This window comes from Podarcis bocagei (assembly GCF_964188305.1).
Source record: "Podarcis bocagei genome assembly, chromosome: 3".
NCBI classification, from domain to species: Eukaryota; Metazoa; Chordata; class Lepidosauria; order Squamata; family Lacertidae; genus Podarcis; species Podarcis bocagei.
Genome location: NC_138127.1, coordinates 60,183,283 through 60,244,230, shown reverse-complemented (window position 1 = coordinate 60,244,230; position 60,948 = coordinate 60,183,283). Strand labels below are relative to the sequence as shown.

Genomic DNA, 60,948 nt, shown 5'->3' with positions numbered 1-60,948 from the left:
TCAGAGTTAGAGACAAGTAGCACTCTTAGGTCTTAACAAGAAGGTCCTTGTTCCAAGCGTGTGTAATGTCCCGTCAATCACATCCACCTGCCAGCATGGAGGTCTCTGCACGTCTCTCTGCTGGAACAGTAGCTTTGCCGGACTAGTGTGTGTTGCTAAGAGCTTTCTGGGGGGAGAAGACTGATATTGATTGGGACTCATAGAATTGCAGAGTTGGAAGGGACCCCAAGGGCCATCTAGTCCAGCCCCTTCTCTCTCTCTCTCTCTCTCTCTCCCTGCAATGGATATATAATATCTACCTCTGCACTTGCTTCTGAATCTCTCCTCCTCATGTTCAGTTGTAAATAAAAAGGTGGCTGGCTGCATCATCCTGTCCAAAGGCTCCTTCGTACCGCACTTGTATGGGTGACTGGGGAAGGACCGTAGCTCAGTGATGGAACATTCGCATGGAGGTCACAGGTTCAATCCCTGGCATCTCCAGGTAATGCTGGGAATGTCTCTTGTGTCTGAAACATTGGAGAGCTGCTGCCAGTCAGTGTGGACAATTTTGTAAACGGCGTGTGGAAATGCCTGTCCATCCTGGGAACTTTATTATTATTATTATTATTTTAAAAAAACATTTTTATTATTAACAAACACTACATAAAATGAGCATCAAAAGCAGAGAACAGAGAGGTAGAAGTCACTGGGCTGTATCCAGCAAAATGGTCCTGGACCTTAAACTTGGTTCAGGAGTAGATGGGCAGCCAGTACAAGTGGAAGGTCCTTGTGTGAACAGGATGAACTCACTGAATCCTACAGTAATGTCTAGCATCAATCTGATGTTCTTCCCCCATCCTGCACTCCCCCATCCTGCACCCACCAGCATCACCTTTGTACAGTTGATGACTGCAGGGCTCAGGTAGACAGCTGTTCTTCAAGAACAAGTACTGACCTAACTTAGTCTTTCCTATATGCAAAGAAAGGACTTAGAAAGATGACCACTCTGTCTTGCCAGAATGGTACATGCATTGGTTTTCTCCCGCTTGGACAACTGCAATGCGCTACCTTCGAAGGTGACTTGGAAACTACAACTAATCCAGAATGTGGCAGCTAGACTGGAGACTGGGAGCAGACACCGGGACCATATAACACCGGTCCTCAAGGATCTTCACTGGTTCCCAGTACATTTCCGAGCACAATTCAAAGTGTTGGTGCTGACCTTTTAAACCAGGCATAGGCAAACTCGGTCCTCCAGATGTTTTGGGACTATAGCTCCCATCATCCCTGACCATAGGCGCCGACTCCATGGGGCTTGAGGGGGCCCGAGCCCCCTCAAAAATTCGTTTGGGGGGGCTCTGCCCCCCCAATAATCTCTGGTGCCCCTCCAGCAGAGCGCCATCGCCGCCCCTCCCCCAGCCCAAAATGCACAGGGTCGGGCTGCATGCCTCCTGCCCTCCCTCCCGAGCAAAAGCTCCACCCAATTTCCTTCGGAGCTGATTAATAGGCGCAGCACGCTCTCCCCTATTCGCTCACGAGGAGGCGGCGCCACTTTATTTGCATATTCATGAGCTTATTTATTATTCATGAGCTTTCCCGGGCCCCCCAATATTTTTTATAAGTCCGCGTCCCTGTCCCTGACCACTGGTCCTGTTAGCTAGGGATGATGGGAGCTGTAGTCCCAAAACATCTGGAGGGCCGAGTTTGCCTATGCCTGTTTTAAGCCCTAAATGGCTTTGGCCCAGTATACCTCAAGGAGCATCTCCACCTCCATCGTTCAACCCAGACACTGTGGTCCTCCTCCCTCACTGTGAGAAGTGAGGTTACAGGGAATCAGGCAGAGGGCCTTCTTGGTAGTGGCACCTGCCCTGTGAAACACCCTCCCTTCAGATGTTAAGGAGATAAAGAATTACACAACTTTTAGAAGACATCTGAAGACAGCCCTGTATTGGGAGGTTATTGTCTGATATTTTTATTATGTTTTAAAAATATGCTATAAGCTGCCCAGAGTGACTGGGGAAACCCAGCCAGATGTGCGGGCTACAAATATAATAATAATAATAATAATAATAATAATAATAATAATAATAATAATAATAATAATATCCTGAGACTGACTCTCTCTCCTCCTGGGGTGGGAGTGGAGGTAAGGAAGCTGTGCTTGGTCATGTGCCCTTGGAGGATTTCTTCCCACTTCCTGTGTGCAGCTGTGTGGCAGAAGAATGTAAAGCTCTTCCTCGCTGGAGATCTTCCAGCAAAGGCTGGGCAGCCATCTGTAAGGATTTGGGAATGCTCAATCCATCTGTGCCAACCTGGTGCCCTCCAGAGTTTTTAGACTACAACTCCCACTTGCCCCATCTTGAGGGCACTACGTTGGCACAAGCTGCTGTAGCTTCTGTGTGGAGAGCCAGTAAATTGCAGTGGTTAGTGTGCTGGAATGAGACCTGGAAGACTAGGGTTCAAATCCCCACCCAGCCATGAAACTTGCTGCTTCTCAGCCTGACCTATCTCACAGGTTTAACTGAGGAGAACCACGTATGCCACCTGGAGCAACGTGAAGGGGGAAAAGGTGGGATTAAAAATGCAATAAATGCATAAAATTTTCTACACCAAGAAGTAGGGATGGGGAGTTGGCCTGCAATGCACTTCTTCAGCTTTGGGTGAAGAGTAGCTGGGGAAACCCAGCTAAATGGGCGGAGTATAAATAATAAAATTATTATTATTACTTTGTAACGCTCTGTTCCTCAGCATTCATCCTTTGCTTCTTCTCCAAGCGGCCATCCAGAATCTGGACCCGTTTTGTCCCACCAGGAAATCCAACGGGATCATCAAATCGCTGGGTGAAAACAAAGGCAAAAAACCCCAAACACCCAAATTCCTCCCAAGTGTTTAGGAATGGGGAGGAGGTGTGACCATGCCTCATTCCTTTCTCCCTCTCGCTCCTCCCCTTCCCCAGACGAAGAGCTGCCAAATTGGGGGGGGGGGGGATTCTTGTGGTTCAGGATGTGGCTGGATGTGGGATCGCCTTCCAGGTAGGCGAGCGAGCAAATTGTCCGCTCGGAATGGGGAATTATGTCATTGCCGCGGAGGGACGCCTTCCAAGAGCGTTTCCTCCGCTGGCTGATTGACAGGCCTCGCATGCGAGAGGAGCCTATATAAAGCAGGCGAGCCGAGCGCCGCTTTGAAAGGCAGCCCGGCTAAGAGGCGAAGCGGGTTTTTTTGCGCGCCCCTCCCCGGCCGAGGACTTGCCCTTGCAGGGAGCTGAGTTGGCTTCGCGCTCTCGCCACGGGACTTTGGGAACTCGCCGCCTGCTTGGAGTTGCATTGGGAAGCGGCAGCTCTCAAGAGCATCGCGGGGGACTTGCATGCCAGGTAACGACCCACGGACCAGTGGGGACAGGTTGGAGCCGGATTGTGGGTGGATGGGTGGGGGTCAACACAGGGACGCCCCCGAAAGACCCCGGCAGCACCACCTCCAAGGAGTGAAAGGAGACTTGCTCCCTAGGGTCGTCTTAATAATGAAGAAAAGGGGCTGGAGCCAAATCAAGGGGGCGCGATCGCAGGATCTAAATCCCGTTGATTTCAAAGGAGATTAAGTGCAAGCATCCTATGTATGCAGTTTTCCAACCTAGAAGGGTGCCTAGGACCGGAGCCTAAGGCTGCAATCCTAACTCCGTTTACCTGGGACTAAGGGCCATTGAATTCAGCGGGTGGTATGCAACTAAATTTTATTCAGCGTAGGCTCGTTGAAATGAATGGACCTAACTCAAACATGTGAATTTCAGTGCGTCTGTTCTGAGTAAATCGTATGGGAATGCCATTCAATAGAATGGGACGATTAAGATTGCACTGGACCCAATTCCTGTCTTTTCAACCCCTTTCCTTGGGCAGTTTCTCCGATTTCCCCCCATTCATTCCCTAATTCTTCCTTGTAAAGAAAGCTTTTTTTTTGACTGGGCTCAAAAAGGGACTAGATATTTAGGATGAAGAAAGGGCACCATCCACCACTGGGAAGTTTTCCTGTGCAAGCCCCGTTGTCAGGAATGGCAGCTGGGAACACACACACAAAAGTAAATGCTCACAGCAGCTTGACAGGACAGGGTTCAATGCATAGTCTGATCAATATCTAGTGCATTGTATGGTGCAACCCTAGATAGCTTCCAGAAAAAATGTTCAAGGCTAAGATGCAGCGACTCCTTTGGGGCAGTTCTCATGTACAAACCCCTGTGAGAGTGATGGGAACTCTTTCTTTTCACTGGAGTTCAAGCAGGACAGCAGAGCTTCCTAAGGGGAAACTGGTCTTTGTCACTCTATATAGCATCAGTGTAGACTTTCTGTGTCTAGGGATGGCACTGATTTTCTTATGATAAGGGCATGGGTTGATAAGGTGACTTCAAAGTACGGCGCGATCCTTGTAGCCCGTAGCCCGTACAATCCAACCATAATTAAGCAGAGGAATTAATTATGTGCACAACCCCACTTCTGGAAATATTCACCTTGAACAAAAATACCCAGTTTTGGTGTCTTCTTTGGGAAAGTGCAGCAAATAATGATGCAAGCTGTGGATGGGGGAGATCTACCCAGAAACAAATTCCACCTAGTTCAATGGGACACCTAGTGAATCTACTCTGGATTGCAGCTGCAAACCTATAATTTTGGCTAGGGCAGGTCGTGAGATTTAAATTTGCATCTCTTCAAGAAGTTTGGGTTATAGAAATCATCAAGAAAAGTATCTGGCAGAGGGCTAGGTCTACTCTCCTGAGTCCATTCAGACACAGGACAGATGTGTAGCCCATTCCTGTGCTTGTTTACTCAGAAGTAAATCCCACTGACTTTTCTAAGATCTGGGCTGCAGTTCTAATAGTGTCTACTCAGAAGTAAATGCTGCCAAATACAATGAGGTTTACTCCCAGGTAACTGGAGTTTGGAGTGCAGATTGGATTGGAGATGCACCATCATTTCATCCTGATGTAACACAATTGATTTAGAGAAGCAGGCTGTCTCTGTCTTTCCAGCAGTAAGAGAGTATGTATGTGTGAATGAGTGTGACTGAGACAGGGAGAGACTGGAATTTGCTATTGTAGCTTAATGTATAAGTTAAATTACATGTGAAATGCTGCTGGAAATACCATTATCTTTCAAGAATGTAGCTCTACGGCTTGCCAAAAGTGGATTTAAGAGATGCAATAACTGGTAGACTATCTGAGAGCCCAGACGTCTCATGGAAAACTTTTGAAGACAATTCTGGTTGTATCATATATATTTCCTTGAATTTATTAGGAAGGATATTAAACACTTGAGCCTCCCCCCTTCCCCTCCCCGTGCATTTAAAGCGTGTGCTTTCACTAATGTTATCATAATCAAGTCAGGATCAAGCATCTGGGTTCTCACACACATAGAGGCATTGTCAGAAGTAATAAATGTCCTGTTTGCAGGGTATACCAGGATTCATAAAAAATGCCCCAATGACGGGTTGATTTTTAATCTTTGTCTACCACACAACAGTGAAAGCTTTCTGAGTGGTTTGCAAGTAAAAAAATACAACAGCGAAACATAAATATAGAATGGCAATTAATTGATGAAGGACGATTTAGAAATAGGTGACATAAACAATAAAATAGCATCTGACAGAACCAACATTTGCTTTCAAAATAGTTGTTTCTGTTGTAAGCTTGTGGGAGACATGGGGAAATTTAAAAACAGACAAAAGTATCAACAATGTGCACATCTTGCTTTGTTCATAGGCATTATGCAGGACAGGAGCTGGCTGTTGTGGCTGACGATCTTGCTAGCTTTGTGGATTTCCTCAGAGGCTCAAGGTAGGTCTTTAAATATCTGTAGCATTGAGGCCAAGTATTTCCAGAGTGGACTAAAGCTCTGGCAACCATAGCCTGATACTTAAAAGGAGCTTGGCTTCTGCTCTCTCACTTGGCTTGGTCTTGAGAATAATTGCTCAATTATTTCTTTCCATGGCATACCTGAAATATGAAACTAGCCTGCATAGATAATATACCTTACTATAAATGCATCAAGGAAATTGGAGGGATATGTATGTAGATCAAATTGAGGGTTGGCAGCAATTGGTCAAATTAATTTGTGGTGTAAAGACCTCCCCCTTTTAGAGCACCAACTACTCAGTTGGCTAAAATGTATTTATATTTTGGTTCTCCTTGTTGGAAATTAGGATTCAGCTAGCAAGCTGAAAAACTACAAAAAAAAATGCTTTGTTATTATTGTTTGTTGCATTGATAGCCTACTATTCCCTAAGAAAATTCAGAGCAGCTTATATATGGCATCCAGGTTCTCACTTTGGATATTTGCAGACAGTTTGATTTGAAATTTTGTTGGACTGGATCCAGAGAAGAATTCTACACAGCCAGTGGGGTTTCCTGGCTCCCTTCCACCTACAGTAGGGTTTCCTGCACCCCTCTTGCCCACTCTATTGTATCACCTCTGCCCCCCATAATCAATCCTGAGAGTTGAGGCACATGATGGGATCTGGGAGTCTGCAACAACACATCGAAATTAGGAGAATTTGTTGGGGCAGTCATGCACAAGTAGAAATGTATATTTCAACTTGAGCAAGGCATCTCTGGATCTAAGCCATTCAGTTTCATGAAGGATATTTTCCACACATTTTCCAAGAAGCAGTACCAAGTAGATGGAGTCACTGAATTTGGTGTTTTGTGCCAAATGAACAGCCATTATTCACATCCCATTAGAAGAAGTAATAGCGAAAGACACATAAGAGCCACCATTTTCAGATTGCCAGCATCCCAATTGGATGGGGGCTTCAATGGTAGGAGTCGTAAGATTGCCTATATGTGGTCCATGGTTCAATCTCCTAGGAGAGAATCTTCTACAAGACCCTTAAGAGGACTGTCAGGCTAGGTGGACTGCCAAGTTTGACTGATCACTCAATTGCATGGACTCCTACTACTGTTTCTCTATAATGTTTGATGGTTCCCTGAGCATGTACCCACCCTAAGCATCAGATCATTTTCTTCATCATTTAAGTCAGTGTGGCTCATTGGAAGTGTGTTGGATTTTGATCAGGGAGACTCGAGTGTCCATTTCCATTTAGCTGGCTGGCCTTGAACAAATTAACTTAAGTTTACTCCATCTGTGAAAACTGGAGTATCTGTGGCGTGCCTCATAAAGTGAGGGTGAATGAGATAACCCCATGCCTTACATTTCTTTGTTAATCATGTTCCTTCATGTTGTTGCCTTTGCAGATGACGGCCAAGAGGATGAGTCCACTTTTGACTTGCTGCAAATAAGCAACATAAACAGGAAGACAATTGGAGCAAAAGTATTTCGGGGCAATCATTCCAGTCTCCCAGCATACCGCTTCATCCGGTTTGATCACATACCTCCGGTTAACTCGGAGAAATTAAAGCAGATTATTAAACTGATCCAGCGAAATGAGGGCTTCCTTCTTGTAGCCACCTTCAGGCAGGATAGGCTGGCCAGGGGCACCCTCTTGGCACTGGAAGGTCCTGGCACCACTCAGCGCCAGTTTGAGATTGTTTCCAATGGCCGAGAAAATTCACTCGAACTTTCCTATTGGGTAGATGGCTTTCGGAAGAAGTATCTTTTGGAAGACGTGGACCTAGCCGATTCACTATGGAAGAACATCACAGTACAAGTAGCCGGGGAAAACTACAGTCTCTATGTTGGTTGCGACCTCATTGACAGTGTGAGCCTGGAGGAGCCTTTCTATGAAAACCTGAAAGCAGAGAAAAGTAGAATGTATGTGACAAAAGGATCTGCCAGAGAAACTCACTTTCGGGTAGGTAACCTACAACACCCGTGAGGTCAATGACGTGCAGTTCAATCCCTATGCATATCTACCCAGGGGTTGTAATGAAGTTAGTGAGGCTTCCTCCGAGGTTGGTGTGAATAAGACTGCAGCCTTATAATGAGATCCTGACAGAAGGCAGCCCACATAGTAGCCCTACTGAGACTTTTGTCTTGGACTGTGCAATGGGAAGGGTGGCAAATTTGTGCAGCGGAGGGATAAATCTGTGGGCACGGGAAGAAGGTGGTGAAATGGTGGCTGCTCTGCCTCAGACAGCAGAATGTCTTGTGCTGGTCCTGGATCCTGTTTAGTTTGCCTTATGTATGCTTAACAATGTAAACTCTTAGGCCAGAATTAGAGGGGATTCAATTGGCACTTTTGGAGAACCAGCTTCTCCCTTGACTTTGGTGCAATGACAGTTCTGTTCTCTTTCTGACAACTCTTCACACATACTTAGTCTAATTGTAAATGGATTCAGGAATATTTGCCCCAAGTGAGGAAGGGGTATCTCTGTTTGATTCATCTTCGCTCTGTGCCAAGGTCACAGAAGTGAAAATGGAGATGTTTTCCATAAAGGTGGGTGAGCACTATGCAACAAGTCTCTTCAGCTGTTTGTCCAGAAGCCACTCCAAGATGGGAGAAGGAGCTGTCTAAAACCCTGACACTTTTTGGCCCACTTGCTATATCCAAACCTCTGAATGTCTACCAAGAGTTGTAGATTGGCAGCATGGAGGCCATATAGGCTTCAGTCCTCTACACACTTACCAGGGAGTAAGCTCCATTAAAGTCAGTGAGGCTTGCTCCTGAGGAGAAATGTATAGAATTGCACTGGCAGCTTCTGTTAAGATATGCTGCTCTAACATCTACACCACACTGGCTGTCATGTCTGGGGTAGGATGGGGGAATGACTGAATAATATCAGCCACACATTTTGTTTGCTACACTTATGAGGAGAGGAGGGAGACATGGGGTTGCTGTTTTTGGTAGGAAACCATTGTTCTGCACTGCATCTTGTTCTGGCCTCAATGGCAAATGTCATGGTCAGGTAAAAATAAACCTGACCATGGGCACTCTATCTGTTGGCTATTAGAATGCTACCTTTGCTTTTCCTTCAACTGGATGATTCCTCAGAGCATGAGCCAAGAGCTCCACTTTCTGATGGCTAAAGAATTAACTTAACCACATGCAGTAGAGGCTAGTGTTCATTGGGATGGCAAGGTGGAACCAATGACAGATGGAGCCAGCAAATTCTGGTTGTGTTCCTCTCCTTTGCTTTTTCCCTGAAGAAATTTTCCAAGGCCAACACTGAGGGGCAGTGGGAGGAGGCTGACAGGCAGTGCCATCCCATGGCCTGGATGTAAGGAAGGAAGCAAACAAACAGGTGAGGGCTGGCTGAAGTTGACGGGGCAGTGGCTACTTTGTCCTAACATGCCAACCTCCACTGCTCACCTGAATTAACCAGAGTTCAGCTGGATGGTTTGGAGTGCTTTTACTGAAAGCTCTGTGGTGGCTCATTGGCTGCTGAACGCTGGGATTTGGTTTGCATGTGACATTAAGCCAATCCATATGGGTTCCCACAGCAAAAGTCATGACCGTTGCACTCCTCCAGTTCTACTGCTGCTGTGTTACTCAGGACTAAGTCAAAGTTTGGCATAGCATTGCATTCAAATCTGGGCTCATGGTTTGTCTCACTTCAGGCAAATCATGAGTTGTAAACAAGGTTTGTTCTTCATTTATTGCCTTTGGTTTGGCTGGAGCAAAGGTGTCATCTTCTTAAGAGGATTGAGGAGGCCCATGTCTGGTGTTTTTCAATTTTTTATGTGTTGTAAGCTGCCCAGAGTGGCTGTGGAAACTGACAATTAGAACTTCTGGCAGTGCATTAGCAAGAGAGCTGGTGGAATATTTTCTCCCATGCTGAGAAATTACTGCCCTGAACCAACATATTAGCTACAAACAATAGTATTTATTCTTGCAATTCGGATATGTGGTCACTGTGCCCCTATGGAGAGATGGAGGACCTATTTGGATTGTCTGTGCTTGAAGACTGGAGGAATCTGATGGAATCCGGAATGCTCTGGGGGATTGTGCCCTCGAGTACTGTCCAGCAGAGCTTTTCTGGGTGGTGGAGCTTTTGGAGCCCTTGTAAACCTACCTTGAAAAGTTGCAAAGCACTTTGAAGGCAAAGTCACACATATTTGTTCTGACCTTGACACCACTGTTAATGCAATCTGGTGGAGGCATCTAGAGCACTGTCTTGGCTGGTTTGGGATCAGGTTCAGTTATTGAGACATGGGAATATGGATAAGGAATTTGAGTGTTTGGCCAATACATCCCCTTTCCAAAAGACCCCCCTTGGACCCTAAAGACACAACTGTCACCTAGTAGCAACTATCCTGATTTTGGACAAGTTGCTGGAGAGGGTGGAGGCTTAGCAACTGCAGGTGTGCTTGGAGGAAGCTGCTTATCTTGACCCAATTCCATTATGGAATGTCAGGACAAGGGGAGTACAACCATATTGATGCTCCTCAAATCTCAAAATGGCTTGTGACCATAGTATCCTCCTGAACTGACTCTGTGAGTTGGGAGTAGGAGGTAGGGTTTTTTAGTGGTTTCTCTGGTTTCAGATATTACTATTAGCATTAGGGATCTATACGAAACTTTTCAAAGCAGTCATTAGAAGATTTGAAGGAAAGTGTCATCACTATGCAGATGACAGGTTTCTCCTTGGCATTGGTCTCAGAAGAAGCTGTGAAGATGCTTGACCAGTGTCTGAAGACAGCACTAGGTTGGATGAGGGCCAACAAACTGAAGCTGAATTCTGACAAGACAGAAAGCTCCCAGGTTCAGCAATTAGGAAGGTGGCCTGTTCTGTAGGGGGTTGCATTCACTCTGAAGGACCAGGTGCAAAGTCTGAGGGAAGTATTGGATTCAACTCTGAAACTTGAGTTCCAGGTGATCACAGTGACAAGGAATGCTTTTTTCCAGCTATGACTACTTCACCAGCTATGGCTCTTCCTGGACAGGGATTTTCTGGCCATAGGAACCCATGCTCTAGTCTAGTAACCTCCTGTTTGGATTCCTGTAATTCACTGTATGTGGGGCTGCCCTTGAAGATGTTCCAAATACTGAAACTAGTTGAAAACGCTGCAGCCAGATTGTTGAGGTGTCTGTGTGAGTTCATGTTACAGTTGTTCTTAAACACTTGCACTGGTTGCTGATTAGACACTGGGACAAATTCATGGTTTTAGACTTGTTGTAAAAATCCCTATCTGACTTTGGACACATCTACCTGAAAAAAATGCAAGGTTTAAGGTTGTCTGTGGCAGCCCTGTTAGTAGAATTATATTTAAGGGAGGTTCATAGTCTTTTCAGCAAAGAGGGTCTTTTCAGCAAAGGCATCCTGACTTTGGAACGTGTAGCTGGCACCATGGTTTTCATTGCCAGCTAGAATCCTTTTTCTTCTGCCAGGCCTGTGGGTAATATGATATCTGACCTGTTTTGATGACAGCATTTGATTGGTTGTTGTGCAGGACTTTTTCTTCTTCTTCATTTCTCTGTTTAATTATGTGGTGATAAGCCCTGAGGTCTGTTGAAGAAAGGTGGAATATATGGTATTTAAATGAATAAAATAAACGAACAATTTATGCAGGATTCAATTCAGTCAAGGTTGAAGAAGTTCTGAAGGAGGCAGGAAGTAGACTAATGATCTGCTGTTACCTTAAATGATACAAACATTTTGTGTGTGTGTGTCTTCTTTGCAGGGTCTCCTCCAAAATATTCATCTAGTTTTTGGAACATCAATAGAGGATGTCTTGCGCAGTAAAGGATGCCAGAGGAGCCAGTCAGGTAAGAAGGGGAAAAAAAGTCTTGTTCTTATTGCTCACAGTAATTTGAGGGAGTGGCCACACATACCATCAGTTTTTATTGGCTCCTTCCAATATTAGGCGGGATGAAGAAACCAATTAAAATCTGTATTGACAGAGAGTTCTGCAAAGGCTCAGTTTCATGCTGCTGTCAGATGAGCTTCACCAACTGGGGGGACAACCAGTCATGTTGCCGCTCTGCCGGTGAGTCTTGGGGAGGACCGCTCCCCCTGCAAGCCCATTCTCCATCTTGGGCCTGGGGGCGGGCCCCATACTCCACCTCAGCATATAAGGCTCCAAGGAGGCCTTGGGACATCGCTGCTGCCGCTCTGCCGGTGAGTCTTGGGGAGGACCGCTCCCCCTGCAAGCCCACTCTCCACCTTGGGCCTGGGGGCGGGCCCCATACTCCACCTCAGCATATAAGGCTCCAAGGAGGCCTCGGGACATCGCTGCTGCCGCTTTGCCGGTGAGCCTTGGGGAGGACCGCTCCCCCTGCAAGCCCATTCTCCATCTTGGGCCTGGGGGCGGGCCCCATATTCCACCTCAGCATATAAGGCTCCAAGGAGGCCTCGGGACATCGCTGCTGCCGCTTTGCCGGTGAGTCTTGGGGAGGACCGCCCCCCCTGCAAGCCCATTCTCCATCTTGGGCCTGGGGGCGGGCCCCATATTCCACCTCAGCATATAAGGCTCCAAGGAGGCCTCGGGACATCGCTGCTGCCGCTTTGCCGGTGAGTCTTGGGGAGGACCGCTCCCCCTGCAAGCCCATTCTCCATCTTGGGCCTGGGGGCGGGCCCCATACTCCACCTCAGCATATAAGGCTCCAAGGAGGCCTCGGGACATCGCTGCTGCCGCTTTGCCGGTGAGTCTTGGGGAGGACCGCTCCCCCTGCAAGCCCATTCTCCATCTTGGGCCTGGGGGCGGGCCCCATACTCCACCTCAGCATATAAGGCCCCAAGGAGGCCTTGGGACATCGCTGCTGCCGCTCTGCCGGTGAGTCTTGGGGAGGACCGCTCCCCCTGCAAGCCCATTCTCCATCTTGGGCCTGGGGGCGGGCCCCATACTCCACCTCAGCATATAAGGCTCCAAGGAGGCCTCGGGACATCGCTGCTGCCGCTTTGCCGGTGAGTCTTGGGGAGGACCGCCCCCCCTGCAAGCCCATTCTCCATCTTGGGCCTGGGGGCGGGCCCCATACTCCACCTCAGCATATAAGGCTCCAAGGAGGCCTCGGGACATCGCTGCTGCCGCGTTGCCGGTGAGTCTTGGGGAGGACCGCTCCCCCTGCAAGCCCATTCTCCACCTTGGGCCTGGGAGCGGGCCCCACACTCCACCTCAGCATATAAGGCTCCAAGGAGGCCTCGGGACATCGCTGCTGTTGTTCTGCCAGTGAGTCTTGGGGAGGACCGCTCCCCCTGCAATCCCATTCTCCACCTTGGGCCTGGGGGCGGCCCCCATACTCACCACCGCTACAACTCTAAGGACACTGCTGCGGCGGCAGCAAATGTTTAAACGTTTTATATATTTTAAAGTGTTTTAAAAGTGTTTTTATTTTTTACTCTGTTGTGTCACCAGAAATGGTGGTTTTTTATCCATGCATTTTTATTTTGTTTTGTTTTATTTTGGGTTGGGGTGGGATGGTCGCTGAGTGGGGTGGGGATTGGTTTTGTTTTGATGTAATTGTTTCTTTGTTTGTTTGTTTGCTTTTATAATTTGTAAATGGAGGCGAGTATGAGGCTTGGGATTCCTACTGTGGAGGGGCGAGGGAGGTATGGCGGTGGGGGCAGATGTCATAGGCGAAGGGGATCGAGATACGGATATGCTCGTACCCCTTCCAATCTGCGCCCCATCCCGAGAGACGAGGGTAGGGTGAGCAAGGATTACTCACCTCCGTCACTGGTGTTGTGCAATGCCAGGTCTATAGGCAACAAAACCGCCACCCTGCGAGATTTCATCATCTCACAGGGGGTCGACCTGGCTTGTGTGACGGAGACCTGGGTGCGTGAAGGGGATACTGTTACCTTACGAGAGATGGCGCCCCCGGGTTTTTCCGTCCTCCACCAGTCACGGACTGTGGGCCGGGGGGGAGGGGTGGCACTATTAATCCGGGAAGATTGTTCTTTCAGGGCTCTACCACCGCCATCGATCCCCGGCATTGAATGTGTTGGCCTAGTGTGGGGCTCCGAGGTGAGCTTGGCTGTCTGGCTGGTGTACCGGCCACCTAGCGCACCAGCAGCCACCCTGTCAGGCCTGCTGGAGGTGGTGGCCGGCTGGGCCTTGGAGTTCCCTAACCTATTGGTATTGGGGGACTTCAACATCCATGCCGATGCCACTCCCTCCTCACAGGCTCTGGACCTGGTGTCTTCCATGGCGACACTAGGGCTCTCCCAGTTTGTTTCGGGCCCCACACATCAAGCAGGCCACACGCTGGATCTGATCTTTGGCGTCGGTATAGATGTGATCATGTTTCCTTCGATGAAGGTGCCATGGTCTGATCACTATGCTCTGAAAGCCAGGATTGATGTTCCACCCCTACCCTGCTTAGGTGGTGAGCCGATTTGGGCTCGCCCGCGGAGGCTGATGGACCCTGATAGATTCCGTCAAGCCTTGCGGGACCTTTCTCCCCCTGGCGACTCATTGACTGAGCTTGTTGAGGGCTGGAATACCCAGCTCCTGGCAGCCATCAATGAGATCGCACCTAAGCGCCCTCTGCAACCCCGCAGAAACCGGGCTCCCTGGTTTACTGAGGAGCTCCGGAAAATGAAGCGGGACCTCAGACGGCTAGAGCGAGTATGGCGGGGTGCCCGTGACGGAGCCTCAAGAACATCTTATAGGGTTTTTATGAAAACCTACGAGATGGCAGTGAAGGCCGCTAAGAAGTCCTACTTCTCGGCCTCCATTGCATCCGCTAGCTCTCGCCCGGCACAATTATTTAGTATAATTCGGTCTTTAACGTCCCTTGAAGGACAATCAAATTTAAATAACAATTCGACACACAGCTGTGAGGCATTTGCGAGCTTTTTTGCGGAGAAGGTCCTGTCGCTCCGCCATGACCTCCCTGCCAATTTGGATACAATAAAGGAACTGGAGGCCCCTCGACTGTCCTCGGGTCCAGTATTGGACCACTTTGACCGGATATCCCCAGCCGATGTGGACAGATTCCTCCGAGCTGGAAAACCCACCACTTGTCCTCTCGACCCGTGCCCGTCTTGGCTGATTAGAGCGTGTCCAGACGAGGTGCGGGCCCCCCTGGGGGATATCATCAATTTGTCCCTTGGCACCGGGACATTCCCAGGCGAACTGAAGGAGGCAGTGGTGCGTCCGCTCTTAAAGAAAACATCATTAGATCCCTTAGATCTATCCAATTACCGCCCAGTTTCGAATCTTCCATTCCTGGGTAAGGTGATTGAGAGAGCGGTTGCTGAACAGCTTGGTAGGTTTCTGGATGAAACATCGGCTCTGGATCCATTCCAGTCCGGCTTCCGCGCTGGTCATGGGACCGAGACGGCTCTGGTCGCCCTAACAGATGATCTTCGTAGACAGCTGGACCGAGGCGGGTCGGGGCTGCTGATTCTTCTAGATCTGTCAGCAGCTTTCGACATGGTCGATCACGAACTTCTGGACCACCGCCTCGCCGACGTGGGGATCCAGGGCACAGTCCTTCAATGGCTGCGCTCGTTTCTCTCTGGTCGGGGACAGAGGGTGGCGCTTGGGGGGGAACTGTCATCCCGCCACTCCTTGGTGTGTGGAGTGCCTCAGGGTGCGATTCTCTCCCCGATGCTTTTTAACATCTTTATGCGCCCCCTCGCCCAGCTTGTCCGGAGTTTTGGGCTGGGCTGCCATCAGTACGCTGATGACACCCAACTCTATCTGTTGATGGATGGCCATCCTGACTCGGCCCCAGACACACTGATCAGATGCTTGGAAGCTGTGGCTGGATGGTTACGTGGGAGCCGGTTGAAGTTAAATCCTTCGAAGACAGAGGTCCTCTGGCTGGGACGGGACGATATGGGATTGAGGGGGCAACTCCCATCTCTTGCGGGGGTGCAATTAGTGCCAGCACCGTCCGTTAAGAGTTTGGGTGTAATCTTCGATACCTCCCTCTCCATGGAGGCGCAGATTGCAGCTATAACAAAGGCGGCATTTTTTCATCTCCGCCAAGCTAAGCAGTTGGCTCCTTACCTCTCTCGCCCTGACCTAGCCACTGTGATCCATGCGACGGTCACCTCCAGACTGGATTATTGTAACTCGCTCTACGTGGGGCTGCCCTTGAGACTGACCCAGAAACTCCAGCGGGTGCAGAATGCCGCAGCGAGACTCCTTACGGGGTCTTCGCTGCGGGATCACATTCATCCGGTGCTATACCAGCTGCACTGGCTCCCGGTGGAGTACAGGATCAGGTTTAAGGTGCTGGTTTTAACCTTCAAAGCCCTACACGGCCTAGGACCCTCGTATCTACGGGACCGCCTCTCCTGGTATGCCCCACAGAGGAACTTACGGTCCTCAAATAAAAACATCTTGAAGGTCCCAGGCCACAGAGAGGTTAGGCTGGCCTCAACTAGAGCCAGGGCTTTTTCGGCTGCGGCTCCAACCTGGTGGAACGCTCTGTCACAAGAGACAAGGGCCCTGCAGGACTTGACATCTTTCCGCAGGGCCTGCAAGACAGAGCTGTTCCACCAGGCCTTTGGTTGGGGCACAGCCTGACTCCCTCCTTTGGCAATCTTTACAATACTTTAGTTTATGGTTGCCATCAATTTTGATTTTAATTAATTCTTATGATGTTTTTATAATGTTACACTATTTTAGTGTTGTTAGCCGCCCTGAGCCCGGCTTCGGCTGGGGAGGGCGGGATATAAATAAAATTTATTATTATTATTATTATTACAGATGACCTCCATGATGGATTTAGGCCAGGCACCCCCAAACTTGGCCCTCCAGATGTTTTGGGACTACAGTTCCCATCATCCCTGACCACTGGTCCTGTTATCTAGGAATGATGGGAGTTGTAGTCCCCAAACATCTGGAGGGCCGGGTTTGAGGGTGTCTGGTTTAGGCTGTCCCTAAGGTACCCTGGACCTAAATTATTCAGGGCTTTGTATCTCCTTGTTACTATAAAGAATGATATTGCCAGGTGACTCTTTTGTATGAATGGTGATCTTTAAAGAAGCATCATTTATCCTTGACACACATATACAAGAGAGGATTTTAGGTCCACACATCTCCCCAGACATGTTATTTATTACTTATTTTAAAAGGCTAAAGCTTCCCCCCTTTTTTGCCTCTCTCTTAAGACACAAAGGCTGAGACAAGTGAATGCCAACATTTGTGACCAAATGTGAAGTATTTGGTGAGCTGCATTGAAAGGCCGGGTTCTACTTTTCAAGATGAATAAATAAAATTGCCCATTAGTAGTAGCATTTCCACTTGAAACCATTTTGACTTTCAGAGTAAATCGTGTTTACTACCAGGGGGTTAAAAACAGAAAGTGGAAAGATGCAAGATTCCCGTCATAGGCTGGTCCCAGATGTTGCCTTTCACTTCCATAGGCTGTCTACCCTTATTGTTTCTGCCATAGCTTGTGCCAACAAAGCTACTGCACTGACTTTAGTAATCTTAAAAACACACAGTTCAAAACCTGAAATTAATGATCTCAAAAGTGTCACATGTGGGACTTACATAAATTTTCATGGCAAGAATACATCTTTTCATTGAGTCAAGATGACACTCAAACAAGTGACATTTCATGATAAATTACTTTATTGTGCTGTGTTGCATTTTTAGGGTTTCCGGTCTACAGCCAAGATATTTAAAGTTCTTAGCTCTGGAAACAATTCATTATAAACTTTTGGAAAATGTTTACTTAACTGTTGTCACCATGTTTAGATTGATTAGCTCCATTAGCAGCAATTAATCATTTCCCTGCCCAAAGTTTTTTGTTGATTCTTTAGCTGTATTTCTATGTCTTTGTTTATTTTCAGACCTAATATGCAGTTCTGCCCTTAGAATGCTTTATAATATTATTTGCTGTCCTGGAATCATTCCTGATTTACATTAATACATCTAAGTCAGATCATGACCTTCGATTATTTTTGTTACCGTGCCATTGATAGTACAAGTAAAGGAATAGAGTGACAGATTTATGAGCAAGTTTTAAGGGCCATCCTCGAGTGGGTTCCTCCCTTTGTTGTCATACTGAAAAACAGAATGGTTTGCATGAATGGTTTGCATCTTATTGAGGCCACATGAATGTGTAGGCTCCTCAAGACGAGCTCTCGGCTGCTTTGTTCCTTCCTGGTCTTTTTTGTTCCTCATCCCACACTGTGATGAACTAAGCCGTGGTATGGCATCCTGTGTTGTCTGAACCAGGACTTGTGGTTAAGCTCTCTCCTCACTAAGCCTAAGGTACCGTCAAGGTTTATTCTTAGCTGCAGCTCATGGGTCGCAAGGAGAGAGCTAAACTATGAGCCTGGGTTTGCCCAACATGCTAAGCCAAACCTTGTTTTAGCTCAGCAAAGTACAGGAGTAAAAAAGACCAGGGATCAGCAAGGTAGCTATGAGCTTTTCTCTGGGAGACCACATGTTTGTGTGGTCCTGGTAATCCTTACTGCGAACGAGGCCTTTATAATTCAATGGCGTTTGGTAAATAAGTTTATATTCTGTTCACCACCACTAAGCATGTGGCTGCTTTAGTGTTTCTTGAGGGTACCTAAGGAACATCAGTTTTAGTGAAAATATGTGAGGTATGATGTGCAGATCAAGCCTACATGCTTACTCAGAAGTAGGTCCCAGTGGGTGGAAGCCAATGTAGTGCTAAGTCTCTCTTTCTGTCAGTGCAAAGATTTCTCCTTGAAAAGTGGGATGTTTCCTGCTTTCCTCCCCTGTTTCCCCCTAAATCTGTTCTAGGGGTTCCCCTCTGGAGCAGATTTGGGGAAAGCATGGGAAGCACTGGGGAGAGAATGGGGAAAGTCCTGTTACACAAATGGAGATTCTTGCACTGCTGGGACACAGCAGTTATATACCACACACCAATTTCAGTAGGACGTCCTCCCTGGCATAGCATCTACCTGACATCATAGAATGGGGATGGCCATGCTTGCCTGTGGCCTATGAAGTGTTCAATGGCCTCAACCTAATGAGTGGTAGGAGCGCAGCTTGCTCCAATAGCATAGCAGGGGTGGCTTGCCAGATGTGGTTGGACTCCAGGTCCCATAATCTCTGATCATTGGTCATGTTGCCTGGAGCTGATGGAAGTTGGAGTCCAGCAACACCTGGAAGTCCAGCAACATATGGAAGTCCACAAGTTTCCGATCCCTGATGTACAGGAATACAGCATTTATTTCTGCTTGTGATTTAGTATATAGTATGCTGTACCTGATGATGTGCACTCCATTTACAGCCAAATTGTGCCAGTTTTATTGTAGGGTCTCTCCACTCATGAGGGGGGTAGTTTGTGCAGCAAAATAAACTTTTAGCCCCCCAACTGCTCTCTGAATAATGCAGTGGCTCCCAAGAATGTGGGAAGTGACCACCTCAACAATAAAAGATGAGATCCTATAAGTCATACTGAAAGTTGCCCAAAATCATAATGATGTAAAGGTATCAGAGTATCCTCTTGCATGTCTACAATGAGATGCATGTCACCTGAATTTGCACTATTTTTAAATACATGGCTGAGACTCCAAGAGGATGACAGTAAGACAGCTCCGTGCGTGCAAAGGAAATGCTTGCTACTCTTTCCCCATTCAGTGATCTGGTTTTGGCCAAGAAACATAACAACTAGGGGAGGAAGCGTCCCTGAGTTTACAGTCTGGTTATGTTGTCAGTACATGCTCTTTTGGCATAAGCACTGTGCCAGCAGCAAGTATGCTGCCTGCAAAAGCATCTGCTGCAAATGCTTTGAAAAAGCTATGCTGCTTGTGCTTCTTCATTCCCTTCAGACACACATGGGTAGGGCTACGCTAAACCTTTACTTCCTTAATTTTGGAGGCCAGAAAGTAGTGCCCGGAGAGAATAACATTCCCTGAAAAAAGAACCTTGCAAGGAAAAGCCTATGCACATTTACTCAGAATTAAGTTGCACTTTGTTTAATGGGCCTTACTCCCAACTAAAGGTGCATAGGGTTGCAGTCTTAATTCATCCTTTTTCGTGGCTTCTTGCCACTGCTTATATCTATAGCTATTGCTTTCAATTAATCAAGCCAAAATGGTCATCTTATCAGCACTGTGTTCTTATAATTCTTAGGGACTAAAATGTCAACAAGCATTCAACCCATTCTTGCTCCCCTGCCAGGGTGATCATGAAACCTTGGGAACATGTGATACTACATCATCATCATCATCATCATCATCATATTTGTAGACCACCCTTTATCCGTAGATCTCTGGGTGGTTCACAACATAACATTACAATATAAAAACCACAAAATACGTAATAAAAATCAGAACAAAAGCAAACCAATAATCCCCCTTCCCACAACACATTTAAAAGGGCATCAGATGTCAATCAGCCATACTTAAGCTTTTAAGTGGATAGTATTTAACATTGCATACGTTCAGTTACCCTGTCCTGTGTTCCCAAAAGACTTTTCCATTGCCTCTAAACCTGCAGACCTCTTTGAGAGCTGGAATCTAAACTGTGAAAAGGAATGACTATAATTGGAAGGGGCCGACATCCAATCCTTCTGTTATACCCTTGAGTATAATTTGGCATCAAACTTGTTCCAAGAGAGATACAGTTACAATCCACCTTTAGTACCAATGTATAATTTGAGCCAAAAGTTGTAATCAGGGAAAAGCTGTTGCATATACGTAATGGGTTTTATTTTACTTCCTCCCTTCCAGCTGAAGTGAACACAATCAACGAGAGCACTGAGATCCTTCACCTTCCTGCTGTCATGACAGAGTATGTTGGTGAAAACACAGAGAAAAAGGCAGAATTCTGTGATCGCTCTTGTGAAGAGCTAGGGTCTATGTTTACGGAACTCACTGGACTGCGTATTGTTGTCAACAGCTTAACAGAAAAGTTAGAAAAAGTGGTAGGTATCACCAGTGTGTTCTGCTCTAGATGTCTGGTCATTCATTTGCAGCGATTGCTCCTCAAGATTAGCAACAACAAATGAACGGTCAAGTCACTGGCACTACAATAAATCCTTTGTTTGGGTATCTACCAGACATTGATACAGAGAACACTTATACATGTTGGAAACATGCCAAAGTATTGTATGAAAATTGTCTGAGAATAGTGGGGTGGTGTATTAGTTCTGATGTCACCTCAGGAGCTTCCCATGTTATGGGAGGACACACTAGGTAGAAAATTCTGAGTGCTGTGAAAGGGTGGAGTGGCTTCTGTTCTAGGTTCCAGCCATCCAGCCATGCCCTTCTTCAGGATGTTCCATTCCATTCTCCCTCCCTCAGCTTTCCATTCTCCCCACCCCACCCAACAATCAGTTAGCAATCTTCAGCCAGTTAGCCTGCTGGGGCTTTGAGTGTGTTTGTGTGCTGCCCAACACACAAGTTGAAAGACATTGCAAGGTGCTATATGTGTGCACATGAGTAGATCTCAGCCATGCAAGGAGGGGGAACTTCATTGGGCAGGGTCCCTGCTCACGAAAAAGAGCTATACCAGCTTACATCTGTAGGTGGGGAGAACTCCTGTCATCTGTTGAACAAGCAGACATCCGTAGAGCATGGCAATGATGGGCTAGACTGCTGGGCTCTGCATCCGGCTTCCATATGTTTTTTCAGCACATGGAATGATTCGTGTGAACCACATTAAGGACAGCCTTGATGCTGCTAAGACAATACTTTGTCGTGGGAGACAGCTGGATGATATTCTTTTTTCAAAATAAAAAAATTCCTTCCAGTAGCACCTTAAAGACCAACTAAGTTAGTTCTTGGTATGAGCTTTCGTGTGCATGCACACTTCTTTTTTCAGTTGCCAGAGAAAGGATGAACACACAGGCCCCGGGGTTTGCGGGGGGGGGGGGAGAAAGGGTGAAGAGAGAGGGTGACAATTGAGAGGACTAGATTTGCCTCCGTGCTCAAATGGTGTGGTTAGGTTAGTGCCAGGTGATTTGGCACCATCTAGATAACTGTGTGACACTGGCAAAACTGCCCTCTCTACCACCTGTGGGGTACTGTTGCACTTGCTGTTGCAAATATTGCATTCCAGCAACTGCATTTAGGAGTCTGATTACTGGGATGCAGGGACTTGCCGGTAGGTAGCTGTGCCTTCTGGGACAACGTCACAGAGGGAGATGAGGGAAGGATAAGTGACCCCCTACCCAGTTCCATGCTTACCCATCTCCTGGAAAACCGTAGTTCCTCGAAAGCTCTTGGTGGCTAATCCTTAAAGTATTTGTGTGCTGCACATACTACCACTGCCAGGGGTGGCATGTCCCATTTTGCTGCTTGAGGTGACATGGAACGTGCCTGCTGCACTGCGCCACTGCCACTGGCAGAGAAGCAGCATTGACATCAGCATCCAGCGAGATCTCATGAGAGTTCACTGAAAATCACCAAATCTCTTGTACTCTGTGAGATCTCGCAAGATTTTGGCTCCCACCTTCTGAGGTGGCTGCTTCACCCCACCTCATGAAGTCATCAGGCCAGCCCTGATCATTGCACAGTGTTAATGCATATGCAGGCACCTTGATAAATCATATAGAAAATACATGAATGTGCCTTGTTTGTCATTTCCTGGCTTTTGTTCCATTGTCTGCTTCAGTCTGTGTTATGAATCAACTTCACATAGTTGAAATAGACCTGAAGTAGTCTAGCACATGTCTCAAGAGTGAAATCATCTTCCATTTTAAGGAAGATGAGTGATACTGGAAGACAATCTCTTCAGTAGAATTTATGGAGATCTGTGTAAGCACTGCAAGCCCAGATTGTAACATTGCGCCCAGAGGAATAGTGCACTCACTGAATTGTTTGCTTCTTTTCTGGCTCAGTTTAGCTGGGTGAAAGAAGGAATCTGTTCTGAGCAGCCTAGCTTTCTATGCTGAGGGTTAGTGAGAGTTTCACTCTTCTCTGACTATGGTGCATTGCAAAACGGCCAATTCATCGCTACTGATGCTACCTGTTTCATTGTACAGTCTGAGGTGAATGAGAAAATTGTGTCGGAACTGCTTGGCCCCAACAAAACACTCAAGAACCAGTCGGCTTGTTGGCAAGATGGCCGTGAGTTTATGAATAATTCGCATTGGGTTGTGGACAGCTGCACGAAATGTCACTGCCAGGTAAGGCATCAATGAATCATTTACTCTTCCCCACCCAATCACACAGAGGGTTTTTTCAGCTCTGCATCCAATCAGGAGTACATTGGTACCTTGGTTCCCAAAATCAATCCATTCTGGAAGTCTGTTTGACTTCCAAAACTTTCGCAAACCAAGGCACGGCTTCTGATTGACTGATTGGCCCCAGAAACAATGTCGACAGCTGAAACGGACATTTGGCTTCCCAAAAACTTTTGCAAACTGGAACACTTACTTCTGGGTTTGCAACATTCAGGAGCCAATTTGTTCAGGAGCCAAGCCATTCGGGAACCAAGGTACCACTGTAATGGGCTATTTTAATAGGCATCAATCTCTTTCTGTTGGGCTTTGCACTGCCCTGTAATTTCAATAATAATAATAATAATAATAAATTTTATTTATATCCCGCCCTCCCCAGCCAAAGCCGGGCTCAGGGCGGCTAACAACAATCAAATAATCAGTCAAATAATCACACAATCTAAAATATTTCATTATAAAAATTAATTAAATCAAATTGATGGCAACCAATTAAGCAGAATTATGTGCAGGTTGCCAGAGGAGGGAGTCAGGCTGCGCCCTGACCAAAGGCCTGGCGGAACAACTCTGTCTTGCAGGCCCTGCGGAAAGATGTCAGGTCCCGCAGGGCCCTAGTCTCTTTTGACAGAGCATTCCACCAGTTTGGAGCTGCAGCCGAGAAGGCCCTGGCTCTAGTTGAGGCCAGCCTAACCTCTCTGAGGCCTGGGACCTTGAGGATGTTATTATTTGCAGACCGTAGGTTTCTCTGTGGGGCATACCAGGAGAGGCGGTCCCGTAGGTACGAGGGTCCTAGGCCGTATAGGGCTTTAAAGGTTAAAACCAGCACCTTAAACCTGATCCTGTACTCCACCGGGAGCCAGTGCAGCTGGTATAATACCGGATGAATGTGCTCTCGCAGCGAAGACCCCATAAGGAGTCTCGCCGCGGCATTCTGCACCCGCTGGAGTTTCTGGGTCAGTCTCAAGGGCAGCCCCACGTAGAGCGAGTTACAATAATCCAGTCTGGAGGTGACCGTCGCATGGATCACAGTGGCTAGGTCAGGACGAGAGAGATAAGGGGCCAACTGCTTAGCTTGGCGGAGATGAAAAAATGCCGCCTTTGTTATAGCTGTAATCTGCGACTCCATAGAGAGGGAGGTATCGAAGATTACACCCAAACTCTTAACGGCCGGTGCTGGCACTAATTGCACCCCCGCAAGAGATGGGAGTTGCCCCCTCGATCCCATATCGTCCCGCCCCAGCCAGAGGACCTCTGTCTTCGAAGGATTTAACTTCAACCGGCTCCCACGTAACCATCCAGCCACAGCTTCCAGACATCTGGTCAGTGTGTCTGGGGCCGAGTCAGGATGGCCATCCATCAACAGATAGAGTTGGGTGTCATCAGCATACTGATGGCAACCCAGCCCAAAACTCCGGACAAGCTGGGCGAGGGGGCGCATAAAGATGTTAAAAAGCATCGGGGAGAGAATTGCACCCTGAGGCACTCCACACACCAAGGAGTGGCGTGATGACAATTCCCCCCCAAGCGCCACCCTCTGTCCCCGACCAGAGAGAAACGAGCGCAGCCATTGAAGGACTGTGCCCTGGATCCCCACGTCGGCAAGGCGGTGGTCCAGGAGTTCGTGATCGACCATGTCAAAGGCTGCTGACAGATCTAGAAGAATCAGCAGCCCTGACCCGCCTCGATCCAGCTGCCTGCGGAGATCATCTGTTAGGGCGACCAGAGCCGTCTCGGTCCCATGACCAGCGCGGAAGCCGGACTGGAATGGGTCCAGAGCAGATGTTTCATCCAGAAACCTACCAATTTATTATTATTATGTATTTGGCAGGGTGCCTTTGATAAACTGTTATGATGGATGGCCACATATTCTTGGGGTTGAATCAATACATCAGTGGAGCAGACTGCCACTCACGCAATGGGATTTCCCCTTCCTCTTCCATAACCCTCCAGAGCAGATTTTGGAGGAATGTAAGGAGCTGCAGAGTGGCGAAGAAGGGCAATCTGCTCACCTTACCCCATGTTGAATTCCTTGGCCTTTAGTAGCCAGAGCCCTCCTCCCTCCCTCACCACTAACTAAATCTGGCGTCATCAACCCTAATAGGGATGCAGCTGTACAGTTTGGCCCACCTGCTGTCACTGATGCAAAACTACAAGCTTTATTACTGATCGACTAGAGGGTGTTATAGCCCGTTCTTCTGTGTGGTATCTCATATTGTCAGTTGCATAAGTCTCTGATGGAAAATAGCATGGTGCCAGTTGCACTTTTTGATGTGCATCTTTTGTCAATAAGGCAAACTTAGGTACTCAAGCATAATCCCTGCAATGAACATTTTGCCTTGAAGAGGGTTGGCCTGGAGGACCCTTGGATCCTGCCCAACTCTGCAATTCTATGATTATATTACTTTTTTCCTTCATTTGAAGAATGTCCTGCCAAAAGATAGGGCATTTAGATTGACTGATATTGGAGTAATGATTCCATGTGTTCCCCCCCCTTTGCACATACAGAACTCTAAAACGATATGCAATAAAATCACATGCCCAGCTGTTCACTGTGTCAGCCCCACTTTTATTGATGGCGAGTGCTGCCCTGTCTGCTCTCACTGTAAGTATGGCATGCAAGGATAGCTTATTGTTAAAAGCTTGCATAGTAGGGAAGTCTCAGCTTGAATACCTCTTGCTGGGTCTTCAAAGAGCAAGGCTGCAGATGATTCCAGCTAGACTTCCTATGTCAGTGTTGCACACTTAACTAGCTATACACTATGTGCTGTTACTGCTTGGCTGATCCCTGAACGTCTTGCCACCTGCATCATTTTCTTCATTTGATGAAAGTACCGCAGGGAATAACATATGACAGAAGGAGGAGCAGGAGAGGTGCAAGGTTTCTGACTTCTGGGATGATTGCCATTATGCTAAGGCAGGGATAGGGAACCTGTGACCCTCCAGTTATTGCTGAACTGTAACTCCCATCAGCCTCAGCCAGCATGGCCAGGAGTCAGGGCTGATGGGAGCTGTAGTCCACATTGAAGTGATCATCTTCATATAGGGATTTCCCACTTCAGTTTTTACAAGGGGAAGAGGTTGCCAGTTTACTCCTGTGTGATGCTAACGTTGCATTATACAAACCAAGTATATCAGTGAGAAGCCTTGAGAAACTACCTTTCTCTCAGAGAGGAGAGAGATTTGCATGTGGAGAACAAATTTTCAAATGGGACACTTAAAAAGAAGATGTTATTGAAGTAAATCAAACAAAAATAACAGAGGTACAAAAAAGCAACACAGTATATCTGGGAGAGACTTTCTATTAAGTTGGTATAGTACTTAAGACCATTAGGAAATCTACATATCACATTGCACCATGCAGAGGGAGTCCTTTGTGTCTACCTTAGCTGTATATAAGATAAATTCCCACCAAACCGCATAGAATTTTTCCAGGGTCCATCAAGCTTTGGTAACATGTAATTTATGAGTTCTTTTTTTCAGTTAAAATCCACATATTACAAGTCCTGTAAGGTTTTCCATTTGGGGGCAACTAAGGTTTTGGCAGCCACTAGTAGCCATGTCAAGAGGTCCTGAGAGCTGAAACCTTTCAAATTGTTTGCCTCATAGATTTTGTAAACAAAGCGGCAGTGAGGTTGGAATGTGATGTTTGAGTATTTTGGTCATTTCTTGACAATTGTCCAGAATTTGAATACTTGTGAGCAGCCCCAGCACAGAACACTATTGGAGCACATAGCTTTACAGACCAAATGGACAATATGCTTTGAGAGTGATGTGTAAGACAAACAATGCCAACAGTAATAATGTGTAGCTGGTTGGGCTGTGTCTATTCAGTGCTTCAGGCTGTATATGGGCTTAAGCTTTGAAGAGCTAACCCAACAGATGCATTGGTTCACCTGTTTATTTTGGCTTATTTTTTGGCTCCCTAATGTATCTGCAAATTCCAGCAGGCTTTTACATGTGAACAAGACAGTTCAGGGCACCTCTATGATTCTTCTGATTTGCAGCTGACGACAGTGAAGAAGGCTGGTCACCCTGGTCTGAATGGACAGAATGCTCTGTCACTTGTGGATCTGGAACCCAGCAACGAGGAAGGTCATGCGATGTCACCAGCAATACTTGCCGAGGGCCCTCCATTCAAACAAGAACATGTTCCCTCGGGAAATGCGACAATCGCAGTGAGTGTTTGTAATGTCAAGCTTTTATCTTTATCTTTTATCTCTTTGTGGCCCACATATCCAGCTATGATTAGCACGTGGGGGCAGTAAACATATGGCCACTTTGACACTGATAGACATGGCTGAAAGTTGGTGTGGACTGTCAGATAATCACAGCTGCCATTGGTATTTGTACTGCAGTTAGTTTTCCTTACATTGCTAGGCATTAAAGGGGAATTTTTATTAGAACCTTTGAGGATTTAGGGACAGGGCCTTGAACTGTGATTCTTTTTCTCTCCTTGATCAGTACGGCAAGATGGCGGCTGGAGCCACTGGTCCCCTTGGTCTTCCTGTTCTGTCACCTGTGGGGTAGGCAACATAACTCGCATACGTCTCTGCAATTCCCCCATCCCACAGATGGGTGGGAAAGGCTGCAAAGGAAGTGGAAGGGAAACAAAAGAATGTGAAGGAGTCCCATGTCCAAGTAAGTGTTTTGGTTTGAATTCTCAGCCTCTGATAAGGCTGCAGTCTAGATGTCAACATTACTCAGGCTGAAAGAACCTATCCTTTACATTTGAGATCAGCAACTGGGGCTCTGTTAGACTGAATCCACATCTACTTGGCCCTTCAGATAAAGTGATAAAAAGTATGCATGCCATAAAGGAATCTATGGCACACTATTTTAGAGGGTCTGCCTTGAACGGGCAACTTTTTACTCACTTTTCAAAGTACCCCTTCTCGAAAGCTGGTTGCTGTGCAAGGCAATAAATAGATTATGTAACAGGTGGTGTGGTGGCATCACTCATCTGACCTCTGGTCTATCAGGAGGTAGAGAGGGAAAGCATGAGTTGGCATGGTGGAAATGCACCAGTGAGAACACCAGATCAACTCACTCTACTGCCTCCCATTCCTGGTAAGAGGTAGTGATGCAGAAGTCAGGTGACTGATGGTGCCCCACCACATGGTCCACTACTGAATAGAATATCATAACATTCTACTAGACTTAGGCTGCATTTCTGTGCACATTTATGAGGCAGTAAGTCACACTTAAATCAATGGAACTCACCTATGTAGGGGTCTACTATTTGCTCAGAGGTTTCATAGGTTTATATTGGATAGTATAGATGTTCTATAATAGATGTTCTATAATAGAAACCTAACATTATTCTCATTATTTGAGTTTAATAACATCTACATGAAAAGCATGTTCTAGCAGGAGAGTGAAGTCTACAGTTCCATATTTAACCAGTAATGAAATTCAAATAGAAGAACCTCAGTCTGTCATGAAATTTGCATCTTCCTATTATCTTTACTTCAGTGACAATGGGCTGAAACTGCTATAGCCTGAGGATGTGCAATGTTTTCAAAAACTGATATCTACCTTTGAACTACAAATTGCTTCTTCACAACCTATTTGTTGATCATTCTTCCTGATTTGTTCACCTACAGTTTGCAGGGAGGTTAGACAATGTCAGCTTTATAGTGAGCATTCATTCTGATTAGGAGGCTATATAACAACATCTTCCAGATCTTTCCTCCATCAATTTCTGTACTGCAAAATGTATTGGGGTTTTTTTTTGGGGGGGGGGTGGATGTGAGGGTAAAACAGATTTGTTGTGCAAGAGCATCAAATCTACTTTGATTGTGCAATCTGAATTTGCCAGGGTGCATCTGAATCCCACTTGCAAAATCACACCCAGAGTCTTTTCTATGAAAATAGCATAATTCAGATTTGTTGCATGTATTTGTATATATGCATGGGCAAAGTCATGTGGAGAGAAAGCTGGGATAGATTACTATGTGAGCAAAAATATGCATTCTTTCTTGCACTGCATTTTCCTTCCGGACTGCCAGTTGTCTTATTGGATTCAGGGGACTGAAGAGGCTGCCATCTATAACCCTTTTTTTTAGTTACCCCATTGAAGTGAATGGGGTACTTCTGAGTAGGAGGATTGTGGATTATGGCCAAAACAGAGTTTGCAATTTGAGCAGATTCTTTTCAGGTTCTTTGACTAGACCAGAAAGACAATTTGTATTCATTGTACTAGTGAAGTGGCCAGGTGAAATAACTTCTTGACATCACTGAATGACACCACTCTGTGTGGTCAGTGTTTTGTTTTCTTGACTGTACTGTGTTTGCCAAAGCTAATTTTTCCTGTTGTCTGTCGTACTCCAGTCAATGGTCGATGGAGCCCTTGGTCTCCTTGGTCTGCATGCACTGTTACCTGTGGTGGAGGCATTCGGGAAAGATCTCGTCTCTGCAACAGCCCAGAGCCTCAGTATGGTGGAAAGGCATGTATGGGAGATGTCATACAGCATGATATGTGCAACAAACAGGATTGTCCAATAGGTGAGTGTGGAATGTGCTGGATAGTTAGCTGTGTTTTAAACAAAGATACCCAAGTATACTTCATGCCTCATATGGGATCTGGTACTCCAAACCATTATGCTAGACCAGCCTACGATTGTTGGAGCAGCAACTGCACAGTGGCAGAACATGGGATTTGTATGCAGCAGACTTTGGGCTGGGTTCAACTAATGGGTCCTGCTTGTGGAAGCTCACACAAGGACTTATGCCAGCACAATGGGGCTTTCTACCCACTCCTGCCGATTGGCTTGGGATGTGTGTGTCAGAAGAACGCCAAGAACAGTGCACGGGGGAAGGAGAGGAGAGATTGCTTCTCTAGCACAAGCCTGACAGAGCAATTTCCTTAATGCTATATTGAATTCCTTCTCTGAGATTCAGTCACTGCCATCTCCAGTTAAAAGGATCTTGGCTGAGAGTGCTAAGAAAGGCACCTGCCTGAAACTGGAGAGTAGCTTCCAGTCTGGAGTAGACATTTTGAGCTAGGCAGTTTCAGACATACTCTATCCTTACCGCTGTGCCTTCGTATACAACTTGTCCTTTTGGCATCATTTATCTGGGACTGGTATAAAATATATCCGTAGTAAATTTTAATACAGTTGCTTCGAAGTGGGTGGGGAGATTTAATATAGAAGTGATGTAAAGCTGTTTTTCTTCCTCTGTATTCAGATAAGGAGATTGGCTTAGTACTGACACAATTAATGCTCTTTCCCCTTGCTTTGGCAGATGGATGTTTGTCAAACCCTTGCTTTCCTGGAGCAGAATGCAACAGCTTCCCAGATGGTTCTTGGTCCTGTGGTGCATGCCCTGCTGGTTACCTTGGAAACGGAACAGTCTGTGAAGACCTTGATGAGGTAGACACAGTTTTGGTTCATACAGAAATGCCGCTTTGACCCCACCCAAAGGAAACACTTATCCAACTTCGTTGGAGGTTCCTCAGTGATATAACTCAATACTTCTTTCTGGTTGTGTGTGTGTCTTTGTTTTTTGCAGTGTGCAGTAGTGCCAGACGTTTGCTTTAAGTTAAATCAGAACCACCGTTGTGTAAACACCAATCCTGGATTCCATTGCTTGCCATGCCCTCCTCGCTACAAAGGAAGTCAGCCTTATGGGGTGGGCCTAGAGGCTGCCAAGAAAGAAAAACAAGTAAGTGCTGTTGAAAGAAGGCCAGTAACGGGATGGAAAATGTGATACATCTGCTATAAAAGTATGGCACAAAGAGGGTGATGAAGTATCAGTCCTAAAGACTTCATTGTCTTGGAGCATCTCGAAATAAGCAAGAGTGCAGCTTGCATGTTTATAATGTACCCTTTACAGTGGTACCTCGAGTTACATAGGCTTCAGTTTACATATGCTTCAGGTTACAAACTCTGTTAACCCAGAAATATTGCTTCAGGTTAAGAACTTTGCTTCAGGATTAGAACAGAAATTGTGCTCTGGCAGCGCGGCAGCAGCAGGAGGCCCCATTAGCTAAAGTGGTGCTTCATGTTAAGAACAGTTTCAGGTTAAGTACGGACCTCTGGAACAAATTAAGTACTTAACCTGAGGTACCACTGTAGATTGGAAACCTGACATTCAAAACCACTCCAAACTTTTTAATAAATTGATCTCAAAAGTCATTTCTTTATATTAAAAAAAAGGAAAGATTAGGGCCAATTGAAAAGGGCCAAGAAGGTGTAACAGTGCATAAGAGGAGAGGGATAAATTCTTCATATAGCACAGGATGTAATTATGGCCACTAACTTGGATTACTTCAAAATGGGATTAGAGAAATCTATGGAAAGGCTACTAGTTGTGATAGCTATACATTACCCCCAGTAACAAAGGCACGATGCCTCTCTGACTGAACACAGACAGGGAGAGTTCTCTCGCGCTCATGTTCTGTTTCTGGGCTTCCCATGCTCATCTTGTGAGAACAAAATGCTGGAGCAGATGGGTCTGATCCAGAAAGCCTGTTCTTATGTTAGCCCTTCAGCCACAGGTTCTTCACTAACCTATTCTTAATGCATTGCACTTGAGAACCAGCACAATTAATATAAGGGATTGTTTGACACACTCTGTATGAAATAGGTCACTTTGGGGAGATCTTTATTTAGTGAACACGAGAAAATGCAACTAAATTAGATTTGATAAAAAGACATTCCCCACCCTCATTTTAAAATAGTTTCATTGGGTTTTACTCAGCCCCTTCATAGTTCTCCGTGTTCTGGCTGACACGGTTTGTGAAGTCTAAATGTGAAACATCCGTTAATGTTAAACTACTCTAGCAAAGCTGTCAATCAAAACAATAGCAATACAGAAGTGCCAGTCAGGACTTGTGGAAAAGAAATCACAGTCCATTAGGCTGTCTCTCTATGTAAAAACAAAAACAAAAACAAAAACCCAAAGGCAGCTAAATAGCTGGTTTGGTGCTACATCCTGAAACTGCTGCAAAGGAAATGGGTGGGGTTGATTTACGTTAGTTAATGACATCCAGAATCAGCAGATGTAAGAGAATTTTGTGAAGTAATGTAAAATTCTGCTTAAGGCGACTCTTTAGTTAAATAAAGCATTATTCATAATTACTGCATTGACAAACGTGTGCAGCTAATTAGCTCAGTCAGCAAGGAAATGTTCCTTGAGGCTCTGCCCAGGATTTTAATAAAAGGTTGTTAAATCTGGGCCCAGCTAAAGGATGTGTGGCTCAAAGCTCAACAATATTATGGGGAACTAAAACTGCTGTTTATCTACTCTTCTGAATAATCAGATATTTTGGATGCTTCATGTGTCATTTGAGGGTAGTGTGTTGCCTGCTTGACTATCGGTACTAAAAACTGTTTAAAATGAGGCATTTGAAAAACAGACATTTTTGGCCAACTTAGTTGAATTCAAATTTGGCTTTGAATGGCTTTTCCAGCACTATGTGGAACTGAGTAGGTCTTGCCATCCAAAGCATCTCTTCTCTTGTGTTGTTATCACAATTCTTACCCACAGATACTGTTGTGGTCCCAGCCATTCCAGGAAGGTTTTCCTGGTCCCAGCCACCATATATTGTCCTGTTCCTAAAGTCACCTGTACTGCAGAAAGCATCCTGCGAATTCTTTTCAAGTATTGTAACTTGCTATGATGAGGATGACATAAAAGCAAATATATAACAAACAAGCTCATGTCCCTGTAGCTCATAATACATTTATTTAGAGAAAATAAAATGGGATAGCTTGCATCAAAGCATCACTGTCTCCTCTTCCAATTTAGCTGGGGTCTGGTGCTGCAGTTGACTTAGCTTAATTTAGCCCCAGAGCTGCAGTACCCTTATGCCCCTACCGAAGCATGGTCTGAATGATTATAATTTGCTTTTTCAGGTATGTGAACCTGCCAATCCTTGCAAAGACAAGACACACAACTGTCACAGGTCAGCCGAGTGCATCTACCTTGGGCATTTCAGTGACCCTATGTACAAGTGTGAATGTAGGACAGGCTATGCTGGTGATGGATTCATTTGTGGTGAAGATTCTGATCTGGATGGATGGCCCAATCATAACTTGGTCTGTGCTGCCAATGCAACTTATCACTGCATAAAAGTAAGTAAGAAGCAATGGAAACGCCATAAATGTCTCACTGAAGGGCAGTGAATGAAGGGCAAGTCTAGTGATAGCCTCCAGTGACCATCATTTTCTGAACCATTTGTTAGGCCACTGTTGAAATAAATATTTTTCCAAGGTTGGTAGGTCTCTCAGTTTAGAGAATCGGTCCATTTTGGGCTCCTAGTCTACCAAAATTATATTCCTCTTATGATCCACCATAAAGATATGACTGGATAGACATGTCAGAATCGGGATCATTCCACTGAAATAGTTGAATGCACAATGTATTGTTGTTATTGTTGTTACTATTATTATTATTATAATTAGAATTTATATACTGCCCAATACCCAGAGGTCTCGGGGCAGCTCATAGCTTCATGCAAGGGCAGTGCTTCTGTCACCTTGCTACACCATCCTTTCATCACAAAATATGGCTTAGTCAGGTTACTGATAACATACCTTCTCAACAGGTTAATCAAATAAACCAGTGAAAAGCAGATGAGTAAGTGCTGAAGACACCCTTTATCAAACCAATACAGTCAAAAACAATACAGCACCAAAGTATATCACCCCCCCAACAGCAAGTGAATTGAAACAAACCAGAATTTTGTGCATTAATTTAAACTTACTTTAAACTGCGAGAAATGCTTGTAACTTGAAGCTGAATGTGACTTTATAAGACTGGGGGATGGATCTAGGAATGGATTTCTCTTTTCCTGCTTTTCCATGATCAGGGAGGGAGTATTAAATGTTCCTTGGGCATACAATTGAGATGTCAAATTCTTTCAGCCCTGGCTAATGTCTGCTCATTTGTTAATGTGACCAGCTCAGCATATATGGTTCATTCTTTCTTTCTTTCTTTTTGGTTCCTGTCACCAGGACGTACTTCATTTGATTCAAGAAGAATCAAGAACTGTTTTCATTAAAAGACAAAAAAACAAAACTCAAACATGCGGAATTCATTTAGGGGAGGTTCTTCCCAAAAGCCAAACCCATTATTTTTGTAGTACATATGTTGATTTAATAAAGGTTAAATGCTTTCCTTTAAAGCAGTCTAGCAAAAATATAAGGTGGTAACCATCATCGGATATCATTCCACTTTAGCAATATAATCCAACACAAACCAAAGGCTGCCTAAAAGTGTGTGAAAATTAATTGAATACATATGCATGTTGACTTTAGAAAAGACTTCAGAATTCCCATTTTGAATTCGCCCAGTGCCGTATTTTGGTCTCTGGAGGGGCATACAAACATTTAGTCAGAGTTTGGCATTATTATCAATTTGTGAAATAGAAGCATGTGCCAATCTGGGGTTGTCTGTTTTTACAGGATAACTGTCCTCTTCTGCCTAATTCTGGACAAGAAGACTTCGATAAAGATGGAAAGGGAGATGCCTGTGATGAGGATGATGATAACGATGGCGTTGAGGATGATAAAGTAAGCTTGTTTTCATTAACCCATCTTTTCCTTTCAGAAGACATAAATATGGACACCATTAAGAAGTTGTTGGTATATTTGCTGCATTCTCATTTCTCTACCTCTGTTGTCAGATATCAGAATTTAAACTGTACCATTTGGGATACCACTATTGCTTACAGATGTCGCTGATCATTACTTGTTCCACATTTCAGACCAACAAAAATTCTCAAAGAATGGCACACTCTATGGGATTTTTACAGCTGTTTTGTTGGCTTGTCGTATTCATATGGGGAAAGGTTGAAAGACATTGACTCCAGCAGAGTGTGTGAGAGAGTGATAGTCTTACATATGCCTCATGTGATGCTAATTTACTATTATTAGCTGTATTTACATGAAACCCTGGGAACCCCAGTAGGTATATGCTGTTGGATTTACAGAAAGGGAAAAGGTTGATTGGAAATATAATGGTCTCTGAGCTATGCTTACACATCTTTTCTTTAATCTTTTTCCTTTTTTAGGACAACTGCCCCCTTATTTTTAACCCTCGTCAATTTGATTATGACAAGGATGAAGTTGGTGACCGCTGCGATAATTGCCCCTACGTGCACAATCCTGCTCAGATTGACACCGATAATAATGGAGAGGGTGATGCATGTGCGGTGGATATTGATGGCGATGGTAAATTCTTAATCATTCTCATATATTTTGTTTCTGTTCAACGTGGGAGAAACTGGTTCAAAATAAGCTATTGCTCTCACCCTTGTGAACAACTCTATCAAATCAATCCATGCATTGAAGGCAAAGGATAGGGTTGCCTCATTTGCAAAAAAGAGGACACTATGACGACTCTCATTTTAAACACCCCTCCTATATGTAGGCTATAAAAGCTGTGATATATTGCTGAGGGGGGCAGGAGAAGAGAAGAGGAAATCAAGCATTTTCAACCACCAGTTATGTCTATGAAGGATTTCTTAATCAAAAGAAATCTTAGTGGTGTACCTAAAACTTATAGTTTGGTGGGGTTTACTGGGCAAATAATTTCATGGTAAAGGTTTTGCCATTTCTTCAAACCAGTTCTGGAACAGAATGGACTATTTGCATAGTCTCTCTGACAAGTCTTTAATGATCTTATAATGGGAAAGGTACTCTTTAAGAACCCACGTCCCATTTTTAAGAATATAACATTCACTTGATATAATAATTTCAGAAGTAATGAAAATTATGGCCCAGCAATACCCATATTCTTTCTAATTATTTATGCTGTCAAATATGCTCGCATGAAGAGCCACACTTGAAGTGCCAGCCAAATCAAATGTCTTCACCCAATGTGTTTGCCAAAACGCCTTGGGAGAAAAAAGGAAATTTCTTTTGGATGCTAGAATAATAAGGATCCCAAGTTACATTTTTGGCTCAGGAAGGAGGAAAAAACAACAGTGACATTTCAGGTTATTAAACTGGCAAACCTGACCTGAACAGTAGCCCAGTACTGAAAAAACCTACCAACCTAAATATCTTTGGTGTTTTTGGAATGCCTCTAGGCTTGTGGTTTTTGGCATGACTTGGAAGCAGAAGCTTCAGTGTCCTTAGAGAGATGTTGCTGCTGCATTTCCTGGCAGATGAATCCCAGTTTTCAGCACTGGAGAAAAAACCCCTGTTAAGCCTCAGATTTGATTCAATAAATGTGTAAAGTGTTGGATGTGTGTATCAGTAGATATCTAAAACCCTTGAAGGTTTTCCATAGTATGGAGTTTCCATTAACGCTCGTGGTTATTTATTTAGACATATCTAAATATACAAGGCAGCTTACAATCAAAATATATATCATTGCAAAACAAATAAAAAATATATAAACCAGTATTCCTGGAAAGGGTTTTCTTCTTGTTTCCTGCAAATATTGTAAGAATCAGCAAAAACTTTTATTACTAAAAAATAAATGAAATCTGAAATCTAAAACAAAACTGCATAAACCTCAGGTCAGCTCAGGGGATACATTTCATAGTAAATTTTATAGTATTGATTTAGGACATTTGTTGACCACCTAATCAACAGATTCCTCTGGACTGTTTACACAGAGTGCAAACAATAAAAATATACTAGGGGACTGCACAAACCACAAGATTTGGATCAGACCTCATTTTGCTGTTTCAGGAAACTGTTTGCCTTGGTCCAAGTTGTTTCATAAGCTGCCCATCAGAGTACTGCTCTCTCCCATTCACTATTGGATAAAATCTGAAAAGTTGGACTGCCCTATCTTGAAAGGTCTGCATGAATCGACTACCTTCAATTGAGAATGGAAGGTGATAGGTCATCAACTGATTTGTCATAAAACAGGGTGGTTTTGTTCTTACCTTCTCACCGTCACCAGAAAATGTGTCAGGCAAAGCTTTTATGTGACCAAGAGTTGGGCAGAGAGGGGTCACCACAGAGCTGAATTAGGGAGAGGGACCAGCTAGTACAACCCTACAGACTTTATAGTATTTGTAGCCTTGTAATTTAGGGAAGGCACAGCAAGACAAGCGCACCCCAGTTAACAAGCAGTAGTGCTATCAGTTCAAGATATAATGTGTGCCACCTAGCACGGAGAGACCAGGCTTAAATACAAAAGCTCACTGGGTTACCATGGTCCCATCATTGTCTCTTGGATGCACTTAGTTTCCAATGAGAATAAAATGGTGGAAATTCTCATTCATGGTTGTGCTAGTTTCTTGGAAACCAGTGCATGTTGCTTTATGCAAGTGGAATCTGAACATAATGCTTTTGAATTGCTTTTTTCCCATCCTGGCAGATGTTTTCAATGAACGAGATAACTGCCCATATGTCTACAACACAGACCAGAGAGATACAGATGGAGACGGAGTTGGTGATCACTGCGATAACTGCCCACTGGTGCACAATCCTGATCAGGTAAGTAGTATATACATGGGGGGACTGTATGGATATGAAGAACCTCTGCCTTCACCCTTGTAGAGGTACCACTACACTGTACTGTGTACTATTAACACAGGCTGCCTTTTGCCTGCTTTGAAGGATATTTCAGCAAGGCTGGTTGTTCCTTTCTCCCCTTTTCAAGATCTAAATTCATACCTGGTTGGATTTAGGGGTAAAGAAGGTTTTTGTTATTGCAGAGATACTCAGTGTTCCAATTATATGCTTTTGGGGGTAGATTGTTTCAAGATGCAGGAAAGCAAGAATAAAGGAGAGCTTTTGTTCATGAATAGTCTTTCATCCCTCTTCCTAACAGGGAGTCTTCTAGTTTGAGTGCAGGTTCATACATGCATCCAGCAACAACCCTGTGTGGTGATGGCTTGTATGTGTGACACCATACATCCAACACCACATGTGGAGATTCCGCTCCCAGCCTGCAATATTTTCAATGGAGGCAGCTCACACATTCAGTTCCAAGTCATCCACCACCATAATCCTGTGCATGTCAACTCAGAAAATCTGACTCCCAGTTTCACCCCAGGAACATATCCTGCTATTTTCTCAATTAAAGGTAAAAAAAAAGGTAAAGGACCCCTGGACAGTTAAGTCCAGTCAAACTTGACTATGGGGTATGGTGCTCATCTCGCTTCAGGCTGAGGGAGCCAGCGTTTGTCCACACAGCTTTCAGGGTCATGTGGCCAGCATGACTAAACCACTTCTGGTGCAATGGAACCCTGCGGCGGAAACCAGAGCACACAGAAACGCCATTTACTTTCCTGCCACAGTGGTACTTGAAGTAGTGTGCTTTCGAAGTGCTAGGTTGGCAGGAGCTGAGACAGAGCAACGGGAGCTCACCCTGTCACGGGGATTCGAACTGTCAACCTTCTAATCAGCAAGCCCAAGAGGTTCAGTGGTTTAGACCACAGTGTCACCCGTTTCCCTTTCTCAATTAAGCCCCAATATATACAAGAGATCGCCCCTTTCTGATTGTCACTAGTTTCTCGCCAGGTTGGTTCTGATGAAGGAGAAGGTGGGGAGCACATGAGATTTATGTGTGAAACAAACTGTGTGCCTCTGAGAGAGATTATGTATATGTATGTGCTTTTTTATTTGGCCCACCAGGCACTTTAAAATGGGTAACACAACTCCCAGACCACAATGGGCTTTCCAGCTCTGCATTTCAGAAATGCTACGTTCTAGACTTACTTGTAATTCTATTCGGGAAGTGGGAGGGGAAACCACCCAGTTTACGTAGAATTAATATGGTTCTGTTCAGTCACAGGGCACATGTTTATATTAAAGGCAAATGTTGGTGGCAAACGGCATGGTTTGAGGTAAATTGAATGCCCAGGTTATTTTAAAAAAGAAAGAGTGCGGCTTTTCAAGTTTTCAAAGCTCTGACACAACAGCTTTGCCTTTGATTTGGATGAATGGTCTGGAATTTCTAATTGCGCAAAGTTATTGCCGTTGGCTTCTCGGGGCATATATATATACATAAAAACCCTGAAAGCAGCTGAGGTCAATAGCAGTCACTCATAACATAAGAATGCTGCCTAGGCAAGAGAAGTTTCTCACGAGAGCAGCGCCACTTTTCTCATCTGCAAAATCTTACAAAGGGGCCTAAGGCTAGAACTGAGATCTGTTGAGAACGTCAAAGGTCTTCCAGTGTGTTGGCACCAATTTCATTCATTAAAATGCCTGCATTGCATTTTCATCTTGCACTCTTCTTAACGGATACTTTGGGGGCAGATGCCAAATGCTTACAGTATGAAAACAGATGCAAAAAAGAGAGAAAAGACCACGATTCTGGAAGAATTAATGTTATGTTGGAAAAACTGTATGAGTTAAAGATCAGTTAGAAAACATCCCTTCAAGCATACCACCACCTACCCTGATAATCCACTTCTTCAGCTTAGCCAGCCTCTGTTCTATGCAAGAAATCACGTAGAAACCATGCTTCCCAAACTTCTGATAAATGACACATTTCCTCCTTCCATTAAAATTGGAGGGATGCTATGGGCTTGCATCTGTTTGCTTTTAGGGCTATAGGTGGGATATAAATTTGTTATTTAGTAGTGTCTGACTCTTCGTGACCCCATGGACCAGAGCACGCCAGGCTCTCCTGTCTTCCACTGCTTCCTGCAGTGGGATATAAATACAACAGATAAATAAAAGTAAGTAAGTAATTAAGGGTATCGGCTTAAGAGTCAGTAGATTTAAATGAGGAATTTGAAATAAGAATCTATTTTGCAAGGTTGGGATATCTCAGTATGTTTATAGAATATTACTTTTCAGACTGCCTTCATTATACATTAACATTTCTGAAGGGAACCATTAACAGTGTGATCATGTGGTTCCCCCGCCTTTTTTGTTTCACTGTTGCAAAAATTCAAATCTTGTTTCCTGTCCCCGCCTTTAGACTGATGTGGACAATGACCTGGTTGGTGATCAGTGTGACAACAATCAAGACATAGATGAAGATGGCCACCAGAATAACAAAGACAATTGTCCGTACATTTCCAATGCCAATCAGGCTGACCATGACAAAGATGGTAAAGGGGATGCTTGTGATTCTGATGATGACAACGATGGCATCCCAGACGACCGGGACAACTGCCGACTCACATACAACCCTGACCAGAAGGATTCCGATGGTAAGACTATGGGCACTTTAAAGACATATACGGTGGCATATCCTTTTGCGGACTACAGTCACCTTCAGGCATATAATGGTGTGTTCCAGGGATGGAGAACCTATTCCCCTCCAGGTGTTGCTAGACTACAACTCACACCATCTCTACCATGATGGCTGAGGTTGTTGGGAATTGGAAGCTGACAACATCTAGAGGGCCAGAAGCCCACCTTCCCTGCTGCAGTCCACGAAAGCTTATGCCATAGTAGATTTGTTAGTACCATAGACTTAGGTGTTTCTTCAGTGAAGACTAAAGATGGTCCTCTCAGTCCAAGCTGAGCCCACCAGCAGTAGATGGTGTGGTGCCCTTGATCTCTCTCCAGCTGAATCGTTGCTATGTACTGGGACTGAAAGCAGGACAGGGGAGGTGGCGGCGAGGTTGGCCTAGTGAAAACATGCCAGCAGAAATGCCAGGTTGGCTCAGCCAGTATTCTCCATCCATCTTGGTTTGCAGCAGGGACTCATCCACAGGGAGTGGGGGTCAGCAGGGCAGCCCTACCATAGCATCTGCTACTGGCTCATATGTGTTGGAAAGCTGATCAAAGTTTGACTTGTTTCTATCACAGATGAGTCTGTTAGGTGTGTTCGCACCCAGCTGCTAGCATGCCTGTAGTGTTGCATGCAGTTCTGAAAGTATTCCTAGGTCTGGAGAATTCACAGGTGGTCTCCTTTTAATGGTGTACTTCTTTTAAGTGCAATGGCATTAGCAAGTTGGTTTTGTACGTGATCAAGCAGGAGGGCCACGACTGCTTTGTGATGCTCAGATCATCCCTTTGTAGTAGAATCTGACAATACTGTGATGAAAAACATCCGTACAGGTTGTTTATGAGACATCTTCATAAAATATTCTTTGAGAAGCTAAGAAAGAAAACTGGGATTAATAACTTCTGCAAAGAATTATAGCTTGAACAGAGTACTGAAGTGAGATGACTAATAAAAGTAGCATCATCATCATCATCATCATCATCATTATTATTATTATTACTATTATTATTATTACTGTTATTAGCCACCCATCCTGACTGGGTGGCTCCCAACAAAATATTAAAAACACAATAAAACAACAACCATTACAAACTTCCCTGAACATGCCAGCATGTTCAGATGTTCAGACAGCCTTCAGATGTCTTCTAAAAGTCAAATAGTTATGCAAGAATATGTTTAGCATCCCTTAGCTCATCAAAGGTACACCCAAACACATCCTTTTGCTGAAATCTTTATGAGGGTTTTCTGCCTGGAGTAATCTTACTAAATAGTTTTAATATATTTGAAAGTAGTTCTTTGAAAACGAGTGAGCCAATCCATGAGCCAGCTGCCTCAAGGTCATCCAGTGACCTCATAGCTGAGTGGGGAATTTGAATCCGGCTCTTCCTGCTCCTTAGCAGACAGTGCACAACACTGGCTCTCGGGTTAACACCACAGCAGATCCTGCCCACTTGCGTATTCTGCCTAGTTACGTCTCTAATCACACAGAGCAGGAGGAGCTTAGATTTCTCACCAGTTAGCTGTTCTGTGACGGATACTCCACAGTGTCATTTGAATCTAGGGTCAAGAATAAGGCAGAATTTTACTGTGTCCTGGACAACCATCTTCCAGAAAGCAGACCTCCAAGGAGCCTGTGGTCATGGCTGGTGGGGCAGATGCTTTCTAAACTTTTTGATGAAAAAACAGCCTTGTCAGCAATCAGCACCACAGGGAACGTAAGAAACATATGTGGTGAAAAATTAAAACCTCATTTGGACAAAGAAATTGCTTCTTTGATGTTGGCAAGAGAGTAAAACTGGGAACACACACTTTCCCCCTTAAGTGTAAAGATAAACACGTTTCAGGAGCATACAGCTGGTCAGAATTTGGAGTTCAACTTGGCAACCAGCCAGCCAGTCAGTCCGCGGAATGTGGAGCCATTTTCTCACAGAGATGAACTACAAAAAGCATCTGAGATGCTTGACTCCGTATTTTTTTTTAAAGAACATTTTTGGCAGTTCCATAACAAAGTCTGTCCTTGAGGATTAAAATAGAAGATTGGAGTAGAGAGACAGTGTTCTAATGAAACATGCCTGCGAAACATGTGGTAGGAGTCTCTACTGATAAGAGAAATGAATGCAGAAAACAATAAGTGAATCTGCAAAAACATAATTGGCTGAGATTCTCATCATTCTCCCCACCCCCAACCCCCCAACCAAGTTTAGTGTCCTCATGATTCGAGAGAAACACAAGAATTGTATTTCCTTATCAAAGAAAAAAGTTTGGGGAAAATGTTGTAGAATGTGTGTGCGCGCCTTTAAAAAGGACTTGTGGAACAGGATTTGCATGTTGTCTGTGAACACAGAAAACATATTTGTGACATTTCAGTTTTGTTGTTTTGACATTTATTTGAATGTCTACTGTTCTTCAACCCAAATAACTCTTTAACCCAAACCAGTATAAATATTACATTCTAAGACACACAGCTTGCAAAGTATTTACCACATTGCCAACAGCAGGGCTTCCTTATAACAGATCTGGTGGTTGCAGTCTCTGTTCACTTGAATGGCTCTGTCTTAAATACCACATTAATCACTCAACATTTCATTATAGCCACATTCCAAGTTTTAGGGGGGGAAATGATTATTTATCCCATAGCTTATCACTGCTCCCCCTCTCTCTCTCACACAGTCTCTCATAAATAAAGAGTAGCCAAGAGCTGTTTTAATATGATTTACTGTAATGCCTTCTTCACTCATTTGCTACAGATGTGACAAAAGTACATGGTCACAGTATTAAGTATTCATGACAGAACAATGCTGAAGGCATCTGATGACATGGAGATAATATGGAGTTTTAAAATTCCAAAGCTCCTTTTTAATATTGTGGTTCTCCTGGCTTGTTAGGTTATAAGGGAGTTTTTGTCAGCAACTGATTTCCCAGATGGCCTGGGTCCATCCCCAGATTTGCACAGTCCTGTCTGCACTGCAGATCCCAACTTGCACAGAAGGTTGGAGTAGTTGCCCACCAAGATCCATTGCAACTCACCCACTGCGCTATCCATTCCATTCCCCTGGAGTGCAAGGTGGTAGCCCCTCTTCTCTTAAATTTAATTCTGTTGTCTAGAGAAGGTGGCTTGGCTGCTTCCTTCCTTCCTGTTGAACATGGCTTCTTCCTACAGAAAGAGAGATGTGTGAATATAACGTGAAAACCGTTCAATGTTTTGTGTGCATTTTAGGTGATGGCCGAGGTGACATCTGCAAAGATGACTTTGACAATGACAAAGTCCCAGATATTTTTGATGTTTGTCCTGAAAATGATGCCATTAGTGAAACTGATTTCAGAAAGTTCCAGATGGTCCCATTGGATCCTAAAGGAACAGCTCAGATTGACCCAAATTGGGTTATTCGACATCAGGGCAAAGAACTGGTACAGACGGCTAACTCAGATCCTGGCATAGCTGTAGGTGAGTATGATTCAAATTAATCAATTGATTAATTGATGATATGAACAGAATTACACCAAGAGGACAGAGTTTAGTGTTTCACAAGGGCTTCCATGAACCCTGTAGCTTTTTGGACTTTGTTTTCTTGAAACAGACCCCCCATGACATATTATAAACTGCTTTTGAAACACAACTGCCTTGTGTGATGTTGGGGCCGTAGGTTAAACAGTGCAAATTCAGAACCTGACAGAATGCATGGAATTAGCCACATGGTTCTCCGAATTGTGCACAACTATTAGCTAGAAATTAGATTGTCCGGGCTACTGATCAGAAGAAGCTGAAATATTTGAGGCAGTTTATATGTTCAGTTTAAGAACTTCTTTCTAAACTTAACATTCTGAAATGGATTTGGAAAAGTTGGAAGCACAGATAACTTCTGAGGAATGTTTGGCGATAATAAAAAGCTGCCTAATAACAAGTCAGCATTCATAGATGATTTACATTGAGATATATATATATATATATATATGCAGGTTTTGGTGTCTTCGGGTGTCTTCCCGTGTAAGAGTTGGGGTGTCTAGGCGACGTTTCGACGAGGTCTCACTCGTCATCTTCAGGCTGGTGCTTTCGGCTTCTTGTTACTGGAACAGAGCAGGATCTCAGTGTTTGAGTTCCTATAAATACTGTTGAGGGGGTGTGGTGTATAGCCTCCAACGTTCTGGGCAGAGAGGAAGTTCCCAGGTTAGTGTGTCTTTTCTTCTTTTGTTCATTAATTACTTGAGGGATATCTTGAGTGATTTCTTGAGTGATATTCTGAGTACCACTTAGGAGGGTCATTAGGTGTGGATTAGTTGCTAAAGCTTTCGTGTCTTGACCTCTTGACCTTGTGAAGAGTTTTTTCTGAGAAGATGGCTGTACTGCACTTAGTTGTGCTCTGGCTTGGCTTCGTGTATAGGGGCGAGCTGTGGTTTTGTGCCCTGTGCCAGCCAGATCTGTGTAGGGATTGCAGGGGGGTGCAGCATCCGGAGGTGCCACTATGGTTTGGCTACTGGATGGTGTCTGTAATTTATCTGTGGAGAGGGTCTGGGTTTGGGTCTGGTGTGGTTGATTGGAGATGGCGTTCTGTGTGCCTCTGGTTCTGGTGTCGGTTTTTGTGGGGAGGGCTATTTTCCAGATGTCTGGCAGGCGGGACGTATCGTCACGCTTGTTCATGTTGTGAGGGTGTTTCTCTATCTCGATGGCTTCCATGATTATTCTCTTGTGGTGGTGTTCCATGTTAATATATATATATATATATATATATATATATATATATATATGACTGGATGGAATGTATTAATCTTTCTGCATCAGGCTGTGGGACACAAACCATAATATTGCTCTTGCATGTGGTATACAAGCATTTCAAAAGCATTCTGTAATCGTCACTTTTTTCTTTTTAAATATTTTGAAGTTTTGTTTTTCATGGCTGTAGAACTGAACTGAAAAATGTGAATGTCCTTCCTATATCAAGGTCCATGTGTGCATCAATAAATATGCCTATTTAAAAATGATTTCATTATAAAGCAAGTATGAAGTAACAGAAAGGGTAGTGATTGATGAAGCCTAGAATCCAAAGAACTGATAATATGACTGGAGAAAGAAGGGGTGAACCAAATCAAATAGCATCATAATAGAAAGTAATGGCAAGTGCCTGAGACTAAATGGATAATCTAGCTTCTTTCTGCCCAAATTCTCAGCAAGCTGCAATCCCTTTGGGAACTGAACACCTACATTTTCTACCCTCCTCCAGGTTATGATGAGTTCAGTTCTGTTGACTTCAGTGGTACGTTCTATGTCAACACAGACCGGGATGATGACTATGCTGGGTTTGTCTTTGGCTACCAGTCCAGCAGTCGCTTCTATGTCCTGATGTGGAAACAAATTTCTCAGACATATTGGGAGGACAAGCCCACCAGAGCTTATGGTTACTCAGGGGTATCACTTAAAGTAGTGAACTCTACAACTGGCACTGGCGAACATTTGAGAAATGCCCTTTGGCATACAGGAAACACACCTGGACAGGTAAGAGGTATATGAGTCACATTCAGCTAAGTGTTCTTTGAATTGTCCCCTTCTCATATACCATCACGACATAGCATTGGAAACCATTGTTTTGGTCCTATCTTTCATTATAATGATCAATCAATGGCCAAGTTTTTATTTCATTCTATTTCTTTTTAATTGGATATTGTCTTGGAAACTTTTGGCCGGGATTAAACTGCCCCACCCAAGAAGCCTCCACTTCCAGGTTTGACTTCAATAGTGACCCTGTTTCCAATTATTTTCTCCCGTATTAGTGAATTGTTGTCCCTTGCTCTTTACAGGAGAAAGTACAGTTTGGTACCTTGGATCACGAACGCCTTGCAAGTCTAATGTTTTTGGTCCCAAACACCGCAAACCTGGAAATGAGTGTTCCGGTTTATGAACGTTTTTGGGAACCCAAACATCCCGGGGTGGCTTCCACGGCTTCTTATTGGCTGCAGGAGTTTCCTGCAGCCAATCGGAAGCTGTGCTTTGGTTTCCGAACATTTTGGAAGCTGAACGGACTTCCGGAATGGATTCCGTTCGACTTCTGAGGTAACACTGTACTGCGCTTGGGAATACTTTTGCCAGATGGGTTTTTTACATCCAACCCTGAGCATCCAGGGATCCCTTTGTGTAGAAAGACAGTGCACCCTTTACAGCTACCCAAAATATGCAACACTCCCTCTGCTCCCTGTCTAATCACAACAGCAGGGAAAGCCTCAGAATGAACATCTCATATTAACTGACCAAACTGGAGGGGGGCATAGAAACTATGGCAGCGCATTTAAAATGTGGGTTGTGGTTTCTGTCTAAAAGACAGAGTTTATAGGAATTGGATTTGCCCCACTTGTTAATGCAAATCACTCACTGAAGTGTTGTTGTTTTTTAACTTCTTCCACAGGTGCGTACCTTGTGGCACGACCCCAAGAATATTGGTTGGAAAGATTACACTGCTTACAGGTGGCATTTGGTCCACAGGCCTAAGACGGGATTAATAAAGTATGACATTTCTTGTAATACACTGTATTGCTTTTCCATCTGATCATAAATGAGGTTTTATTTAGTGGTTTGTAACCAAATTCCAGCACTGTCACTTCATTTATGGCAGACTTTCGGTACTGGAAGATTTGGGAGTGTTCCCCAGCTTTCCACGCCATCAGATGTGTTCAATTTCCTTCAAATGGCTCATATAAACACAGCCATTATTAGATAAAAAAATGATACCTCCAAATTTTTGGACTGTTTTTCTGTACTAATCTGAATTTTGGGAAAAAAAAGAAAAATGTCAAAACAAAGCTAAAATGAAGATTGGAAGAACTGATTTCCCCCTTCTTAGAACTAAAGGGAATTGAGATTAAGGCAACTCTAAATATTTTCGTAGACTTGTGATGTTAGCTCTGATTTGTCCATCTGAAGTCAGTCTTAACTTAAATGCAGACATGCAGCCATTTATTCACACAAATTATTTCAGTGAAATGCCCCCATTCTCACATGTTTTTTTCATGATAAAATGCATGCAGTGTCAGGACTCCTATGCAAATGTGACATTGTGTGAGAATGGTGCAGGCAATATGCCTATTCAGTAAATAAAACAGACGTTCTTGTCATTGGTAAACTCAGTTGCATGGGTCCTTTAGGCAAATTCAAGTTTTTAAGAAATAGTATATAGTTTGGGCCTTTATGGTTTACAATATAAAAGCACACAAAAATATATAACATAGTAACAAACAACCACTATAGCACCCCCCCCCCCGTTTAAAAGGCCATGTATTGTTTAATTAGCCAAAGGACTGGGAGAAGAGGAATGTTTTGCCTGGCATCTGTACATGTCGGGAGCTTTTTACATGGGGGGCATTTAAACAGGTAATTTTCTCATTTCCCACTAGAGAGCCCTTGAGAGCCAGTGTCGTGTAGTGGTTAAGAGCGGTAGTCTCGTAATCTGGGGAACCAGGTTCGCGTCTCTGCTCCTCCACATGAAGCTGCTGGGTGACCTTGGGCCAGTCACACTTCTTTGAAGTCTCTCAGCCCCACTCACCTCACCGAGTGTTTGTTGTGGGCAGTGGCGTAGCGTGGGGGGTGCCAGGGGTGCCGGCTGCACCGGGCGCAACATCTGGGGGGGCGCGCTCGCTGCCTCCGGAGTCGCCGAAGAGCCTCGGGCGCAGGCTGTAGCGGAGCCGCATGTCTCGCGGAACCGACGAGCTGTGCGCGCGTCCGGGCTGAAGGCGCCCGGCAGGCAGCGGCTCTCAGCGCTCGCCGCGGAGGACGCGCCAGGCAGCCCCTCCTCACAGCCCCGCCTCCGCCGGTGCTGCTGCAGCTGCTGGGCCGTTGCATTTTCCTCGCCTCTCTGCCCCCCTTCCTCCTCCGGGCAAGCGGCGTCGTTTGGGCGGCAGCGCCAGCGGCAACTCGCAGGTTAGGGGTTAGGGGGGGCGCAAATTACTTGCCTTGCCCCGGGTTAGGGGGCGCAAATTACTTGCGTTGCCCCGGGTGCTGACAACTCACGCTACGCCGCTGGGCGCAAATTACTTGCCTTGCCCCGGGTGCTGACAACCCACGCTACGCCACTGGTTGTGGGGGAGGAAGGGAAAGGAGAATGTTAGCTACTTTGAAACTCCTTAGGGTAGTGATAAAGTGGGATATCAAATCCAAACTCTTCTTCTTATGCTATATACCCCGTTCTGTGCCCAATAAGCACATTTGCCTGGCAGCGCTGTAGCCCATAGATTGCAGCAAAATACTAGGCAAATCTTCTCTCTGCAATGGTCTCATCATAGGAAAAAGCTGCCCCGTGAGCTCTTGCTGCAGAGAGGAGGGGAAGCCTATATAAGGCTGCTTCCCCTGGAGCACAGAGCCACTTTGCTTTGAGAGCTTCCTGCCCGCACACCCTCGTGTTAGAGCCTTCACTGAGCAATTTTGGGTCGCTGGTTGACAGAGCTGAAAATGAATTCCTCCCACCCTTCTCAACCTGATTGGCACTTGGTTGGGTTTTCCCCCTCCTTTCCCTCAGTGAAATTATGGAAATTATGAAATTATGAACTTTGTTTGAGTGCGGAAATGGCATTGGTCAGGATCAACATAGTATATGGGGGGGGGCCATAAGGGGCCTGTGGGGAGGATTGACCGCAGCAAACCTAATCGTGGGTTTGGTATCTGCCTGGTTGGAATCTGCATCCTGGTCCCCCAGTGAGAACTTGCTTGCTTGACTTGCACCATGGCAAGGTTTAACCCTGGCCAACTCCCATGGTACAGGTTTGGAGAGATCCAAACCCAGTGGATCCATTCCATCAACATGGGGCATGTGGAATGATGAAGGGATCGTGGAACCCAATGCCAAGCCAACCCTTTGCCCTGCCTGCTGTTGTCAATTAAAGATTTGGCCTGATTTTATCCCATTGCCATTGTATAGTCCTCTTGTTTTGCCGCTGTCATGGATCACATAATGTGCCCACCTGGGCAACCACATAAAATATAATTATGGCTCTGGTTAAATATCTTGGCACCTTAAAAGAACCTGTAGGGCACATATGAGTGGCTGTTAGCTATTGCGGCCTGCGGTTGAAGATGGGAACCTAGTTAGATTGGTCTAGCCCAATATAGCTGTTGTCGTTCTGGATGAATATGTAGCCATACAGCACACCAGCCTACTTCCTGGATTTAGCTATATTGTTTGAGGATATAAGAGAAGATTTCTCAACTGGTTGTAAGATATAACTTATTGGGCATATAACCGCATAAGGATACAGCAGAAACTCAACTTCTCCAGGTTATAGCTGGATCATCATTCACACACAGCCAGATGCAAGGCTTCCATCTGTTCTTGGCACTGCTGAACAGTTGCTTATCCAGAACCTTTAAACTTGTAACATTTGTTAATTCAAGTAGGTTTTTGCACTCTAATTTGACTCTTAAGAATAATTGAGCATTTTTCAGAAGTCAGATGCACACCAGATGCGTTCTGATGTGCATCCAATCTCCATGAGTCACACAGCACCCAGAATACACAAGTATGGACAACCAGTTCCCAGGAAAATTTGTCATCCCTATGACCTTTTGGAGTTAGTGAAACTTAAGTTAATCATGGCTGACTTTTAATGTGGCTCAAGCATGGTAACATTCTCTGGGTTGGTGTTAAAGTCTGTCGTGGTGTAACCATTCTCTGGCAGGAATATATATATATATATATATATATATATATATATATATATATATATATATATATATTCTGTGAGTTTCTCTCACATTCAATTAGCCCTTCTTTGACAGCTATATTTTCCCATGCTCTCACATCTAGAAAGCAGTGCCACAAACAAATCCTAATAATTATGTTCTCAGCAAAACCTAGGGCTTTGAAATAGAACACGTATACCACTTATTTCATTGCATAAGCCCAACCATTAACTGTCTGAGGTTAGTGGGAATGTTTCTTTCTGAAAACAGGCTAATGTATTATGGAATATTTAGCAATTTCAGCTGAAATGCACAATAACATCAGCTGTCAGAGATCACACAGTGCACAACATGACCTCAAGACTATGGAGTTGTTTCTTCAACTTGTGTGCATGACAACAACAACAACAACAACAACAACAATGTTGGAAGCCACTCTGAGCAGCTTCCAACAGAATATGCATCTTACCCCTCCTCAGAATAGATGGACTTGGCTGGCCTAAATCAGAACTGGGAAATCTTTTTCAGATGTGTCCATAAAACTACTTCTGTGAGGAGTGTTTGAGCAGACTGTGTGTTAGATAGGTAGAAGTTGTATACTCTAGAAACCTGGGTGTGAATCTGATGTCACTTTGTTTTTCTTATTAGAGCTTTTACTGCCACTAGAAAGAAAGTGTATCATTTCAAGAACGGTGTCTAATCTAGACTTTGTTCCCCTTTCAAAGGGTTTTAGTGTACGAAGGAAAGCAGGTCATGGCAGACTCTGGACCAATCTATGACAAAACCTATGCTGGTGGGCGATTAGGTCTTTTTGTCTTTTCACAAGAGATGGTTTACTTCTCTGACCTCAAGTATGAATGCAAAGGTAAGTTAATGCATCCATCATCAGAATGGCAATAACTACTTTAGTGTTTGCAGGGGGGCTGCAGACTTTTTCAATGGGAGGGACCATGGACCTGATCCAGCAGGGTCCTATGTGTTTATGGCTCATTCAAACTTGCAGGTCATCCGATTTTGCAGTATCAAGTGTTGGCCATGTATTTGTGAAGCAACCTTCTGAGTGCCTTTGATTCCTTTTATTAAACCATCTTTTATATATGTATCTACATTATGAATGAAAATGGATTCAGTGGGACAGCTTTCTTAATAGCAAATGTGTATAGCAATTAATAGCATTTGTGTGTACCCAGCTTGAGGCTAGAGCAAGTATAATCAGTGCTCCCCCCCCAAAAAAATGTTTAGGGGTACTATCATTTTCCTACTCATATTGGAATACTGCACCTCAAAGAGGCCAAACTTAGATTTACAAAATGTTTAGGGGTATGCATACCCCTTCTTCCCCACCGAAAAAGCATTGAGCATAATTAATTGTCATAATCAGAGCCAGATTCCATGCATTAGGTAACCTGACTTGCATGTGCCACTCCTCATATGTGAGGTCCCCCCCCCAAGCAAATATGGCCTATGACATAAGGCTAAGCATTTTCCCTGACCATCATTAACTTAGGCATCCTCAACCTTTTCAGACCCAGGACCCACCTTTAACCCAAATATGCATTTGGGGACCAATTTCTGAATCGTTTACCATATATTTGCATGGTGGTGGTGCTCTTGTTGTGATCACCTTGGGTCCGAGACCAGAGAATCAACCATATAATCTATAGCAAGAAGTATGGTCTGAAGGACTGGAGTTACACAAGTAGCAAGAGACAATGTAGTAGTGAGAGTAGAGTCTCAGACTTGGGAGACCCGGGTTCAAATTTCAGTACAGTCATTAATTTGGGTGACCCTGGGGCAAGTCACTATCTCTTAGCTCAACTTACATCACAGTATTGTTGTAAGAATAACGAGACAATGCTGTGCAGGCCGCTCTGCATTCCTTGACAGAAGGGCAAGATGCAAATGGGATAAATAACAGCTCATTGGAACCCATTGGTTTTTACCTGATTTTTACTGTGCATATTTGTTGCATTATAATAGTTTGCTTTTCGAAAGATGGGATAAAAGCTTTAAATGTCCAGACACAAGTAACTCCCCCCCCCCCAATGTTTACTGCAATGCAATCCAAGTGTGGGAATTGTACTTAGCAATTGCTTCTTTCTGTTGCAGATGTCTGAGGTGAAGCTGCTGCAAAACCAGCAAAGTACTGTAGATGCCGTTCAACTAGACACCTCTGTTCATCCTGGTACTCCAAATCCCTCACTTATTTTTCAACTCTGGCATGTTCCCCAGACCTTGTGCCTCCCTGCAGCCAGGAGAGATCCCTCCGATTCTACACCCCAGTGCCTTCTAAGAGCTTGGACTGACAGGGCCTGAATGTGACCATCAAACCCACCACGGAAGCAAAAACTGATTGACATATAGAGTGAAAACTTGGCAGACACATTTATTCAGTCATTTGTTTAGGGTTGTTGTTGTTGTTTTTAAAATGACGTTTACATATAAAGTGTAAAAGTGTAATTACTTAATGTATTTATATGGATATAGATATGGAAGAATGTGAGGGGGGGTATTATTACATCAAGAGGGAGGAAGTGGTTGTAAGTAAGACCACTTCTTCAGGCCACATTACTTGCTCAGATCAGGGCTGGGCCTTGGTGACACAAAATCTGGGAGATATAGTTCATCAAAACTGAGAAAGACCAAACCCTAAATATCCTACTCATTTAAGAAGCCATGGAAAACTAAGGCAACGGCCACCCAAGAAGATGGCTCCACAAACTTCTAATGTTACTACTCCTCTAACAGCTTTTTAGGTAAGCCACATGCTTGAAGTTTAAAATAATGCTTCTCTTCTAATGACAAATACTAGCACGTGAGCAGGCTGCAGAGAGAACGACGACAGCTTAACATCCAATGGGGCTCTTTTGATCTTGTATCCAATTCTGTTTTAAAGAAGTGAATTTGGAATTATTCTCCTGGGGGCATACAAATTAAAATGCCAGTTATTTCAGGGTTGTTCATTCAAAGTATGTGGATATCAGGGAATCTTGATACCTCATGAGCAGGAGCTGGCAGGCATCTAGTATCCTACTCACATATAATTTTGTGGGGAGTGGAGCAGGGAAGCTGCATCAACAACCCAACATTATTAAATGTTTATTTTGCATGTCTCCAAAGTAATACTTCTAGTGGAAGTGCTGCAGCTCAGAGGTAAAGCATGTGTGTTACATGCAAAATATCCCAGGTTCATGCCCCAGAATCTTTGGGTAGGACATCTGAGTCACTGGTGAGCAACCCGCCAGTGTAGACAATACGGATGTAGATGGACCAATGGTCTGATTTAGTACGAGGCATCTTCATATGCTACACTCTGGAGGAAACTGGCATTATATGAAGCTCAGCATCCTATACTCTGGAGCTGTTCTTGTGACTTTAGAACTGCCCTGTAATAAATTGGGGAGGGGGGTTGTGAATGTCAGCCAAAGCTTGTAGATGCTCCTTTTTATAAAATGGGTTCAACTACTTGATGACTCCTTTCCCTTATGAATTCACCCTTTGCCTCAAAGACACACTCAGCATATCATTGTATACCATGCAGTGTACTATGAAAGGTTGTATGGGGGGATTCCTGGTGCTTGGCCATTGCGTTGAGAGACATTTTATCCGTGAGTGCGCATTGGGAGCCATGGAGATGCATGCTAGTAGTCACAGTCAGAGCAGACATTCTGAAATTAATAGACGGGCACGACTAATTCATTGTAGTGGGTCTACTCTGAGTAAAACTTGGTTGCTTATAACCCAGAGGGTGGGAAAGTAGAAAATGTGGCTGTCATGTAAAGCGTATAATCAGCCCTTTGAATTTTGTCTAGGAAGATAAGCAGTGGTGAGAACTTAAATGTGCACTAATTGACCTGATGAACAGCAGCGTGCTTAAGGGGTCCCATGGAAATGGTTCCTGGCCAGGTGAAACCTTTTTCCTGACGCTGTCACAGCAAGCACTTTGAAACCCCAAACTTTGATCTGGGTTTCTGATTAGGTGGCAATGCTACCATTAACAAAATCTGGTAACATATTACGGTTCCAGTTATAAGGACGTCGGTGCTATTTATTTATTGCCATGCGCAGCTATGTTCTCCAGTAATTTATTTGAAAGCATAGAGCACATTAGCCATGGAAGAACTCACAGCAGAGATGACTACATAATGCCTTTAATGGTCCAACCGGTGAATATATGTTATATATGTAATTATACGTCACAATAATTTTAAATTGCTCTGAAAATTGCCAAATAATTAAGTAGCCCTCGAGACCTTCTAAGTGGAACCTTGATATTTACTTTTGCCCACCATTTTTGTATTATTATTTTTTACGTATGTCTGCTGTATATAGGACTTTTAAAGAAAAGAATGCTGAAGGTATGTCAGCCTTTATCCTAACCAGATACAACAGTTATTCCATTATACAATAGTATGCACATATTTAACACTATTTTTTGTTATTTTAAACTGAATGAACTTTGCCCATGAGGTAAACTTGCTGGTGTGGTTTTGTTCGTGGATGAGCATTACTAAGAGAAGAGAACAATGGCCTTGTTGCTGAGTCCTCTGTGCACTCTGCTGCATGCGTCTCTCTGGATTGCAAAAGAGGGTTGTGCATGCGCAGCTGTGTAAAAGAATCTAGAAACCTGCCAATCCGCTGTTGGGCTGGAGTCAGGAGGGGGCAGAATCCATTCTCTGTCACAAACAGCTGCCATGTGGGAATCCACATTAAGATATGTATTAAAGCCCTGGCTGCTTGGTGAGGCTGGGGAATTGCGCGGAAGCTTTTGCAGCCAGCCAGGGATATGCATGTGGATGTCTCAAGAAGGACTGTGGCAAAAGAATTCAGCCACAGGTGAGTACTTCCAGTCACACAATTGTCAAAGCATCTTCATGGATGCAAAAGGATGCAATTCAAGCTCAGGGCTGTCCCTACTGCTGCATCAGAATGAATGTGACAGCTTCTGTAGCTGAGGCTTCTACATTAGCATCTCAGCTGCTGCATTCACAAGCCAGGTTTGGGCTTGGGATAACAATCTCCTGCCTTGTTTGAGAATACAGTGAGCAAATGTCAGCTGTTTTCAAACCAATTTCTGAATAGATTTTGATGTTATATACCTTTATCAAGAATCCAGTGCTTCTGGCTTTATTGCACATTCTTAGTTTTACCATATTAACAACCTTTTTAAAAGGCCTCTTAATGAGAGTTTTTTTTTTAAAAAAAAAAGCTTGTTCAGAGTGGTTTTTTCCCCCAATTCATATTTTTAGTATTTCTAAAAGTGTAGCCCCAAGTCCCAGAGAGAAGTGAGGGAAATTTCATTCATGTAATAATGCTTATTGTATCCTTCAAATAAAAAGAAGACATCAGCGATGGGACTAAGATGTTAATATTTCGATTGTACCATATTTGCCTATACTATGTAAATTATTTATGACTGTTTCCTTTTTCCTTTGTATGTGTGAATGTGTGTGTGTGTGTGTGTGTGTGTGTGTGAGAGAGAGAGAGAGAGAGAGAGAGAGAGATGGTGGGGAGAGGAGAAAGAATATATGTGGATAAGCACAATATGCCAACAAGACTTAACATTCTGTTTTGCCAAAGACTGTAAATAACTATTTATTTGTTTGCACGGATAGAATTTCACCATTTAATGTCCCTCAGTTATTCAAATCTTCATTTTTATACATTTTAATAATAGACAATAAACTGTAAAAAGGTTTTATTCAAAGTGTTCTCTTTACTTTTACATAGCTTAATATATATACCACAACCAACCAAACCCAAGAAACCCCTCTTTTGGAATTCATTGTTGAAACCAAACACATGATCTTAAGCTGCCAGAATTGGTAGCAATGGAATTCAGTTTGATCCTATTATATATCCAGTGAGGATGGACCAATGTCACAATTATCTTCCCATGGAACCCCAGTCATTTGGAAGCAACTTGTGCTGGAGACATTTGTGGTGGACGGTATTTCCTTTATTTATTTTTCAGTGCTCAGAAGATTAAGAGCTTTAGTTGTTTTTATCAGCATCTGCACAATGGATGCATTTCTTCCCTAGGCTCATCTTTTCTGAACAGATACACAGAAGCTGGCATGGTGCCATAGAGCTGCCCTTCTGACACAGGCCTTGCTGCCGCTAGCTGGGTAAGGTTCAAGTAAGGTTGAACTACAAGTAAGGTTCAGGCTGCATGGGTGTACTGGCAGAACCAGGATAGCACTTCTGCTGGTATATTCACATAGTCTGACCCTGGTAAGCAGCACTGATACTGGCGTCAGAATGGCAGCTCCACCCCACCACCCTCTCCTCTCTATGACTAAGGTTTGTTGTTCACAGTATGAAAACTACTCTCATTTCTGTACGTTTATCAGAATCCATTTAGCCAGACCTAGAATCAAAGAATTGTAGAGTTGGAAGGGACCCTGAGTATCATCTGATCCAACCCCCTGCCAGACAGGAATAGGCAGCTGTCCATAAATGGGGATCGAACCTGCGACCTTGTGATTTTCAGCACCATGCTCCAACCAACTGTGCTAACCTCACAATCACTGCAGCAGGCATCCCCAAACTCGGCCCTCCAGCTGTTTTGGGACTACAACTCCCATCATCCCTAGCTAACAGGACCAGTGGTCAGGGATGATGGGAACTGTAGTCCCAAAACAGCTGGAGGGCCGAGTTTGGGGATGCCTGCACTACACTATAGTCGATGCACTATCAGAAACTAATTCAGCCCAACACAGAAAAATCTTATGCTTTCAAAACATATACAGTGGTACCTCGGGTTAAGTACTTAATTTGTTCCGGAGGTCCATTCTTAACCTGAAACTATTCTTAACCTGAAGTACCACTTTAGCTAATGGGGCCTCCTGCTGCTGCCATGCTGCCGGAGCAAATTTTCTGTTCTCATCCTGAAGCAATGTTCTTAACCTGAAACACCATTTCTGGGTTAGTGGAGTCTGTAACCTGAAGCATATGTAACCTGAAGCGTATGTAACCCGAGGTACCACTGTATTGGTTAGCCAGGAGTTGGCTGCCACCCTGCAAAAACCCACAAATCCACATAACACAAAACAATTTCTCCATTAGCATAGGATAAAGGTAAAGGTAAAGGTATCCCTGCCCGTACGGGCCAGTCTTGACAGACTCTAGGGTTGTGCTGTCATCTCACTCTAGAGGCCGGGAGCCAGCGCTGTCCGCAGACACCTCCGGGTCACATGGCCAGCATGACGAAGCTGCTCTGGCGAACCGGCACCAGAGCAGCACACAGAAACGCCATTTACCTTCCCTCTATAAAGCGGTACCTATTTATCTACTTGCACTTAAGGGTGCTTTCGAACTGCTAGATGGGCAGGAGCTGGGACTGAACGACGGGAGCTCACCCCGCCGCGGGGATTCGAACCGCCAACCATGCGAAAGTCCTAGGCGCTGAGGTTTACCCACAGCACCACCCGCGTAGGATAGGGAAATGCATGATTCTTGCCCCACTAAGCTCAGTTGAGTTATACCAAAGACTAAAGCAGTTGCCTGGGCCTCACTGGGCTTGGCCTCCCAGCAATCTCTGCACATGGGTGTGGAAAGAGCTGGAAGGTAGACTTGTCCACAGGATTCCTTGTACCACATAGCAAGTTGTTTTCTTTCAGAAACTTCGTTTCTGGCTCTACTGTAGAACCACTACTGCCATAGACCTGGTCCTGAAAAGACTCAGCAGCCAATCTCACAGCTACTTCTGCCGCCACAGTCACACTTATAACTTCAATTCTAGGAGAGCACAAATGGCTAACAGGTAGTCTCCCATCCATCCTGTTCTAGAGCCAGTCTTGTTCAGCTTCAACAATAAAAATGAAAACCCTGTTACTCTAGACTGATCACCTGAAAAGAGCTAGAAGTGGTCACATATCCAGCTATCTGCTTTTTTAAAATGAATGAGTATTCTACTATGAGCAATCTTCTTCTAACCATTGGAACTCGCTCTGCAGATGTTCCAGATGTGACCAAGAATAACTTACATGTTCAACAGCTGAAGCAGCACTGTTACCTAAAACCTAAACAAACAATAATTAAGTATGTTGTGTTTGAGAATATATTTGTTAAAATATATTATAATGTTAAAAATCTTGGCACACAGAGAGGCAGCCTGAAAAAAATCAGGACAGTGTGTAGACCTATCATCATTGGAAATCATTAATATGCTTTTCTTTGCTGTGCTCTTAATTGTACCTCATGACATTAGAGAAATCCAAATGCATAGTTTATGACAATACGGATAGGAACTGATAATGCAAGCATACTATTCTTAAAGTACAACACACTGAATACAGTAATGCTGTTTCTTGGCACTGTAAAAGTTATTACTATTGGAAATACTTGCCAAATTGGTTAGTGTACAAATGTTTGGCCCGCATAATTTTGGATATATGACAAGTATTAGTCATTATCACATACTGTCAGATTGTAGAGTACTAGCCTCCATCATTCTTAATGGTCATTGGGGACAACAAATTCAGTGTAGTGTAATCCTTGTTAAAAAATATGAAACTTTGGAGAGCGCTAACACAGAATTATAGAAGAAACAACTTTCTCAGAGCACCTTTGCCCCCCTTTTGCCAATACACAATCATTACATATATATTTTTGAAGGTCACTGTTCAGAAACTTGAGTGATGGAATTCTCCCCCCCCCACACATCTGTTTTCATTTCACTGTATGAAAGTTTACATTATGAAACAAATGCAGAGGAGCTAGCCAAATTGGCGTACTGTATATATGAGGCTTGTCAACTCATAGTTTGTCTCTGAGACATTGTCAATATATCACACAAAAAGAGAAAGGTTGAGTTAACCATTATTATCAGTTTCAAGTATCACAAGAAACCTTTGATGTAGGTTGCTAATACCATTTTCATTTTATATTCATGGGAAGCTGAGGTTGCATCAATTAGAGTCACATATGTTGCTCCACTACCTGAATCTGGACTGGGCAATAAACATGCAAACATTACAGTTTTGCCTCATGGATTCTTGATGTATGAGTTACTGTTAGCTACATTCAGGATGGGATAAACTTCAACCCCTCCCATGCACCTTTTTCTATTTGGTTTGTACATAGGCAGGCTACATGTCAGGAAGAAAAGATTTACAGTGGTACCTCAAGTTACAAATACCTCAGGTTACAAACTCTGCTAACCTGGAAGAGTTACCTCAAGATGAGAACTTTGCCCCAGGATGGGGAGACTTCCGGGGAGGTGCCTCCGGTAATGGCTGAATTCCTCTGATCGGGAGGAATTTGCCCCGTGGGAATTTGAGTCTGGCCGCCACGGCGAAGGCGGAGACCCGCAAAAAATCACAGGCGGGAGAAGCCTGTGAACGTGGGATTCAGCGGGCACCTTTTGCGCCTCCCCTACTCGCGGGGAAACCCGGTTTCGGGGATCCGGAGCGACGTGGGGTGAGCGGCGCGGTGCTTCGAATAGTCTGCTTCTTCCATGGAGCGAAGCCGCATAGCTGTTGCCGGAGAGCACTGACTTTTTCCTGTGGACAATTTAACCCTAAAGTAATTACCCATGAGTAGAGCTGAAGTGGGAGAATTGGATTTTTAAACATTTAATTTGTGAAAGTGAATGCTGCAAATATTAAAATAGACTTAATTGTAGAAAGTTTAAATAATCTGGGACAAAAGGTGAATACCAATACAGAAACCATCCAGAAATTGATACAGGAATCTACTCTGATACGGCAAACTGCGGATGAAGTCAAGGAGAAAACCCTTGCTGCTGAATGTAAAGCAATACAACTGGAGAGAGAGAGATTCCCATCCATACAAGGACAACTTGATGAACATAAGCTGACATTTGTTATGATTGAACTTAAAGAGTAACAGATGAATTTGAGGATCAGAGCCCTACCTGAGGAAAAGGAAAGCTTGACAGAGTTTCAGGAGGAGACAGGACTAACATCGGTTGAGAAAGAGAGGTATTTGGGGGTTAGTATGACCGCCAGAAATGTGAATTTATTCAAGGATAACTGTGAAGGACGTTGGATTGAAGAGAAGGGGGATTTGGAAATATGGACAAATCTGAAGTCGTTATTGTTGGGCCGAGTTGCTGTGGTGGGGATGAGGGTTGCTGTGTCGTCGGGGATGTTGCTTTTGTTTCAAACATTGCAAGCTTTGGATGGGATGGGCTGTTTCAGGAAGTGGCAGAGGGACGTCTCTAGATTTGTTTGGCAGGGCAGGAAGCCTCGAGTAAAATTTAAGATATTGACGGATGCCAAAGAAGGAGGTGAACTTGACCTGCCAGACCCCTAAACTTTGTTGTGAACCATCTGCTTTTTGCTGGCTGAGAGAATGGCTGCTTCTTGAAAGCACTGAAGTGTTGGATAATGGCAGATGAAGTTGATGGACTATATGGAATTGGCGGAAATGACTGGTAAGATCCGAGACCAGGGAGAAGAGCCGGGGGAAGAAGATTGGAAAAAGTTTAAAGACTATTTATAGAAATATTGTAAAATTAATGAATGTTAGAAGAATGTTGGAATGAAGTTATATGGCTTTAGTAGAAATGATATAAGGAATTAAATATAACTAGATTAATAGAAAATTAAAGGAAAAATAAGGCAAGAATGTGTTAAGATAATTATAGGATAGAAAACAGAGGAAGATGGAAAGGAATTGCTGAAACAATTAATAAAAGTGGATTACAAAAAGGGAGGTGTGAGGAGGTCGTTGGAAATAAGCGAATGAAAGATAAGATATTGAAAATGTTTGAGGTGTTTTTAAATTGTTTTTGTCTGGTTTTGTATGTAGTGTTTTTGTATTGTATTTGTATTGTTCTTTTTTTTCTTTTCTTGATTGTAGTGTTGTGTTGAAACTGTTTGAAAAGTAATAAATATCATTTTTTTTTTAAAAGAACTTTGCCCCAGGATGAGAACGGAAATCGTGTGCTGGCGGCGCAGCAGCAGCAAGAGGCCCCATTAGTGAAAGCACCCCTCTAGTTAAGAACAGTTCCAGGTTAAGAACAGACCTCCAAATGAATTAAGTTGGTAACTAGAGGTACCACTGTACTTTCAGTGTATATCTCCACAGAGTCTATCAAAAAGCAAGCACGCTTTGGGTCTCCCATATAACGGGGTACTTTCCTTCCGCTGCTCAGCAGAAAATATGGGAAATTCTGGACATCTCTTAAAATTCAAAATTTTCCCCAGGATGCCATTTTAGGCATCCAATTTCCTAGCATGTCCGGAATTTTCCAGACATGTGGCAAGCCTATCTATGATAGATTACTGCAACAT

The 60,948-nt window shown here is 44.2% G+C and overlaps 1 protein-coding gene across 1 annotated transcript; it reads left to right on the top strand.

The window, feature by feature from the left end:
• Window positions 1–3,013: 3,013 nt before the first annotated feature.
• Window positions 3,014–55,391, top strand: THBS2 (thrombospondin 2). The gene is made up of 22 exons (XM_081188198.1): window positions 3,014–3,350; window positions 5,723–5,797; window positions 7,214–7,770; window positions 11,541–11,625; window positions 20,477–20,670; window positions 22,732–22,875; window positions 25,432–25,528; window positions 26,931–27,101; window positions 27,388–27,564; window positions 29,257–29,430; window positions 30,172–30,299; window positions 30,439–30,591; window positions 32,787–33,005; window positions 34,338–34,445; window positions 34,946–35,105; window positions 37,213–37,331; window positions 39,772–40,006; window positions 43,247–43,474; window positions 45,246–45,517; window positions 46,422–46,519; window positions 50,410–50,549; window positions 51,794–55,391. The coding sequence occupies exons 1-22, from the start codon at window positions 3,344–3,346 to the stop codon at window positions 51,799–51,801; spliced, it is 3,549 nt and encodes a 1,182-aa protein (XP_081044324.1). The 5' UTR covers window positions 3,014–3,343; the 3' UTR covers window positions 51,802–55,391.
• The last annotated feature ends 5,557 nt before the right edge of the window (window positions 55,392–60,948 follow it).

Excerpts from the sequence above, each read along its gene's own strand:
- THBS2 (XM_081188198.1), top strand. Across the intron at positions 29,431-30,171 it reads CAAACAGGATTGTCCAATAG|ATGGATGTTTGTCAAACCCT; the intron begins GTGAGTGTGGAA and ends TTGCTTTGGCAG. Across the intron at positions 46,520-50,409 it reads CCTAAGACGGGATTAATAAA|GGTTTTAGTGTACGAAGGAA; the intron begins GTATGACATTTC and ends CCCCTTTCAAAG.